The sequence below is a fragment of the Gossypium hirsutum genome, chromosome D11 (assembly GCF_007990345.1).
Source record: "Gossypium hirsutum isolate 1008001.06 chromosome D11, Gossypium_hirsutum_v2.1, whole genome shotgun sequence".
NCBI classification, from domain to species: Eukaryota; Viridiplantae; Streptophyta; class Magnoliopsida; order Malvales; family Malvaceae; genus Gossypium; species Gossypium hirsutum.
The window spans coordinates 59,235,765-59,307,690 of record NC_053447.1 but is presented as its reverse complement, the minus strand read 5'-3'; the positions used below and the strand labels follow the sequence as shown (position 1 = coordinate 59,307,690).

The 71,926-nt window shown below is 34.0% G+C and overlaps 5 protein-coding genes, 1 non-coding gene and 1 pseudogene across 13 annotated transcripts in view; 2 read left to right on the top strand and 5 right to left on the bottom strand.

Moving 5' to 3' along the window:
* LOC107943061 (protein MON2 homolog) overlaps positions 1–18,081 on the bottom strand; it is a 20,820-nt gene extending 2,739 nt beyond the window's left edge. Inside the window, exons 1-38 of one of the 3 annotated variants that reach the window (XM_041104601.1) lie at positions 17,776–18,081; positions 17,031–17,216; positions 16,833–16,922; positions 16,252–16,325; positions 15,967–16,122; positions 15,594–15,711; positions 15,343–15,398; positions 15,199–15,253; positions 15,043–15,099; positions 14,818–14,919; positions 14,300–14,380; positions 14,145–14,197; positions 13,564–13,633; positions 8,290–8,353; positions 7,311–7,459; positions 7,100–7,227; positions 6,951–7,008; positions 6,575–6,672; positions 5,540–5,627; positions 5,363–5,428; positions 5,224–5,283; positions 4,849–4,935; positions 4,361–4,547; positions 4,076–4,119; positions 3,860–3,988; positions 3,616–3,747; positions 3,472–3,524; positions 3,275–3,323; positions 3,068–3,126; positions 2,805–2,944; positions 2,535–2,716; positions 1,744–1,872; positions 1,580–1,665; positions 1,339–1,454; positions 1,108–1,220; positions 859–982; positions 538–659; positions 1–23 (exon numbers count right to left, since the gene is read on the bottom strand). The exon at positions 1–23 is cut by the window's left edge and continues 164 nt beyond it. In XM_041104601.1, coding sequence (XP_040960535.1) covers positions 1–23; positions 538–659; positions 859–982; positions 1,108–1,220; positions 1,339–1,454; positions 1,580–1,665; positions 1,744–1,872; positions 2,535–2,716; positions 2,805–2,944; positions 3,068–3,126; positions 3,275–3,323; positions 3,472–3,524; positions 3,616–3,747; positions 3,860–3,988; positions 4,076–4,119; positions 4,361–4,547; positions 4,849–4,935; positions 5,224–5,283; positions 5,363–5,428; positions 5,540–5,627; positions 6,575–6,672; positions 6,951–7,008; positions 7,100–7,227; positions 7,311–7,459; positions 8,290–8,353; positions 13,564–13,633; positions 14,145–14,197; positions 14,300–14,380; positions 14,818–14,919; positions 15,043–15,099; positions 15,199–15,253; positions 15,343–15,398; positions 15,594–15,711; positions 15,967–16,122; positions 16,252–16,325; positions 16,833–16,922; positions 17,031–17,216; positions 17,776–17,880 — 3,689 coding nt within the window. In that variant the 5' untranslated portion in view covers positions 17,881–18,081. Of the gene's footprint in view, positions 24–537; positions 660–858; positions 983–1,107; positions 1,221–1,338; positions 1,455–1,579; positions 1,666–1,743; positions 1,873–2,534; positions 2,717–2,804; positions 2,945–3,067; positions 3,127–3,274; positions 3,324–3,471; positions 3,525–3,615; positions 3,748–3,859; positions 3,989–4,075; positions 4,120–4,360; positions 4,548–4,848; positions 4,936–5,223; positions 5,284–5,362; positions 5,429–5,539; positions 5,628–6,574; positions 6,673–6,950; positions 7,009–7,099; positions 7,228–7,310; positions 7,460–8,289; positions 8,354–13,563; positions 13,634–14,144; positions 14,198–14,299; positions 14,381–14,817; positions 14,920–15,042; positions 15,120–15,198; positions 15,254–15,342; positions 15,399–15,593; positions 15,712–15,966; positions 16,123–16,251; positions 16,326–16,832; positions 16,923–17,030; positions 17,217–17,775 lie in introns of those variants that run through there. The other 2 variants (XM_041104602.1, XM_041104603.1) reach the window with 2 other exon arrangements.
* LOC107945962 (uncharacterized) lies at positions 11,605–13,557 on the bottom strand. 6 transcript variants are annotated; one of them, XR_005920680.1, is made up of 3 exons: positions 12,133–13,557; positions 11,897–12,051; positions 11,605–11,816 (listed from the first exon to the last, which is right to left on the bottom strand). XR_005920680.1 is itself a non-coding variant. In XM_041104604.1 (3 exons), the coding sequence occupies exons 1-2, from the start codon at positions 13,121–13,123 to the stop codon at positions 12,002–12,004; spliced, it is 1,041 nt and encodes a 346-aa protein (XP_040960538.1). In that variant the 5' UTR covers positions 13,124–13,557; the 3' UTR covers positions 11,605–11,816; positions 11,987–12,001. The 6 variants fall into 6 exon arrangements, 3 of the variants coding, with proteins under 3 accessions (XP_040960538.1, XP_016735626.1, XP_016735625.1); XR_005920681.1 differs by having other exon boundaries at positions 11,913–12,051; XR_005920682.1 differs by having other exon boundaries at positions 11,922–12,051.
* Positions 18,082–19,665: 1,584 nt separating the features above from the next.
* LOC121223836 (U1 spliceosomal RNA) lies at positions 19,666–19,826 on the top strand. Its single transcript, XR_005921302.1, has one exon. It is a non-coding gene; the product is annotated as a U1 spliceosomal RNA (small nuclear RNA).
* Positions 19,827–28,369: 8,543 nt separating this feature from the next.
* LOC107943072 (cysteine synthase-like) lies at positions 28,370–34,200 on the bottom strand (annotated as a pseudogene).
* An 8,329-nt stretch (positions 34,201–42,529) lies between these two features.
* On the top strand, positions 42,530–51,368 carry LOC107945963 (5'-3' exoribonuclease 4). Its single transcript, XM_016880139.2, is given in 23 exon segments — positions 42,530–42,899; positions 43,444–43,546; positions 43,628–43,704; positions 43,782–43,973; positions 44,128–44,247; positions 44,365–44,427; positions 44,529–44,675; positions 44,787–44,951; positions 45,037–45,114; positions 45,892–45,978; positions 46,701–46,781; positions 47,469–47,564; positions 47,667–47,737; positions 48,664–48,792; positions 48,911–48,987; positions 49,077–49,117; positions 49,214–49,288; positions 49,426–49,577; positions 49,654–49,758; positions 49,850–49,925; positions 50,107–50,189; positions 50,345–50,996; positions 50,998–51,368. Coding segments are annotated over 23 exon segments (2,925 nt in total). The 5' UTR covers positions 42,530–42,692; the 3' UTR covers positions 51,046–51,368.
* Positions 51,369–52,035: 667 nt separating this feature from the next.
* Positions 52,036–53,720, bottom strand: LOC121223339 (rubredoxin). Its single transcript, XM_041104600.1, has one exon. It carries the CDS (start codon positions 52,774–52,776, stop codon positions 52,171–52,173), a length of 606 nt encoding a protein of 201 aa, XP_040960534.1. The 5' UTR covers positions 52,777–53,720; the 3' UTR covers positions 52,036–52,170.
* LOC107945964 (probable transcription factor At3g04930) lies at positions 52,036–55,157 on the bottom strand. The gene has a single exon (XM_041104599.1). The coding sequence runs from the start codon at positions 54,896–54,898 to the stop codon at positions 53,630–53,632; it is 1,269 nt and encodes a 422-aa protein (XP_040960533.1). The 5' UTR covers positions 54,899–55,157; the 3' UTR covers positions 52,036–53,629.
* Positions 55,158–71,926: the final 16,769 nt, after the last annotated feature.

Here is a 71,926-nt window from a genome sequence, read left to right as displayed (position 1 = left end):
CGTAACAAATGAGGAACGTGTCCCTGCAAAAGTGCAGCATAAATTCATGCAAATGAATGCTACAAAATATTCAAAGCAGCTTTTGGGTTTGGGATTATTTGTCTTGTAAATACTCTGTGATTTAGTGGGCCACCTCCCTTCGACCCATTTCTATAAGGGGGTGGCACTACCAATTAGGCTCTAAGGCTACAACTAACACAGTAACTGTTATGGTCAATTCAAAGCCACAGCCAGTCCTCATAGAAAAAAGAATCCATAATTTGCCAAAAATGCATGGAAATATTGGAAGTTCACAACAAGAACAAAGGATTACTTAAACAACTTCTTCAAACAATGAACCCAGGCCAGCCCATAAAATATCAAGGTTAAGATGAGGAAAGGGAAGATTTAGCTGGTGTCAAACCCAGTAAGCGCACATAATTGTTGATCGTTGCTACATCTAGTAGTTGATTTTGACATTTCAAACTCCTATCTTATTTTCAAGAACCAAAAGAGATATTGAACTATAAAATAAGCTTTGTTCATAAAAACACTTACAGGCTCAGCTTCACAGTTGTCACTTTTTGTCACAGTCTGCTTGATTGCTAAACCAATGATTGCAAGCAACCGTTTGTACATTTGATCATCAAACATCCTTTGTGCTTGCACATACAGTTCTCCTATCAAGTTTGAAGAAATTATAAAATACATAAGCATATCCAAAACATGGTTCTTCATTTTGGAGTTGGAATTAATGTAACAATTATCTGTCTTGTAAATCAATTTGTTAACTTAAGAGGTGAATGATTCGTATAATTGTGCATGCATTTTACTTTATTTTTGCAAATAAATTCAACTAAGATAAAAATAGAAGATTACCAAGACCGAGCAAAACCTCCTGCTTCGCCTTGATAGTTGTACTACCATTGTAGTTTGGTGATTTTTGAAGAAAAACCTCATAGACATCTAGTACTGAGACAAGGTAAGGTGTTGGAAAGTTCCCCTAAAAAGAAAGTATTTACTTTATGGCATAAGTGAGTATTTTAACAGGGTTTTGAAGAAGTTGAATGAAATTAGCTAACTTCAAAGCATGAATTTCCACTATAGATGATAAAGTTTTAGAAGCACCTTGCTGCAATGACCAAGCACGGTTGTCTGTAAACAATTTATTGCTGCAAGAGAAACCTCTTTACTACAATTGAAAATGCTATTTTTTACAAAGAGAAGCAAAGATTCCCACCCTGCAAAAAAAAAGTGAATTTTCTGGGAAATCTTAGCAGCAAGGAAAAGAAAGGGGGGGTGGCAGCGCTGGAAAGATGAAACTATAGATTCATCAAAGGAACCAAATTATGGTCATACCCGACCAGAAATTGTTTAAGCTTCTGAGGAAAGGAAAGAAAGAACGCAACAATCGTGCTATTCCACTGAAGACTAGTACAAGTGTTTCATCCCATTGTTTCTGAGCTGTGTTCCGACTACATTTATTTTTTTAAGGATCAGAAAGTCATATAGCAAGAGAAATGACTGTCTATAATTATGATAAAAGAATGTAAACTGATTACATATGTATAGATACATGCAGCCAGAATTATTTTATTACCTATGATGAATAAGCATGTGAACTGCTTTTCCTCCTCGAATTCCAAGTTCTTTCCCTTGCCATTCATCCTTTGATGAAGTTGCTGCCTGCAAGCAAAATCCTTGAAGCCTATTTACAAAGTTAAGTAAAAGTCTTTTTGTGTCCTTGACAGCTGATTACCCTACCATATGGGAAACACGATCTAATGTTGGGAAAACATAATTCCAGAGACAGTCCTCCCACATGCTTTCTGAAAGTTTTTGCCCATGACCTCCAAGAATTTGAAAGAGTGTCCTGATAGCTGAATTTCTAACCTACATTATACGTTAAACTTAACATAATTAAAGGATTTAAATATCCAATGGCAATCAAATCACAGCTTGAATCCAAATAAAGCCCAACAGGAGGATTTCAAAAGGTTTGAATATGACAATAGAAGGTAACGAGAAGGTTAACTATAACAAGAATTAAAAATGTCGAGGAGAATAAATTTTCTTGTCTAACAGATCTTGTCAAGCCTCCATTGTTAACTAGCATCACTAAAGCCTGTTACTTGAATACATCAAACTTCAAGTTAAGCATAGGAAGCTAGTCAATTCTTGAATGAGATACACATCTTTGAAAAACCAACATCTTACAGAGAAACTGAACCTGTTAAGAAACTACCAGCTTCAAAGCACAGGTACTAAGCATTTACGTTTAAATAAAAATATTAGCATTTTTATGCAAGGTCTCCTCTCCAAGAAAAGACTTTCCAACAGCCACATATCTAATGTGGACCATCAAACATATCTCACCATGAGCAACACAGACATAGATATTACCCAATCTCAATATTTTCATTCATCTGTTTATTTCCTGGTTGCTAGGATTTTAGGAAATTCTTTAGCACCTAGCACCAGTTGATTTGTAGAATGAGAATTGCAGAAACAGAAATAAAACATAAACACCATTATAACAGGAAAGTTAATCGTACCTCTGGCCTTTCATCAGCTCCAAGTTTTTGAAGCAATGAGAAAACAGAGACTATCAACTTATCTCGGTCCACCATATTGGCTGAGGGAGAATGGCTGTTCATGTCAACAGATATATTGTCTGTCTGCTCTTCCCCATTTTGACCATCCATTTTATTTGAAACAGAAATAACCTCCATAATTTCTGTAGTTGTTTCCTGAGTGTAAATTAATACCACTCACAAGAACATGCACTCAAACAATGATGAGATAAAAGTATAATGGCACTTTACCTGTTTCCTTCTCTTCTGCAGACTCATGTGACAATCCCTTCACAATAAAGTCCGTTGTAGTCCATAATAGCCCAATTGCAGTCAAGCTTATATTCAACTCGGTTTTTTGAGCACCATATGCTCCAGTAACATCAATACATCTGCAATTTTCAGATGCATATTTTGTTACCCTCTAGTATTGCACGTGTCCTTCCAATGGTCAAAATAATCTTGTAAAAATAAACCAATAAAACAATTAAAAATTTAATCACCCGGGATCTTACACATTGAGATAGTCTGGAGGTATGGATGAAAGTCCATCATTCATAATCACACGCAGGCTCTATATAGTAAAAGAAAAAGTTAGGTCGAACTTACTTTATAGAACCAACCATAATATCAGCATGTATGTGCTTGTGTAACGAAGGAAAGACGATTTCAGAAGATTAATATGAATTTCCCCAACATTTCTCAGGCAAAGATTCACAAACCTGGAAACCCAGAGTGACAAGATCCTTTTCAGATGCATCTGCAACTGACCTAAATGAGAGAAAAAGAAGAGATGACTGACAAAACAGAACCAGATAAAATGAAGTAAATTATCAGAAATCTCAGAATGCCTAACAACACCCCCCCCCCCCAACGACAAAAAATAAAGTGGAAGTAAACAGCAGAGAAGAAGGCAAACCTCAACAATTCAAGTATATCAGGCCAACAGTATCGCAATTTTTCTCCGCACCTCTGGGAAAGCATTTGTAATTAAAAACAAAATGAGCATAGTTGACATGTAATTAACTTAAGCTTCAATCAGTTTCCCTGCTGTAGCATATACCTCCAAGACATGCAGAAGAATTTTCAATGACCCAGCACGGACATCAATGCTTTGAGAAGAAGAAAATAGGACCCTCAGAGGAGAGATGACAGCAGATTCAAGCAGCCTTAGTTCTGTTTCATTACTTTCTAACTACACACACACACACAGAGAAGAGTAACTATAAGCAGCATGAATATACATACACACACAAATATGTCCTCAAATTATATAGTTAATCCAGTCATAAAAAAGAAGTTCTCACATCCTGAGAATTGTCATCAGATCTGGACAATGCATGATCTTCATTTTCAGAACCTAAAACAGCACAAATTGATTGATCCAACGCATCAAGTGCCATGTTTCTCAAATGCTGATTAGAATTGTCAGCAAGCTGCAGCATTTCTTTTTGTCATGAAAGATCTAAACTCTAAATAATGCTAGCATTACTCATTGAATGAGAAGTATAAGTTATGATCACCTCAAGAAAGTGCCCAACAACTTGATCCCACAATGGTAAAACACCTATACCAGGAAAAAATCGATAAAAATTTAAGCCAAATTTTTCTTCATATTGCTGAAGGTTTTGGTAGTTACGCTCTTTATAATAAGTTAATAACAAACATAAGCATGAAGAGCAGATAAATCTGCAAAAATTCAAACATGGGAAGATTTGTGAATATTGATGTGAGGCATGAACCTATGATAATGTCATCTATTATGATTATGAAACTTCAAGAAACATCAGCAAAACCATACTACTTACGGTGAAGATTGTTGACAAGGATGGATATCATTCTTTCAACTGAAAAATTGATACTCCCAATTTTCTGACTTGTTGATGGTCCAAAACCACTTGAAGTGTCAAGCATGCATTGATGTGACAATTGACAAAGTGCAGAAAGAAGTGACTTAACAGCAGATATGTGCATAAGTGCTGAGCTCTCGAACAGCTTTCAAGAAAAAAACAGAAGGTTAGATAATGCACCTTATTATTACTTATTTACAAGATAGAAAGGGTAGTGGAAACTAGAAGGAAAAAAAATGGAAGAAAAACATAAAACAGGTAGTTCCAAATATTCTGGAACACCATCCACTTTTTACAATGGATTTTTGAAAATCCTCAAAGTTTGGCCATTGACTACATAAGAGAATATGGACAAAAGGAACAGTCAAGGTCAAAATTTTCCATTAGAGTTCCCCAAGCCTTTATCAGCTATTATACCACTACCAAAAAGTACTAGTTTCTAATACCTGAGAATTTAAAGAGGAGAGAATACTGAAATCACTGTATTGACCAGATGATGCTCTTGTAACTCTTGGCACAGATGTAGAAACTTCCTGTAGTTACAAAAAATAAGAGATTTTTACAGTTTAATGAGTGTATTGATATAAACTCTGTTCAAATGCCAGAACTCAAGGAATGGGTTAACAATTTAAAAAATCACTTTCAGAACACCAAGACGTAATTGAGCTGTCTCAAGGGAAACAAGGCATCAGCAATAGGGAAACTATTGCTTATTCCAGTATAATGGTGTTGAAACTACTAACTTTATTTTATTGAATGACAACAAGATGGACACGGGATGCTGCTGAAAAAATTACACCTAAAAATGCTTCCCAAATTACCTGTGTGGCGGCATGTGGCGAATGGATTGCTCTGTCCAGTGCAGACAAAGTTTCCAACACCTACATTTATATATCATAAACAATCATAATTTTGAACTCTCACCAAGTTCAGAAAGATATAAAAACCAGACCAACATACCAAAACCCAAGAGGGGCCCAACACATTATGTAGTCTATGAGCAATGTTGAAGAGAGTCCTCAAAGCCTGGGTCATGAGTGCAATTAGAACCAAGTATCTTGTTCGAGAGTGTTTAATCTGTTATATGATCTGGAAAATTAAGTGAATATACCATACTCACGAAACCATTCAGGATACCTGCACGTTCTTTGGTGTAAGGACAATGTTATCTCTCTGGTCAGAATTTATATCAGAACGTTTTGATGCAGGAGAGAGTAATACGCCACTGAAATCTCAATTTTAAGCATTGTCAGAATGCTAGTACAACCTTTAAGAGGATACACTACAAATATTTCTACAACAAATTATGCATGTATCACCTTTAAAAAGAACACTTAAGCATGCTAAACAATTGCATAAAATGTTTAAAGAGAAAATACCAAACAATGTACATTAGATTAAATGTGCCAATAGTTAATACCAAGCTTATTTTGAAGAGCAACCCAAACGTCAACATTTGTAAAAAAGTGCAAGAGCATAAAAACGAAACCATCATGAGAGTTGTCTTAAGATATTAACATCATGATCTTAGATTTATAAAAGCCCCACACCATCACAATTGTATTCGGAAGCTTTATCGTGACTTATTGATGGACTCATGAGGAACTTTGCTTGTAGCTTCTCTTTTACAAGGAATCAATGGGTCTCTTCTAGTGAAGTTATTGATTACATCTTTCACTTCAAGCTACCTAATTTTCTATATTTTAATGCTGGCAATCCTGCCTTTTATATTTATGCTTCAAACAATTTCCAAAGGCATTGTGCCATTTGCTAGACTAGTAGCTTAATCTTCCAGATTTTGCTAAATCCCCATATTGGGTCTCTTCCATTCCATGGCTTTGTTACTAGTCACCTTGATAGCAGTGGCTATGATTTCAAAAAACCTTAAAAGCAAATGGGGTCACTCTTAAGCAACAATGAGAATAAATAGATTTCTCTTATTGATATTCTTTCCAGTGTTTTTGTTGCAAGAAACGGAGGACAAAATTAATAACACTATTTTGTCAAAAAACTGATTAAGAACACCTTAAAAAGGGGGATTCAGGGAGGATGGAGACACAGTATTACTTTTGAAACCAAAATAACCTGTACACTAGACCCCAAACCTCCCTAGGAAAAAAAGGGAAACAACCTTTTCAGAAACCAGAAACCACTGTAATCATTAAGCCATACCTTCTTCTTTCCACTTCGTTTGGGAAATTGATCGTAAATTTGCAAAGTGATGCTAAGAAAGAATTTAAAGGCTCTATGGCATGAAGTACTCCACATGCCTGCAGAATATTCAAAAAGGGTCAGCAGAAACGATCATCTTGCATTGGAACACCCATATCTAAATAAATAGAGTCCATTAGAAAATTTAGGCCTCTACTGCAGTGAACAAATATTAATAGTTAGCCGGTGACTACGAGTGAAAACAACTATAAGTTGCTTTTGAAAGAACTAAAACACAAATTATCCAACCCATAGGTATTAAGGCTTAGTTGAATTGATAGAAATAGCAGTCAAAACTAGCAGACAATTTATAATTTATTATGCAATATAGGGTTACCTGAGTAAATGCCTGATACCCCTTTAATATTTCCAACACAATAGCCTCTCCTTGAGACCTTCAAATTGAACTAGAATTAGAATGCATACACACCTGGTTTTGCTTGAGAGAAACAGAAACACAAACTCAGAGAAAAAAGTTCACCCAACCTTGCTAAAATAAGGGACAGAGCATCAAGAATAGTCAACCACAATGAATCAACCATTGAAATACAGAGAACTGCAGTTTTTCCTGTACATTTTGCTGAAGGTACATAATCACATCTAGGAGATTCAAGCTGCTTGCATCAAGAGAATAGAAAATTTGGTAAAAAACGAAAAGCATACAACATTATATAAGACAGGACACATTCCCACTTACCTCCCCAGCATCCACAGCTTCATCAGTCAGTGAAGCTACAGTAAAGACAACACCCAGCAAACCTTCAATTGCCAAAGAAATAGCATGTGCCTCGCTAGCAACCAGGACTGCAGCATTTGATGCATCATTGTCAAGACTCCACTCAATTCCTGCCAATCACAAACCAACATCACAGTAATATAGTTATTAAGCAAGAAACTATGGAATAGTTGTAAGTCTAGATACCAATGTACTGTTAATGGAGGGGATGCATCTGATACATCAATCCATTTAACTAAGAGAAGGACATCTCTAAAGTCTAAAAACTAACTATCTGCATATATATTGAGCTATGAGCTGTGTGCGATGAAACCAATATGACCTAGGAAATTTCTATTGTATTTCAAAGATTTGGCCACCAGTGATACTCATTTACAGATTTTTCAACAGGATCATTCTTTTTACAGATGTATTTTTACAGATAAGTAACTAAATGTAGCAGTTAAGAACACTACAGGGTGGCACTGCTGAAGAATTTCAGTTCTAGTAATAACAATCCGTCGCTACTTATGCAAAATAAAACAAAAAAGCCACTACCACATTTGCAATCACTGTAATACTCAGTTCTATGAAATTATTTCCTTTCATTCTTCCAGACAGGAAGATGGACACATTTCATATTTTCAATCTTCTACATTCTAGCAGTTTGAATTCCAAGTAATTGCAAATGTCAAAAAGAAACCATGTCATCTTTGGAAAACAGTGGCAACGCATTTTTTTTTCTTAATTCCAAAGTTGCTGGATCAAATGAAACAAAAATACAAGTCTTGAAAAGAAGAATAGGGTTTGCCATGGTGAAACAAATTATGAAATAAAGAACATCTTCAATTTCTCATTTTATCAGCAGATACTAAGGATAAACATAGCCAACGATAGCAAAGCACATTGGACAAGATGAACTACAAATCCAAAATTTAAAACAAGAAAGAAAGCATATCACCTTTAGCTTTGCTACTGAACATCCCTGCAACTGCTGCCAGGCTCTCTTCACTTGTCTCAAGAAACTAACAGATAGAAAATGATGTTAGAGAAGGGTTTAATGTGTCCTCAGGTATCTCATCTGTACTAAAATAAACTCCCCAAGTTGAAAGTGTCTAAATGTAAAAACTCACAATGAACAAGAAAATAGTCCAGTTATCATAAGTTACTAGACAAACAGTTGATGAAGTCACGGCAGAGCCAACAGATGATAGAGAACAAAAATTGAGAAAGAAATATGGCAGGGTTGAAGTGAAGGAAAATGTCGAAATTTTAATCTTACAGTAAGCTAAAATTTATTCAACCTCACAAAAATTGAAAAAACTCGGAGGAAAAATATTCTGTGTTTTTCTACTGCTTTAGTTTACAGATTATAAAGAGAGGAATAATTATTTTAAAGGAAACAATTCCTAATTTCCTAAGAATCAGTAACTGAGATTAGTTTCTATTTACAAGGTAACTACTAGTAATAAGGTAAGGTTTCTATTCTTAATTATAGGGATTCCAACACTCCCCTCAAGCTGGAGTGTAGATGTTAATCAAACCCAACTTGCCAATAAGTTCTTCAAACATGTTTCTGTTCAAACTTTTAGTTAACATGTCTGCAACTTGTAGTCTAGTAGGTAGGTAGGTGATGTATACTTCTCCTCAGTGTATTTTTTCTTTTATAAAGTGACGATCTATTTCCACATGTTTGGTCCGATCATGATGCACAGGATTATGTGCTATGCTGACAGCAGCCTGGTTGTCACAGTACATCTTCATAGGTCTGGTATAAGGCACTTTTAGTTCTCCCATAAGTCTTTGTATCCAAATTCCTTCGCATATACCATGAGATAGTGCTCGATACTCTGCCTCTGCACTGCTGCGTGCTACCATAGACTATTTTTTGCTCCTCCACGTCACGAGATTACCCCAAACATAACTACAATAGCCGCTTGTAGAGCATCTATCATTAACAGAACCTGCCCAGTCTGCATCAGTGTAGACTTCCACGCTTCGGTTGACAGTCTTCTTGAAGTACAGACCTTTACCAGGAGTTCCTTTTAGATATCTTAGTATTCTATATGCAGCTTCCAAGTGCTTCTCCCTCGGGGCATGCATATACTAACTAATAACACTCACACTGAAGGCTATGTCTGGACGGGTGTGAGACAGGTAGATGAGCCTTCCTACTAGACGTTGATATCTCCCCCTGTCGATTTCTTCTCCATCCTCATTAGTTCCCAATTTAAGGTTAAACTCCATAGGAGTTTCGGCTAGTTTGCTGCCCATCAAACCAACTTCTGACAGTAGATCAAGAACATATTTCCTTTGGGAAATGAAGATACCTTTTTTCGACCTTGCTACCTCCATACCAAGAAAATATTTAAGACTCCCCAAGTCTTTAAGTTCAAACTCTGTACCAAGAAATTCTTTAACCTCAAAATTTCGCTCGAGTCATTTCCTGTTAATATTATATCGTCAACATAAACGATAAGGATGCAGCATTTACCCTCTTTCGAGTGCTTGTAGAACATGGTGTGGTCTGCCTGTCCTTGAATGTAATTTTTGCTAGTCATAGCTTTTGCAAATCGGCTGAACCACGCTCGTGGAGATTGTTTCAGCCCATACAAGGATTTCTTCACCTTACACACTTGGTCCTTGTTTTCTTCAAACTCGGGTGGGAAATACATGTACACCTCCTCATTTAATTCCCCGTTGAGAAAAGCATTTTTTACATCCAATTGAGTCAAGTGCCAATCAAGGTTGGCAGCAAGAGATAGCAGAACCCGAACGGTGTTTAGTTTGGCAACTGGTGCAAACGTCTCATTATAGTCAAGACCATAAGTTTGGGTGAATCCTTTAGCCACAAGTCGAGCTTTGTATCGGTCAATATGGCCATCGGGTTTAAATATCGTAGTGAAAATCCATTTGCACCCTACGGTTTTTTTCCCTTTAGGTAGATCCGAGACTTCCCATATTTCATTGTTTTTGAGGGCCTTCATTTCTTCCATCACGGCTTGTCTCCACTCAGCTGATTCAAGAGCCTCTTCTATATTTTTTGGAGTTTTTACAGAATCAACATTAGTCACAAAAGCTTTGTAAGACTTAGATAATTTCCATAGGATACAAACCAAGAAATAGGATGTTGAGTGCAGCTCCTTGTACCCTTTCGAACTGCAATTGAAAGATAGATGGATGGTGACGGAGGTGGGACTTCTGTTTCAGAACAGTCCTCAGTTGGAGATGTAATTGGCACTGCTGTATCAGTTTCAGGAGAACGATTCCGTCGGGAATAAACCTGTATTTGTTGTTTTCCTTGATCAGGTGGCTGTTGTACTTCGGTGGAGGTATTGTTATCGGGAATGACGGTGTTAAATTCTTGCTACGCAAGGGAAACAACAACTAAATCTAGGATAGGTTTGTTTGTGATAGTAGTAGTAGGATCAGGAGGTATAATAAGGAGAGTATTAAGGGTCTCATCTTCATTAAACATCTCCCCCTGGAGATGAGATGCTGCAAAGTATGGTTCATTTTCAAAGAAGGTAACATCCCGAGAGACAAACATTCGGCGTAATGTTGGTAACACTTATAGCCTTTTTGTGTAGGGGAATATCCAATGAAGATGCAGGTGTGGGCCTGAGGATCAAGTTTGGATTGATTTGGTTGATGGTTATGGTCAAAAGCTTTACAGCCGAATATTTTGGCTGGAAGATTAGGAACATGAAATAGAGAGAAAGCCTTTAAAAGAGTATTTAGAGGTGTTTGGAAATTGAGGATCTTTGATGGCATTCGGTTTATGAGATAACAGGCAGTGAGGACAGCTTCTCCCCACAAGTATTTTAGAACATTCATGGTGAACATTATGGCTCGAGCCACATCAAGGAGATGACGATTTTTTCTCTCAGAGATCCCATTTTGTTGAGGAGTGTCAGGACAAGAGCTTTGGTGTATAATGCCTTAGTCAGAAAGGTATGGACTTAAGACAGAGTTAAAGTATTCTCTCCCATTGTCAGTACGGAGGGTATGTATGGTAGAGTTGAATTGGGTTCGAATCATTGAGTGAAAATTTTGGAATACTTTGGGTGTTTCAGATTTTTCTTTTAGTAGATAGACCCAACAGACCCTAGTATGATCATCAATGAAGGTTATAAACCATCTGGCCCCTGTAATATTTTTCACTCGGCTGGCTCCCCATAGGTCACTATGGATTAATGAAAAAGATTGGGACTAAATATGTGGTTTTAATGGGTATGGCACACGGGTATGTTTAGATAATTGACAAATTTCACACTTCAAGGAATTAATACTTTTATTTCGAAATAACAGCGGAAGATGTTTTTTCAAATACACAAAGTTTGGATGTCCTAACCTACGGTGCCATAACATAATAGTGTCCTCTTTTGAAGTGGATAGAGCCAATCCCCCTTGTGTACTGTTTTTATTCCAAATATATAGTCCATCATCAACTTTAGCAGTGCCAATCATCCTCCCCGATTTCTGTTCCTGTATCACACAACCAATTGCAGAAAATTCAGCAAGAACTTTTTCATCCTTAGTAAGTTTACTAATTGAAAGTAAATTACAGGACAAGTTTGGGACATGTAGGACTTTATCAAGAGAAAAACTCTCTGTCATTTGTACTTCTCCTATTCCAGCCACAGGTGAGTAAGAACCTCAGCTATGCGGATTCAGGATTTGTTATGACAAGGAGTGTAGGTGTGAAACAACGTGGAGTCACCTGTCATGTGATCAGAGGCACCCGAATTGAGTATCCAAGGAGATTGATTATTAAATTCAAAAGCAATGTTGTGGGCAGTACCTTGAGTGGCTAGAGATCCATGAGTAGTGGGAGTACCAAGTATCTTATGGAGAGTCTCAAGCTGTGTTTTGGTTAAGCGAACATCAAGATCATCTGCAGTAGTGGAGGATAACATGGCAGTCTTATTATCCTTCTGGTTTTTTTCAGGATAGCCATAGAGTTTGAAGCATTTTTCTTTTGTATGACCAACACGATTGCAGTGACTACACCATGGTCTTGTTGATCCAGAATCATTTCTGGCATGTTTTTGTGGCTGTGGACCTTTGGAGATGAGAGCAAAGGATTCAGTAGGACGGTTAGAAATCGGGGTCATAAGTTTAGGTTCCTTTGAATCTCCCATCATTACAAGACGACTCTTTTCTTCTCTTCTAACTTCTGCAAATGCTTCACCGATCGTTGGGAGAGGTGATCTTCCCAGAATTCGGCCACGGACCTCATCTAACTCACGGTTCAGTCCTGCTAAAAACTCATAAAGGCATTCATTGTTGAGATGGGTCATAAACCTGTTGTGTTCTAAGCCTTCACCCCAAACTGCCTCATAGTACATATCCAGTTCTTGCCACAAAATTTTCAGATTGTTGTAGTAGTGAGTTACCTCGAGTGATCCTTGTCGGATATCCTTTAACTTAATCTTGATCTCAAATATTTGGGAGGCATTTCCAAAATCTAAGTATTTTTCTTTGACTGCATCCCACATGTCTTTTGCAGTTTTGAAAAAAAGATAGGTGCGGCTTATATGGCCTTCCATCGAATTGATTAGCCAAGCCATTACAATTGAATTGTTGAGTTCCCAAGTGGCATAAGTAGGATCAGCTATGGTTGGTCGTGGAATTTCTCTATTGATGTATCCTAATTTGCCACGACCACGAATCACCATAAGAACTGATTGAGACCATTGCAGGAAGTTCTTCCCATTTAGCCGATGATTAGTGATTATAAGGGATGAATTAATTTCACCTTGAGTGATTCCCTGATTGATATTCTGAGTCATTTGTGATGTCTCAGTTTCAGAGAAATTTTCACTGATATCACCCGTTGGAGGACTAAATCGAAGGAATTTTTAGGAAGGGAAATTAGAAAAAAAATAGGATCGAATGAATCCTAAAGCTCTGATGCCATGAAAAAACTCAGAGGAAAAATATTCTGTGTTTTTCTGCTGCTTTAGTTTACATATTATAAAGAGAGGAATAATTATTTTAAAGGAAATAATTCCTAATTTCCTAAGAATCAGTATCTGAGATTAGTTTCTATTTACAAGGGAACTACTAGTAATAAGGTAAGGTTTCTATCCTTAATTATAGGGATTCCAACAAAAATCAAACAGTGAAACAAAGACAAACTACAGATTTTCAAATAAATACACCTAGAGACAATGTGAACAGGAAACTAAGAAAAACTGACATGATTGGAACTTATTGAACAATATTTCACCTGTACACTTGAAACAACTCGAGCAAGAGCTTTAACCATACCCTCCACGACATTTGTGTTCTTTGGATGCCTGAAAGAGCGAATTCATGAGATTACTCTTATTTTCCAAAAATTAACCAACTAGTGAAGAAGGGGCGGAGGGAAGAAACAAAAACAAACTTTGATATCTGAAATTGAGTAACAAATGACTAATTGAAATTTGAATTTAATCAAACCAACATATGCACTGACATGAGAAAAATTATAAAATTGGACATTAAGAATGATGTTTTGATCAAATTCACATCAAATTTTGGCTAATGGCACAACTGCAGCATTGGCCTCTTGAGACATGGACTGGGCAAAGGAATGCCACAAATTTGACCTAACTTCATAAAAGATACATCTACCATCCTGAGGATTAGTGGTGGCAGATAAGGACTGAGTCACCAATGACACGAAATTACAGTCCACGAAGAGTAGATTACGTTCAAAGCGCAAATAAATAAATAAAAGAAGAGGAAACAACATCAGCACTTAGCAGAGTTAAGAAACATGTATGCAACCAGACAGAGAAAAAAGGTGGATGGTACCGAGCTTACATATCAAAGTTTTGGAAAAGGATGCGTAATGTCCGTGCTTCCACACTAAAGCCCTGACAAATCCCATATATAAGTTTAGACAAATTTCAAATTTTAAACAATTTGTAAATAAATCATAAAAGGAAAATATGGCACATCTAAGTTGTTGATTTTACTCTTAGGATCTCGAGAACAAGAATTCGATGCCATAATGGCAGATCAAGAAAAGTTAATTTGATCAGCATGCTAAGGAAAACCTGCATACCACAAGAACTAGCAGAATTAGGAGTGCAAATACACAGAGGTGAACTGAGTGAAAATAATGTTGAAAAAAGGGTCTTAATTTTATCATAAACAGAAGGTATTAAACCAAAATGAAATTTACAAAAACTTAATACTAAAGGGTATGATACTATTAGTACATTAACTTAGTTATAGAGCCTTTTTACTAGTTGCCCTAACTTCCACTACCCAGTTACTTAATCCTCAGCTCTGAAGGAATGCCAAATTAACTTTCTCATCCACATTGAATCATTAGACTCTACTTAGCATTTCCCACCTATCTAAACTCTAGAACCACAGCCTGTTCCCCAGCACTTTCTAAATTGTTGACAAGTTTTACTTTTTACCTTTATTTTATCTACTACATCAGCATATAATTTCAAGAATGTAAAAAACTATAAATACAGCATACCTCACATTCCGTAATAAGAGATGAACTGTAAAGCTTGATAATATGAGCAACAGATCGTAAGACCAAGCGACAGAAATATGGCTCTCCAACTTCTCCTTCAAGCTGAATGCACATTCACAAAAATAAAACTGACGAATGCCCAAATAAATTCAAGAAAGCCCTTAAAAGGGGAAAAGCTCTAGTAGGCAAGAGATGGATTTTGTCACAAGAGACCAGAGAAGTTACCTCATAGTTGGTTCGGAGTGAAGTCATTAAAAGTGAACAAATTTGGTGCTGCAAGACCTGTTAAAGTACCACACAAACTTTACAACTATAAAAGTCTTACTAGCATGCTTAGACAAAAGAAGAAGAATATTTTCAGTCAGATAATTCCGTTATTACCTGTTCATAAGGAACCAAAATCTTGAACATTGCCACGTAATTGGATAGGATGAACCTGCAAAACAAAAGCATTAAGCGCAAATGTCCAGAAGAGACTAGAAGTTAAAGCACATAAATATGAAGAGGCAGAGACAGATATCTCACTCAAGTATATCAAGTGCAAATGTCCGTTGAAGAGAGCTAACATGCAACCAACAAGCCTACAAGGCAGAACCAAAAAGCAATCCCTATAAGAAGCTCTGTTCTAATTTGTCATTGTTATCAATGAAATGCAGTCAGTTCAAGGAATCATTAATAGAGTAAAAAATTCCTAAAACCCACTAGTAATCAATTCTAGAGAAGCAATCTGGTTATTAAAAAAAAAAACAATCTAACATTTTAAAATTAACACATACAGATCCACCTGCAGCAAGAGCTGTCAGGTCTTCAAGCAAACGAAGCCCTAGCTTCCCAGAACTAGTTGCGGTCTCCCTCATCAATGATGACTTTCTAGAAACAAAGTTGTTGTCCAACCTGTCAATGCATTGGTTAGTTTAGATGTTGACATGAACAAGAGTAAACCTTAGGCATTAAAAAAAAAACTACATAAAAAAATAAGAATGAAACAATATCTAGTTGGATGAGCATAGATACAAACAAAATGGTACTAATTGACATATGCACACCCACAAAGGATACCAGATATTAACAATTGCAGGACAAATATAAATATGGGAGAAGATAACAAAATGGTTTTGGTAAAGCATGAAATCCACAAAAACAACATACTCTGAATTATTCATACTGCGATTAACATCACCAGTAACTGAGCTTGTTCGAGATATGTAACTTCCAGAACCAAACTTTTCAGCTGGAAGAGACTCAACAAGGACAACATGTTCAAAAACCAAAGCTACCGCCTGCCTGAAGGTAGCAGCAGCAGTGCTGAAAATAAAAGGATTTTAGATGAAAAGGGAAAGTTAGTAAAAAATGAGGGAAGCATTGCTGCAAAATACAGAAGCCTATGAGGGGAAGGTTGCTAATGGAAACCTCTTGACCTATAGAACAACTTACTTCCGAACACTGTCAGAAGATCGATTGTTTTCAAGAAGTTGAAGACAAATGCCAAGAGCTTTAGCCATATTCTCCTGATAATTATGCAATAGACAAAACAGAACGTTAAGAAAACTGAACTTAATAATTAATTAATACAGCCATTTCTGAAGCCTCAAAGCTTTCAATGATTCCAATGTGTAATTACTGTTTACATGCAAAACATTTATTTTCTAAATTCATATTTATGTAGTTTATCTGGTGTTTCCGACTGCAATAAACGGATTCCTACTCAGGCTAGCCAATAGATACCTATGGGAAGTATACTCGATAAATTCCCAATAGAAACCTATGGGAAGTATGCTCAATATATTCTCACTACCAACATACCTTAAGATTATGCGCATAAATCCTATACAAGAATTAGTAATTCAATACAAATGCATCAAGTTATTGGCAAAATACTAAAAGTCTTGCTTATTCTTCAGTTAAGGAAATTTGTTTAACGAAATTCAGTCTGCCCATTTGCTGACTTCAGTTTAACCAGAACACATAGCATAAACCAGTCAGACAATGAAAACATGCGTGTAACCACAGTTCACCTCACTTTCAGGGTGCAACCGTGACTGAAATATTATTAATATAGTCTGTAGAGTCTTTAATTGAACACTCTCATCTGGCATTTCAGCATGCTGCAAGAAGAGCAACACAAATGCAAGATTTCAGTGGAACAAATTAACCATCCATAACTAAGTTTATGTTGAACATATAGCACAAAACAAATACAAGCATAAACTTACATCTTTTAATGTAGGAAGTATCTCATTGAGAACTGATGGGGCAACCGCATCATGAGATATGAGCTTTTGTAGACATGAAAGGCCAATAACACTAAGCTTGACAGTTTTAACCTCACATGCCATCAAAAAAATCCGCACTATATCCTCATTAAGAGAAATTTCACTGGGACTTGACAATGTCCGAAGCTGCAAAACAGATAAGTTTCAAACTCAGCTGCTACCAGCTACAGTCAGACAAATCAGTGTAGCAAAACAACATCTCCTCTAATGCTACTATTTCCACGTTATGCATAGGATTTACAGAGTGCTTCATAGAATTTGATAACTACAGGGTAATATCAATTTCCAAAGTTAAAGTGCCACTAACAGCATTATCTCCAAAAGAAAACCCTTCATTCAACGTCTGAACTTAGCTTAATTTTACTTTCAAAAAGATGATAAAGAGTCTAGAATCTAACCAAAATCTTGCATATCAAAACTTATGGGAACTTAGAGTCGAATTTTATATTTCGAAACAAAACAAAAAGCTCCACGGAATCAAATTAAAGCGAAATTGTAATATTGTAATAACTAGTAAGTTTTCATTGCTTTTGTCTTCTAACCTTTTTTCGCTTCTTCTGAGCAAACAAAAGACGCAATAAATAATCATTTCAAGCTTAAAACATCAGACTTGAAAATGTGACAAAATAAACTAACATATACAAGCAATTCTACTAAACAGCTGCATATAAATGTGAATTATGACCTTTAATATGGCGTGTTCAGCACCGTCCTTGACGGCGGGGTGGCGGCGTCGTGCTTCGGCGGAGAGAGCGCGGAGATCGGATTCAAGAACAGCCATGAAAGCCATCTCCTCAGAGCGCTCTCTGTCTCTCTCTCTTTCTAATTCTTGAATATGAATGAATTGCTAACCACTCAAATTTTAACGATGATAGAAATATACAAATTAATTGATCGAAATCGAAGAGCTCGGTCGCAGAAAAAAATGAAGAAAGTGAGCTTTGTAGATCTTGTTGTTCGAGTGAGAGATCTGTTGAGGAATGAGACTGTTCTCGCACGTGCGAATGTCACGTGTGGGATTGTTGAAAGAGAGAATCTGTTTGCCCGAATTAAAGTAGAGCCCGCCCAAATTTTGGTTGGGTTTTTCCGGGCTTTATCAACAAAATTTACAGGCCCAATTAACAATTTCACGTTAAAATTTTCTTGAAATAATAATAATAAGCTTTTTATTCAACTAGAATTGGCGGTGAGTGGAAATAAAAATATATTAAAAATAAATAAAATATAAAGATGGTTAAGAAATAAGTTGTTAGATTAATATGGATTCTTTTTTTTAAATGTTAAACTTTTTTTTAAAAAAATAAGTACAAATTGTTTTTTTTATTTTTTATATTGTTAGGATTCCAATTTCCAACTAAGAATCCAACATCTTACAAATAAACATAAAAAATTATTTTAAATACGAAAATACTTTTTTGTAATTTTCTTAATTCACACCAACTCACTCCGAGCTTAAATAATAGTACAGATATATATTTGGTTAAAATATGCTTCAAGTCTGTGTACTCTTTATATATTTAAAATTTAGTCTCTTTACTTTTATTTTTAGGAATTTAGTCTCTTCATTTTTCAAATATAAAAATTCAAATTCAATTGTTAATACCGTTAAAATTATTTTATTAGATTTGTTAGTGTGACATTTTGAAATAATAAAAATACTCACCTAGTAGTCGCGTAATAAAAGAAGTAGTGTTGTAATGGACTTTAATTTAAGAGAATAAATTTAATTTTTTAAATCTAAAAAGTTGAGGGACTAAATTATAAATGTTTGAAGAGTACAGAGACTTGGAGCAATTTTAACCATTTTCTTTTCTTATGTGAATTAAGAAGAAGGCGAAAATGAAGTTCCCACTGGTAGGGCTCAACGAGGAGACCCTGTAGTTAAAATGATTTGAGCAGGTTAGGAAGTTTGTATAGAAACATGTATGGAAGGAAGGCCACGTTTATAAATGTTCAATTAAAGCCAAATAAAAATTGCCCAAAGTTTTAACATTGTCTAACCAGGCATCCATGTTCAAAAAGCATTCATCAACGTTGAACTGCCTCATTGCAAAAAGCAACAGATGACTGAGAAAATTAGGGTGAGTATTTAAAACCAAAGAAAATTGCTCAAAGTCTATACATTCTCTAACCATCCATGGACATTGAAACAACTTGGATTAATGTTTAAAGCCAAAAGGTCTCAACATTCCCTAACCATCCATGTTCAAGCTATGCTTGAGTGTTTGCTATGGACATTCAACTGACTCACCTCAAAAGCAAGAGAATACTGGTAGCCATGGGGATATATTAACCTTTCGGCATACTTGTTAAAAAATATGAGATCAAAGTCTCACAACTGAAATCATGGGCACACTGTTACATAGCCCCCAGATTTCATTGAGGAGAGCTTTTCTGCAAATTCCTGATATCTCCCTGGGAGTTTCATCTATTCTTTGTAAGTTCCCTTCGTTCAGCCTTAGCAATCACTAAGAAGAACAGGTTTCCTGAAGCAGCACTATCCCATATTGACTAAGAAAGAGAAGGGGCCACGAGCGGGACTTAATAAATATGAGGCACCTAGCTAACTTGCAACATACTTACCTGGACGGGGTCGATGGGTGATCTGCAAGGCCCATGGCCTGGGTTAGCGACCTCCATTACACCGGGGAGGGGCGCTCGCCTAAGGTCTCCTCAAGTAGGAGAGCCTACGTCATAATTTGTGGTAGTGGGGGCCTGCGTTCGCGCGGCCCCTGTCCAATGTTAGTTAAAGCATTTTGTTGAATGGGTTATTTTGGGCTTAATGACTCGATCCTAAGGGGTTTCATCTAAATGAAACACTAGTCTACCAAGACAAATACTTCTACATAATTTGATGTAGAAGTATCAAATAAAACACAGTTGTATCAAATGCGGAAGTTTGGATATACCAATATAAAGTATGTTTCTATCAAATAGGAATTTTGGGAAGATATGAATATACGTGCAGATTATTGAAGTCACACAATAAGTATGATTAGTGTGTACAAATTTGATGCATATATGAATTATTAGATGTAAATACACGAATTATTGAAAATAAACAGTTCAATTTTTTTTTTTGAAAGCCTTTGGACTAATTTTTGTTTGAATAATTTTTTGGGGTACAATAAGTTATATCTTCTTTAAAATAACTTATTAAGCAAATTTAAAAAGATGATTATATGTTTAGGTTTTTATGTTCTATTTAATTTATTCATTTCTCTACTTTTAATTACAAAATAACAAATATAATCACATATTGAAGTGTCGTAAAATCAAATATATTTTTCTTACTTCATAAAAGTTTATATTTTTTAAATTTAAATTTGATTTATTTATATATTAAATTTGATATAAATTCATTAAATTATTTTATGCAAAATTATTGATTACCATTATTTAAAAGTTACTAATGGAAAAAATAATTAAAATTTAAAATATAAAATATAAAGAAAAATGAATTATTTCAAAGTTAACATTATAATTAAAATTTAAATATTAGCAAGTATTTGCGTAAAAAATATTAAAAAAAGAACAAAAAGGGTAAAAGTAGTAATACTATAGAGTTCCCCGTATTAGAAGTCAAATTACATTTTATTTTCTCTAATAAAAAAGGGAAATTAGCCCCAATACACTAAATCAAAGAGTAAATTAGTCCTTTCTATTAAAAAATTTATCTATTTGTATTGTTAAAAACTGGCATAGCTGATAGATAACGAAAAAGTGATACGTGACATGCCACATGTACATTATGTTGATATACAATTATCAATTTTTAACAGTAGAATTTGATGAAATTTTTAATAGAAAAAACAATTTGCTTTTTTATCTAATGTATAGGAACTAATTTGCCCATGTTTTTAGTAGAATGGACAAAATGCAATCTGACTCCTAATATAAGAGTCTTCATGATACTTTTACCAAATAAAAAAGTAAAAAAGAAGACAAAAAAATATAATTATTTTCATGAGCTCAGGTTTGAGTCCCATTCCATGTAAGTCATGTGTAAGTTCCTTGTCTATATTTATTCTTGTTTATGGCTCACCATATGTGGACCTTGTATAGTTTTATTCCAGTATAGGTTTGGATATATTTTAGTTATCAGTCTAATAATGCTTTATAATGATTAATTTTAGTTATAGTTATTCAAATGTATTTTTTTTTGTAACTGTGATTGTGTTTGTACATGTAACTTTGTAAAAACACTCACATAAATTAATTGAAAAATACATTATGTTTAAAATATAATTATATTTGAAAATATAATTTACAATTTAATTCAATAATAATTAAAATATTTTTGTAACTAATTAAATTTTATTTATTTTAAATTGAAATTAATGAATGTAAAATTAAAGATAACAAAATAAATAGAATCATAATTAATAATGGACAAAATCATGATTTTACTTAAAATTCATTTAATAAATAAACCTTAAGTTAATGGATATTTTTATCAAACCTTAAAGTAGGGAATGAGTATTTTTCAAACCGTAAACTATTATTTTTCAAACCACTACTTTACCGTAGAAACCCTAGTTGCTAGCTTTACCATTGCCGCCATGCAAGAAGGAAGAGGGAGAGAACATTAAGATTCTAGCAAAGATGCCACAACTGGCTTGAACAGCATGTGTACTTTCAGTGGAGGCAATGCCAATGTGAAGCCTAAAAAAGACGTTAGAATCACTACAGCAATAGTAAAAACTCCGACGGTGGAGGAGCCAAAGCCGAAAAATAGCCTTGGTATATTGACCATGACAACCACCAAGAGAAGACTTAGTGCAATGACACTAACGACCATCAAGGTTCAGATTAAGGAAACCCTAGAGAGATGTCGATGTTGCAACAGTAAAAGATAAAAGACTTCACAAAACAAGGGGAAAAGGAAAACAATCCATCATAAAAGAGGTCTTACTAGATGTCACAAGGATGAATAACAACAAAACGAGAGAATGCATAGAGCTCCAAGGCTCTACCTCTCACCGATAGACTGAGAACCAAAATAGGAGTTGAACATAAGGCTGCTTTGAGCTGTTTAAAAGCAGAAGTAGCTTGGTCGTTCCAATTCCAAGCGTCTTTCTTAAGCAGGTTTGTCAAAGGCGTGGCCATTATGCCATAGTGCCTTTATAAACCTTCTGTAATATTCAGAAAGCCCAAAAATCCCCTCAACTCTTTAATGGAATTGTAGGGAGAGACCAGTTGGCTACACATTCCACCTTAGACCTATCCATAGAAATAGTCTATTTGGAGATAATATGCCCTAGGTACTCTACTTGATTAGTACTAAAACAACACTTACTCATTTTAATAAAGAGTTGGTGTTGCCTAAAAAGCATAAAGACCTCTCTAAGATGTGTCAATTGCTCAAACCAAGTGGTAGGATACACCAATATATCATCAAAGAATACCAGAATTGTTCTCCTGAGTAGTGGCTTAAATATGATGTTCATCAACCCTTGAAAAGTAGGGGGTGCATTAGTAAGCCCAAAGGGCATCGCCAAAAACTCATAATGGCCTTCATGAGTTTTGAAGGATATTTTTGGAATGTCAACTTCATTCATTCTAATCTGGTGATAACCAGATCTTAAATCCAGCTTAGAGAACACCTTAGCTTGTCCCAGTTCATCCAGTAGTCCCTCATTTGAGCTGTCTGTAATCTACACAGAGCCTCCAACTGTCATTTTTTTTCTTTACCATTATCATGGGAAGGCAAAAGAACTACAATTGTCCTTAATTATGCCAACTTCAAGTATCTCTCTGGTTAGTTTTTCTAATTATGATTTTTGGGCCATAGGATATTTGTAGAGTCTAATTCTAACAACTGTACCTTCATATTTGAGAGGAATTATCTGATTTTGGAGCCTGGAGGGGGTGAGCTAGTAGCAATCTTGAAAAGATCACCAAATTTCTTGAGAAGTAATTGTAATTCCTCAGGTGTGTCTCGAGAAGAAACTGTTGTCAAGGTTACTTGGCAGCTCCAGTCATAAGCAAGGCACAAAGATCCATCTCCCTACCAATCGTTAACAAGCATTTAACTGACTGTCATTGCTTCATTACTTCAATACTTCTTGGTAGAATACATTAAATAATGCAATGAACTCCCTTAGAAGAAAATTTATGGTCATAGAACCAAAATTCCAATTAATTAATCTTAGGGGAAGCAACCATTGTATTCCTAGAACCACATCACACACTTTAAAAGGTAAAACCATGAAATAGACAATAAAGTTGACCCCCTAAACCATCCATTCTACACTTTTACATGTTCATTTGGTAAAAAGTTGCATTCCATCAACTATAATGACTTTCAGCTGCTGTTGCTGCCAAACAGGTAAAGGCAGTCTAGTTACCAGCCGTGAATCTAGGAAGTTATGAGTACTCCTTGATTATACTAAGAAAATGGCCTTAGTTTCACCCAACATTGCATCAAATAACATAGTATAAGGACCTTGAGACCCTTTAATCGCATGTAAAAATAGTACTGGAGTTTATGGTTGATCTTCTTCCCAAACAGGGTCATCAAGCTTGTTTGAGCACTCTTAAAACTCCCCCACTTCTCCCTCACAAGGTAAGTCTAATAGCATTCGGTATAATTGGCTTTTGACACACTTGTGACTAGTGTGATATTTGGCTCCATACCATAACAGAGCTATTTTTTGCTTCCTCTTAGCCATAAGTGATGGACTCAACCCTTTTGTGGATCATTTGGATGCTACAGGACCACTTGATGATGAATTACTAGATAGCATAAACTGAGTAGAAACTGCTGATTTAGAGGCAACAAACTGAGTAGAAACTACTGATTTAGAGGCAACAGAAAAAGGTAATTGAGGACTAAATCGGGACAAAAAGTTATTGCGAGGCAAAAATCCCTTCTAAGGAGAGACTCCTATAATGATTTCAACCTATCTAGCAATATGATATCCTCCTACCAATGTTTGGGGCATAAAAGTTGTAAATATTGACTTATCTCTAGCTTTAAATTACTAACAAATATGTTAAGAGTAAGATTCAGGTAACTGAAGGTGGTTCATGTAATGACCTAAATTCAAGGTTATCGGAACAGTAATTTCGTAGCCACAAATCCGATTTAAAAATAAATTTATTTTAATATTTTTGCATGAATATTGATATGGTAGGAAAATCGTACGAAAATATAGATAGAAAAATTTTACCGATTTAGTGGTTAGTTAGAAAATGAAAATTATTGAAGAAATTGGGTAAAAACAAGGTACCGAGACCTCGATGTTGTAAAACTGAGTCAAAAATATTTTTATAAATATTTATGAAATGTTAGTAATATGGTATTAAAATTTCGTTAGAAAATTTTAATGTTTAGGTAGTCAATTAAGTGAAAAAGACTAAATTGAAAAAGGTATAAAAGTTACTAGATGGATTAAATAGCTCAATTGTTAAATGAGGAGGGACTTAAATTGAAAATAAGCCCAAAAGAAGATATTTTGGGCGGCATAAGCTGAGAAAAATAAGGAGAATTGGTGAAATAAGGGTAAAATGGGAAAATAACAAATTTTACTAACATTAAAATGGGACAAAATTGGAATATCTAGAATTCTCTTTATTTTTCTTCATTCTCATCAGCCAAAAACATCCTAAGGGTTTATTCAAGCTGGTTTTTCATAATTTTTGCACCAAGTGAGTTAATCCTTACCTTTTTCTTGTAATTTTTGTGTTTCTAAGAGTTTTACAACTAGGTCCTATTACTAAATTCATTAGTTTTTGATTTTATGAATGAAATTGAAAGTTGCTATGAATATGTGCTGGAATTTTATGATGAAATAGCTTGAAATTGAAGCTTTAATTTGTTTATGAGATGATTTTATTAGGTAATTTCAAAAGAAATTGATTTGTAGGACCTAATTGTGAAAATATTTGGAATTAAAGTCTAGTGCTAAAATTCTGATTTCCAAAGGTTATAAAGTAGTTTAAAGTGGTGGGATAAAGTGTTAATTGAGAAAAATCAGCTCAATTGATAGGTTAATTGAGCAGGGATAAAATTATCATTTATTGAAAGCTTAGGGAAAAAATGGTAATTAACATCATGCACTAAAACAGTTTTGGACAGCAGCAGTAGTCTAACTTTGAAAAATCACCAAAAATTGTATAGATCAAATTATAGAATTAATAAAATATAAAATTAAATATTATTGAGTCTAGTTTCTTATAAAAGAAACGTTGTAAGCAATGGAACTGTAAATCATGAGATATAATAGATTTTGTGAGACAATGTCAGAATGAATTCGAGTTCCCCTGTTCTGACTTTGGAAAATCATAAAAAAATTGGAGAAAAATAATTAGGGGCTTAAATGTATATGTTTAAAATATTTAATGAGCCTATTTTCAAAGAAACAAACAAGAACATCATCCGAATTCTGTACAATGAGATAATTAATTTTTAGTGAAGAGGGGACGGAACTGTTGAATAGTAAAACAGGGGAAACTTTAAAAAATAAACTGTACTTATTGGCTAAACCGAAAATTCTAAAAATTTTATGGTAAGAAGATATTTAAGTCTAGTTTTGGGGAAAATTAATGTATCTTAATTTGGAGTTCTGTAGCTCAGGATATAAATAATTTAGTGACTATGACTCAATGAGACAGCTTTGAATGCACTATAAATAATAACGGAATTATAGAGAATGTTACATATGAACATGAAATGTATTAGATTGATGATTAAATTTATTTATTTAGATCCAGAAAATTCAAATACGAAGCTAGATCGAGGAAAAGAAAAAGTTCGGGATTAGTAGATTTTTGTTTACGAACAAGTATCGAGGTAAGTTCGTGTAACTTGAATTATATTCTTAAATGCTTGAAATGTTTGTTATTGATGTGAATATGATTTGAATGTTCATTGTATGAAAATTGATGAAACATTGATATATTTGATAAAAAATGGAAAGAAATCCCGGTTGAATGGAAGGAAAATTCGATGGATCTCTGAAAAGGAATTGACGGTAAAAAGGATCTAGCCCGAACGGGTGATCCTATCCTGATATAGCCCTCCCGAATAATATGTGGAAAATGGATTTAGCCCGGACGGGTAATCCGAATTAGGGTCTGAATTTAGCCTGGACTGGTAATTCAAATCCAAGCTCATTAGAGTAATTGTCATTACAGGGGATTTAGCCTGGACTGGTAATCCCGACAATACTCTATGAGTTTATATTATAGGGGATTTAGCCTGGACTGGTAATCCCGTTGTAAGGATGAGGTTCGCGGGAGTGTGCTCTCTGAAATGGGAATGTGCGCACATGAATATGAATTGACGGGCCTGGATTTGTACACTGAAGTGTACCCCTGAAAATCCATCGAAATTCTGAGAAATTCAACGGGATAAATATGGAAAAATAACAAGGAAATGGAAATCATGGTATTGATGAGCTCATCAATCATGGTATATATTATTGATACATGGAAATTATTGGACTAATTTGAATGTTGAGTTTGTGCATGATAGGGGAATAATGTATTGAATGGGTGTATGAATGTTTATTGCATTGTATTGAAAATATTAGGTAAGTATAATTCTTGTTACATGAACTTACTAAGCACAAAGTGCTTACCCTATTTCTTTTTTCCCTATTTTGTAGTGTTAAGAGCTCAGAGGTCGGATTCGGTCAGATACGTATTACACTATCAACCTCAAGATCTCGGTATATAAAGAAACTTTATTTTGGAAATCAATGGCATGTTTAAGCTAGTAAAGTAAATGTTAATGTGAAATGAATATATGGTTAGCCATTGGCATGGCTAACAAATTTTAGTTTTGGTATGTGATGAGGTTATCTTATGAATATGTTAAATCTATCTTGAAAATATGTTGAATGGATTGGTTGTGTTGGATTGGTCTCGGTTAAAAATTGCAAGGAAGATTAGATATTTATAAAGGGGTTATATTGAGTTCAAATAAAAAAAACTTTGAGATTTTGCGAAAAATTTCTTATGGTTTTGATTTAATCTCGGTTTGGTCCCGATGTATGTTTTGGGCTTCGGAGGCCCATCCAAGGGATGTCATGATATGTTTCGATAAATGAATATTATTTAACTCGTAATAACAAAAAATTAATTCGGTAAAATCTAGTAATGCCTCATACCCTATTTCGGCGACGAATATGGGTAGGGGGTATTACAGTTCAAGAGGCTTACAATTTGATTATGGTAGTTTTCCACCGAGCCATATTGCTTCAAGGTTACTAGTTCAACCATTGAATCTTTGAAAAGGTTCGATCCATAACACTCATTCAAACTGTGAGCATAGCAAGCCTAATACAGTAAGTGGAGACCCCCATATTTTTGGGCATAAAAATGATGCTAGTCCAGTGCTCTCCCCTCTAGGTGGAGCATCACCATGCGTACCTTGTCACACTCAGGTACCCCTTCAGCTGTAAAATATTGCTCAAGCTTTGCCTACCAGCCACTGAAATTAGAACCGTCAAAGTAAGAGCAGTCTAACTTGTAGGAACACTCTTGGAAGGATCATTGTCGAGGTAAACCCATGATATTCAACCCCAAAGATGGTTGGGAAATTTCCTAGTGATCCTTAATTGGAAAACCTGGAGGCGGACCACCCAAAACTCTTTTCCCTTTATCCTGCACAATAACCCTCGAGCTTGAAGAAATGGTATTTCCCAAATATTGTTCAAATAAAGAGTGTAGCTCCAAACAAAACTCATCCTTAAATTCTTGAAGTCAAACCTCTATTTTTCATCCCACTTAGCATCCAACTAAGACACCTCACCCTGTAGTTTTCCCATTTCTTGCTGTAAAACACTCACCTCCTTTTGCAATAGCATAGTAACCCCTTCCCTAGCAATGGAGAACCGTTGAAGCTCCGATACCTTTAATGAAAGAGAAATTAGAAGAAGTTAGGAAATAGAAAGCAGAGAGAAGGAGAAGAATTAATTGAAGAAAGAAATTTAGTGCTTAACAAAATTCTAAAATTCTTTTCATAACTGCCCTTACCCACTTACAACATGATATATAGGAAAAAAAACAAAATAAATTACTGTTTACAAATTAGCTATAGTTACAGTACAACTAACTGTATGTGCAAAACCTCTAAACGCTCCATTTTCGTTAAACCTTTATGCATATTGTTTCATTAAAACCTTTAAACACTTCATTTCACTACTGGCCCTTTGTTTTTGACTTCAATTTCGACCCATAACAATATGTCATTAATAGACAATACTATTCATATGCCACATCTACTAGGAAGTATAATTTGAATAATTAAATAACTTTTGAGACTTAACTTAAACAACTTCATTCAGTAAATTAACATTTAAAACCCCAATGATGAACCCACCACCAATTCGTTGAATCTTATGTGGACATTCAACGTTAACATATGCAAGAAGTTCATATATATACATATATTTGAGACAAATGATAATGCTAGTATGAAGGCCAATGTGAATGTGAAAATAGAATGTCGGTAATGACAATATATCGCAAAGAAAAGAGAAATAAAAATAAAGAACACGTACATTTTTATGTGGAAACCCTTTCGAAAAAAACCACGGGTAGAAAAGAAGAAAATTCACTATGTTAAATTTGAATGATTACAATAGGAGTTTCGACTACATCTATTTATAAGTTGAAAAAACCTAATTCTAATCAAAGTCAAATATATTATGCTAATAAATGCTAAATATATTATACTTATAAATACTAAATCTTCTAGAAAGAAGATATATTTTATTTAACTTGACTTGCAAGCAATCTCTTAGAATTTAGGTTACACAACTCTAACAATCTCTACCTTGCCACAAATTCTCAATGAACAAGTTTTTCACATCTTTCATAAAACCCCTTAAGGGTTTAACTTCAACAATGAACATCAACCAAGTCTAAACAATGTTCAAACTTGGTTATAGGAAGTGACTTAGTCATTATATCTGTAGGATTTTCATGAGTACTAATTTTTCTCACAACAATATCACCACGAGTAATAATATCATGAATAAAATGATACCGAACATTAATGTGTTTTATTCTATTATGAAACATTTGATCTTTTGTAAGGAAGACGACACTCTGACAGTCACAAAATACTGTACTGATTTAAAGGTCTTCATTGAGTTCACTAAAGAGTCCCTTCAACCAAATAGCTTATTTACAAGCTTTAGTAATCATTATATACTCAGCTTCAGTGGTAGACAAAGTGACTATAGTTTTCAAAATGGCTTTGCAATTGATTGCACAACCTCCGATTGTAAAGACATAACCTGTGAGAGATCTTCTTCTATCAAGGTCTCCAGCAAAACCAGCATCAACAGACCCAATGACTCCATCTCTAGTTCTTCCAAACTATAAGCAAACATCCGTAGTACCTTATAAGTATCTTGAAATTTACTGAACTGCTTTCCAATGTTCTTTACCAGGATTCATCATGTATCTGCTAACTGCAATGACTGCATATGATAAATCTAGACGTGAACAAACCATAGCATACATGAGAGATCCCACTGTACTAAAGTATGGAACATGTGACATGTACTCAATCTCATCATCTGATTGTGGAGACAAAGCCGATGAAAGTCTAAAATGAGATGCTAAATGAGTACTAACAGACTTAGCACTCTGCATATTGAACCTGCAAAGAACTTTCTCAATGTACCCCTTCTGACTTAGGTACAATTTATTTGTTTTTCTATCTCTGAGAATATTCATACCAAGTATCTTCTTTGCTGATCCCAAATCTTTCATATCAAATTCTTCACTTAGTTGGGCTTTGACCTTTCTTATCTCTCATTTATCTTTTGCAGCTATCAACATGTTATCAATATAAAGGAGTAGATACACAAAAGAACCATCACTGTTTTTCTTAAAGTAAACACATCTGTTAAAACTACTTTTGAAATCATGAGAAGTCATAAAGGAATCAAACCTCTCGTACCACTGTCTTGGTGACTGTTTCAAACCGTAAAGGGACTTTTTCAACAAGCAAACATAGTCCTTCTTTTCTGAGACTGTAAAACCCTCTGGTTAGTGCATGAAAATATCATCATCAAGTTCTCCATGCAAAAATGTAGTTTTTACATCTAACTTCTCAAGCTCTAAATTATGCATGGTCACAATACCAAGCAAAGCTCGAATCGAACTATGCTTTACAACTGGAGAGAACACATCTGTGAAGTCCACTCCTGGAATTTGACTGTAACCCTTTACAATAAGCCTTGCTTTATATTTGGGTTCTTCAACTCCTAGAGTCCCTTATTTCTTTTCAAACACCTATTTACAACAAACAACCTTTTTACCTTAAGGAAGTTTCACAAGATTCCATGTTCTATTTTTGTGGAGTGATTGCATCTCCTATTGCATAGCAAACATCCACTTTTCTAAGTCTTCACAGCTAACTGTCTCAAAATAATTAGATGACTCTTGGTTTGCATTTATATCTTCAGCCACATTTAAATCATAAGCAACTAGATCAGTCTCAGCATACTTCTTTGGAGGTTTAATTTATCTTCTAGTTCTATTTTTGGCGATAGAGTATTGTGGTAAAGAAACAACTCTATTCTGAATTTTTGTACTGGCTTGAGGAGTCGACTCTGTTGTAAATTCTGAATTAATCTGACGCTCCACCTACTTTTGATTTTCTTTATTGGAAGAGTCTTTAAGAGATAAGTTAGGTAGCATAGCAGTTTCATAAAAAACATCTCTTCTAATTACTACTTTTTTTATTTTCAAGACACCATAACTTATACCCTTTTACACTAGCTTTATAACCAAGAAAAACACATTTAATGGATCTCGGTTTCAATTTTTCCATTATCAACATGAGCATACGCAGAACACCTAAAGATCTTTAAGTCAGAATAGTAAGCAGAATTACCAGACCATATCTCTTGTGGAGTATTTTTCTCAATGGCAACGGATGGAGATCAGTTGATTAAAAAAACATGCAGTAGAGGCTGTTTCGGCCCAAAATAACTTTGGTAAGTTGGCATTTGACAACATACATCGAACATTCTCTATGATAATTCTGTTCATTCATTTTATAATGTCGTTTTGCTGTGAAGTATGACGAAATGTCAAGTGTTTCACGATCCCTTCTGACTTGCACAATTTATTAAACTCATCAGAACAGAACTCTAAGCTATTATCTGTGCGGAGGTATTTTATTTGTTTTCCTGTCTGTTTTTCAAGCATAGTTTTCCAATACTTAAATACGAAAAACACATTGCTTTTCTGCTTCAGAAAGAACGTCCAAACTTTTCTAGAAAAATCATTAATAAAAGTTAGCATATAATTAGCTCCACCTCTCAAAGGCACTCTAGATGGCCTCCACAGATCAGAATGAATATACTCTAACATTCCCTTCGTGTTATGGATTCCTCTAGTGAATCGAACTCTCTTTTGCTTCCTAAAAATGCAGTGCTCACAGAACTTTAGTTTGCAATTTCCTTGACCATCAAGAAGTCATCTTTTGCTCAATTCTGCCATGCCATTCTCACTCATATGACCTAAGCGCATATGCCAAAGTTTAGTAGTATCATCATCTGACAAGAAAGAGGAAGCGACAGCTACATCACTAGTAATAGTAGAACCCTGCAAAACATATAACTTAACAGTCTTTCTCTGCTCTTTCATCACAACGAGAGAATCATTGGAAATATTCAAAACCCCACTTTTAGCTGTGTATCTGTACCCTTTTGAATAAAGACTACTCAACGAAATTAAATTTCTCTTCAATTATGGAACATGTTGCACGTTACTAAGTGTTTTGAAAATTCTGTCAAACATCTTAACTTTAATCGTTCCAACACCTTCAGACATTGTTTCGTAAGTTGTAAACAGTCCCAATGGGACTCATGTGGAAGGTGTAGCTTGAATAAAGGATCCACTCCTCGCTCACTTTAGAATTGTTGACAGAAGTGACTAGAAGTTCACCATCGCTGTAGTCTTTTACAATATCAGCTTCACTAGAATTTTTTGGTTGTTTTTCTTTTTGATTCGTAGCCTCCCTTTTGATATTGTTCTGTAGCTTATAGCACTCAAATTTAATATGTCATTTCTTATTGCAGAAGTTACAAGTTTTACCTCTGTTTGAAGACTTCGATCTACCCTTAAATTTACCGCGAGGATTCCATTTCTGTGTCCTTCCATGATCATCATCAGATTCCATTCTTGTCTCCTATAAATAATGAGACTCTCTCTCTTAGAGTCGGGTTTAACTACAAGATGCTTCATCTTGTTATACGAGGTCAATGAATCATAAACCTCATCAATTATGAGAGACTCACGGCTATATAAAATCGTGTCTTTAAAGGTTGAATAAGACAAGGGCAACGAACAAGGTAGAATCGACCCTAGATCTTCCTTATCATACTGAACCTCTATAGCCTCCAAGTTTGAGAGAATTTCTTTAAACATTGTTAAGTGTTTATGCACAGACACACATTCCTCCAAATGATGAGCATAAAGACGCTGCTTCATATATAACTTGCTAGTTAGAGTTTTCGACATACATATTTGTTCCAGCCTCTTCCATAATGCAGCGACTGTATTCTCCTTTATCATATCTTGCAAAATTTTGTTAGACAAATGCAGATGTAATTGTGTTAATGTTTTTCGATCCTTACGCTTCTTCTCTTCATCTGTTAATGTCGAAGGCATCTTATCTATCCCTAGCAGGGCATCCTTTAGATCCATCTGCGCAAGAACTACTTGCATCTTAATCTGTCACAACGTAAATCTGGTGTTGCGGTCCAATAGTGAAATTTCATACTTCAAAGACGTCATTACCGTGATCTAGATGAACAACCCGGAAGCTCTAATATCAATTTGTGAAAATAAAACATCGGTAATGACAATATATCACAAAGAAAAGAGAAATAAAAATAAAGAACACAAAGATTTTTACGTGGAAACCCTTTCGGGAAAAAAAACCACAGGCAGAGGAGAAGAAAATTCTCTATGTCAAATTCGAATAATTACAAGAGGAGTTTCGACAACATCTATTTATAGGTTGAAAAAACCTAATTCTAATTAAAGTCAAATATATTATGCTAATAAATGCTAAATATATTATACTTATAAATACTAAATCTTCTACAAAGAAGATATATTTTGTTTAACTTGACTTGCAAGCAATCTATTAGAATTTAGGTCGCACAACTCTAACAGTGAATTAGAAATTACATTATAAATGTTAAAAACTTACCAGGTTTTTCTCAAGAGAGCACTGCACTTTCAACTAGCTCAACCCCAATGAGCTGAAAAGAAAAGGTGGCAAGATGCGATACAATTAATATATCGAAGTCACGATTTTATTCGGTCTAATTAGGCGGCATCAGGAACTCTAACCTTAATGTCGGGATCCTGTTCTCTTAGATACATCCTAGATCTACTTACGAAACCTTCCGATATCGGATACAATGATGTCTATCTTCCCTCCAATGCCCTTCCATATTCTAGTCCAACTCTCTCATAATGGATCTAAAATAAGAAATTGTATCGAATCATGCCAACTTCCAAGGCTCCAAATACTAAAATGTGCATAAACACCTTTGAGTTGGCAAGGTTTTCAAACTATTGAAGAATGTAGGAATTAGGAATCTTTGCCATAATTTCCTCGGCCTTCTCAAATGCACCTATCATGGCCTGGGCCGAATTGATAAGAATCACTTCGGCCCCGAAAGCTCGAAGGACCATTCTCCTTTTGAAACTTGATAAAAAAGGCATTGTAATTATGAGTCTGTAACCCTTAGAAGCTTTCAAGAACGCCAATTCGATTTCGGTATTATCGCTCGTTGGCTTGATCATGACAGTCTTCATCATGCAGGAAAAAGCCAATAAGGAATAACCAGACAAACATAACGTAAGTAAATGTATAATTTCAGTTGCAAATCGAATGCAATCTAACATTAACTTGAAAAATATGCAAATACCAACCTCACCTGGTTTAATAATACCTTTCTCTTATGCATCTGTAATCATACTATATGCAAGCCTGCGATGTAAAGATTATAAACTCTACCATTTGATGAAACTCAATATCATCAATGATGATCAAATATTATGCTACATATTTTGCTATAAGTCTAGTTCAGCTTCCATCTTTATACTCTTTGTACATTTCAACATTCAATTTTTAATTTTAAAATTTTAATTCGTATTCTCTTTTAATTTAATAACTAAATTCTAATTAATAAAAAGATAAAAAACTTACATTAATTTTGATTATATTCCATTTTTAAATAAAAAAATTCTCAGATAAATTTAAAATCATATGAAAGTTATGTGAGCAAAATAAAAATAAAAATAAATTTCACTTGCTTCTTTGAAACAGTGTTCAAGAACCTTATAATTCCAAAAGGAGAATCATATAACCCTATTGCTATATATGCTTATTTGTTTATTTAACTTTTCATGTAATATTGATCACATGAACAAATTTTTTATTTTGAGTATGAAAAATAATCCAATTTAATAAAAATTTTTTGATAATATTATTAATTGAATTTAAATTGTTAAATTGAAAAAAAAATAAAAAGATTAAATTCTACAAACTAAAAACAAAATAAGTAAATTTCAAATGAATAAATAGCGCAAAAATGGATTAGAGGTGTATTGGATTAGAGGTGTAATAGCTAATCCATTGTTTGGTTGAATGTAATAGAATAGAGGCGTAATAGTAATATTGTGTTTGGTTGAATGGAATAGAGGTGTAATAGAATAATGGAAAAAACTAAAATGACTAGAATACCCTTAGCATAAAATTGTTTTGGTAAATGATTATTGTTATTGTTATTTAAATTTTAATAAGATTATTATTATCAGTAATAAATATTTTAATCATATTTAAACATAATTATTATTAAATATATTTTAATTAAAATATATAATTTAATAAAATTCTTATAATTAGCATACATTTGTTTTTGTAAATGATTATTGTTATTATTATTTAAATTTTAATAAGATTATTATTATCAGTAATAAATAATTTAATCATATTTAAACATAATTTTTATTAAATATATTTTAATTAAAATATATAATTTAATAAAATTCTTAATAATTAATATTCTTATATTAATTTACTCAAATCATAATATATGATACTGTAAAATATAAATTAACATAAATATTAATAAATATATTTTAATTAAAATATATAATTTAATAAAATTCTTAATAATTCATATTCTTATATAATTTATTCAAATCATAATATATGATACTATAATTAATATTAAATATATTTTAATTAAAATATATGATTAAATACAATTTAAAATAATTATTATTAAATATAATTTCATAAAATGTTCTTATGAATTTACTAAGATCAAGATAATTTGAGAATTATATTCTGCATAAACATAATTAACTTATACTAAGAAAAAGTTAGATGAAAATGAAATTGTACATCATAATCCATATGTTATATAGTTTTACAACATCAAAAAGTTTGAACATTGATATTTAATGGTGAGAAAGAAATCTTCTGACCCATTCCAATCGGGCAACAGAAGGTAAACTGAAGAAAACGATCATTTGAGTTGGATGATTGGGAATTTTACTCAAAGCATCATACCGCTGATCTTCGGTTAAACCTTCAATTGACCATAAGGCTGAATATAAATTTGAAGCTTTCTCTTCCATCTTTTCTTCTGACTTCTGCTGAACTACCACATCGGAGGCAATACTCATACTGATTTTATCGCCAACGTCCTGGATTTTTTCCCCCAACAAGGTGGCAGCCTCCTCAAATGAAGAATACACATTATCACGAGTATCAGATTTCTTCTTTCTCTTGTTTGAAGATGAGGAACCCCCTTGGTCTCTATCTCCTCGCGGATTTGTACCAGAAACATCCATGTCGTCTAAAGAGACCTCAGCTTCGTAGTCATAGAATGTGTTTCTCTCTTCATTCATATCTGTAGTATGTTCATCCTCAGCATGTATTTCTTCAAGAACATCAGCAGCTGTTTGAGCGTCTTTCCCAGTCGCCCGATCTCTTGCGTATATCGCAGTAAGCTGGTTGTAGTAAGGGAAAGAACGATGTCTGAACTGAGAGGCTTCTTTGTGACTCTAAAAAAAATGAGGAAATCATTTAAGTTATAAGTTTTGTAAAAAACAAATAAATACTTGAAATACATTTTACCTTTACATATAATTCCCAAACTGCATCTTCAGCAACAACGAGCTGCCTATGCTCGTCCCAACCAAAACCACTGTTGTTTTGGCCATTAAGCATGTCGTAGACGACTGACCATTCCCTTTTTAGGCACCTAATCCGAGATTCAATATTTGGTTTCGCCTTCAACATTGCCCTTGGTAAAGCCTTTTCTAGCATTTTCTCTAGCTCGTTCAAATAACCGGCTTTGAACCCGGTATCAGCATTAAATGTTCCTACATTGTGCAAATCCACCATGCAAGAAACCAAGGCTGCATCCTCCTCTGGAACCCATTTTCTTTTGCTTCCTCGAGAAGCTTGAGAAGAAGCACCCGTTGGTGGAACACCTGACATATTGTTCTTAAGAAAAAAAAAATAACATTATTTACTATTTTGAATATCATTTAATTGTTGGGTGAACAGTTTATAATATTATATCGGTAGTTCAATACTAAATTTAAATTTATAACACATGCTGAATGAAAAGATAATTAAATTATAATTCAACAAAGTTTAGTACATTACAGAATTTTAATCAAAGACCACCAAAGTTTCATAAACTAGTTACATAAAATAACATCAACAAATTAATTCAAACTGAATTTGTCCCTAAACCTAACTAATTTCTAGATGCTTGCCATTCATCGAACATTTGGTTGACTAGTTCCATCCTCCAAGTTGCCTAAGCATCCGATGGATGAATATTTGTGATATTCGGTTCATCGTCATCCACCACATTAGTAGGTAATCCTTTTCCCACCTCCGCTTCAATGGGATCAATACTCATATGGGTTCGAATAAAATTATGGAGCAAACAACATGCAATAATAATTCTATTGTGCACCCGTACAGGATAAAACGATGGACTCCTAAGTATTCCCCATCTAAGTTTTAATAAGCCAAAGCATCTTTCAATGACATTACGTGCTGAGGCATGTTTCATATTAAAAAACTCTTGCGGAGAACTTGGCTGATAACCCTGACGCCACTCGTTCAGATGATATCTCTGTCCTCTAAATGGTGCAAGAAATCCCTCACAATTTGTGTATCCAGCATCAACTAGATAATAACAACCTATAAAATAAATTGGCTAAAAAATGATTAATTCAGCAAACAAAGTTTGATCTTAATGAATAATTCAAATTCCTCTAAGTATACACTGTACCATGAGGAACTTTTAGTCCATGTCTTCTACTAATGGCATCTCGGAGCACCCGTCCATCGGCAACTGAACCTTCCCAACCAGGAAGAACATAAACAAATTGCATCTCAGGTGTACAAACACCTAGCATATTTGTTGCTATGTCACCTTTTCGGGTTCGATATCTAGGTTTATCAACTGTTGGCACCCTAATCTTTATGTGGTTTCCATCAAGAGCACCTAAGCAATTCTATATCACATGATATAAAACCTTGAGTTAGAATACTAATTTAAATCTAAGTCAACTAAATGTTGTACAAGTTATATATAAAACTCAGTCTACTACCTTAAACCATTTCCACCTTGTGTCAGAAGAGTCGGCTGTAATTGGCTCCGGCTTTTTAAATAAGACATCTTGTAAGCATATGACAACATCTAAAACACTATGAAATGCTCTGCTTACAGTTTCCCCGGACCTTCTAAAGTGATGCTTGATAACTCGATTTTTCAGGTGATGGGAGATGATATGTAAAAACATTGCTACTTGCTCATCAACAAGCATGAACCTTAATGACTTCAATCCCCCTATCGATTCTAACATCTCACATAGTTTACAAAAGGCAGTTCTATTCATCCTAACTTGTTCAATACAAGTCTCGTCACTAGCATATACAAGCCTCTTCACATTATCCCGTTTTGCATAAAAATCTAAGGTATAGGACCTAATCCTTGGTTGATAAGTCTGTAGGCTAAGGCTGGCACCCATTCTAAACAAGAACCAAATCGCAATTCTACAGATTTCCAACCATAATGTCAAAGCAAGACCAATTCTTTTACGCCTCACACTTTGTGCAATTAAAGGCAGATGAGCCATTACTGCAACATATTAAAATTATAACACACTATCAATGAATTGAAGTTGCAATTACACATTATCAAATAAAAATAAATAATACAAATTTAGAACACACGAAGCAAAATAGTTGATACTAAATGATATCGTTGCAACTTTAATTTCATTTCTTTATGAATCACCCAAACAATAAAGAAATTATAAAGCATGTATAATTGACCTAAAATTAATTGTTGGTGTATGTATAATTGACCTAAAATTACTTGTTGGTTTAATGTTATTTACCCTAAAAAACATTGTTGGTGTATGTATAATTCTTGGTTTAATGTTATTTACCCTAAAAAACATTGTCGGTGATGTATAATTGTTGGTTTAATGTTATTTACCCTAAAAAACATTGTTGGTGTATGTATAATCTTTTAATTTTACGTATATTTTAAATATATATGATCATTTTTATTAATTAATATAAAAATATAATTCTCTCCACATAAAATTATATCAACATTAATACTTAACAAACAGGTTTCATGTTTATTATTAATTTCAAATTATTAATATTAAAGATAAAAATTATAATAATTACAATTATATTTATGTTATTAATAATGTTCTCATTATTAGTATCATAATATTTATAATTTAATTAAACATCGAATTTATAATAAATTACCTGTACTATTTTAAATAATAACAACCTTTGCCGCATGAAGAATTTTTTTGATAGATTAGGTCACAAGCCCCATTTTTGGTTTAATTATTCTTTCGTCTCTATATTTTTTACACATTTAAAATTTAATTTATTTATTTATAATTTTAAAAATTTAATCCTTTTACTTTGTTAAATTGGATTAAGTGACAATTTTAACTTAAAATTGCTCTCATGACAAATATTATACAAGTCATAAACTAGATAAGCAAATAAGATTGTTAAATATGAATAAAAATAATAATCGGATAGAGTATTTATTTTTTAAACTCGTTAAATTATTTGACTAAAAATAGTAATCGATAAATAATTTAAATACCAATGTAAAAAAAATTAGAGACAAAAGTAAACGAAATGAATATGGTTTGAGAGATAGTGACGTAAACCATAATAAAAAGAGAGCAATTAATCACATTAAATTAGCTTACTTTGGTCGGTGAAATGTCATATAAAGAAAGATATAATTATAATTTAGCTTTGGTAAATAGATTACAAACTTTCACCCTAAAACATCATGAAGGGCATGAAAAGTAATTAAAAGGAAAGATATTTTAATGAAATTAATTACTTGCTTTTACAAGTTTTAGCAATATTATATCAGCATTTTTTTGAAAGCAAATGAGGAAAGCTTATTTTGAATGCTAATTGAACCTGAAAGTAATTACTTGCTTATTTTAATGGCTGACTTTTTCCTTTGTATTATCATGGCCTATGTTCAAAACACATGCTCTTCAAATCCTATACTCGTCCCAATCAAGAACAAATCAAAATTTTCCAGCAGACAAGGTCCAAAAGAACTAAAATAACAAATTCTATTGACTAACAAACCAAGAACAAGGTCCAGCAGACTAAAATAACATTTCATCTTCCACAACAGTTTCATCTTCTACTCACTAACAAACTAAAATAACATTTTCCAGCAGACTATCAAAACAATGTCCAGAACAAACCAACAAAATCTTTATCGCCTATAACCTCTTCAAACATGAATTTGTAATGTACAAGTACTTTAACTTACCTACAAGATTGAAATCATAATAAATTTGATATCTATGTAACTGACCATGTGTATCAAAGCTAACCCACCTCAGAGGTTAAAACTGTTCTATCTCGATATTATCTATCTTGTGATATTACTAGCAGAAAATACATAATTATGTTTAATAAATGATCCAAACACAATGTACTTTGATAAGTTCAAAAACCAACAATAGAACTTAATGACTGTAACAAGTTGATAAAAGGTAGTTGTAGGGAATTTTGCAATAATATTATTGCTTTTTAAAAAGTTCCGATGAAACATTATAAGTTTGACTATAGAATTCAGAACTTTGGACCTACAATTAAACATAAACATATAGATAGCTTGGTTAGCAGAAAAAAAATCATATTACACTGATTGGAAAATCCAACTCATCATTGCTTTTCTGTTTATCAAAGTCTGAAAATATCAAATTTTATTCTTAATTTACAACAAATTAGTTATATACATATAACTCAAATTCATATCTTGCCCAAATTCATAGATTAAAACACAAAAAGAAAATAGAAATTCTTACTCATATCAAACATCCTATTCAATCAATAACAAGAACCTCAAATTCCAAAATGTTTAATATCTTAAAAAAATCAAATTCAGTATCTTCACACATATATCCAAAGCCAGACTACACAAATTGCATCTAACAGCTTCTAGTTTCTATGATCTGCACTCAGCATGAAATTCAATATTCTTAACATTATAAATTGTTTTGAACATTCGTTATCATCTAACATTTTCATCTTACCTATTTTTGCTACTTTCAGAGGACCGAATTACAACAGAACAAACAAACAAAAGAACTCGAACTGCAGAAATCTTACCTATTTTTGCTACTTTCAGAGGACCAAAAGAACTCAATGATCTTACCTATTTTTGCTACTCAGTTCAGGCACTTAAACAAACAAACATTGGAAGAAATCTCATTCGGTTTTGGAGATCAAAAAAGGACTCGAAACTTACAACAAAACAAACAGAAATCGAAGATTAGCAGAGAAGAGACAACATCTTCGAACGGCATGCATTTCTTAAGCCTAACCAACAACAGAAAACACATTTCAATCGCACATGCAATACAAACAGAATAAAATTGGCTAAAACTAACCTATTAGCAAATCGGGGCACAATGAAGAAGAACCTGAAAAAAGCAAAAGGGGAAACCGATTAGATAAAAACAATAGATCATATTTACCTTGAAAGTATTGGTTTTCATCTACAATAGAAAAGGATATTAATCTATCGGGAAACATAGACTAACCGATGATGCAAATCGGCAGAAACTGTGAGCAAATCGGCCGAAATAGAAAAGAAAATAATCGGGGGAGCAAATCGGCAGAAAAGGCAAGAAAATAATAATGGGAAAAAGCAATGAAACAAGGAAGCAATTCGGATGAAGGTGGGAAACGGAAGAGAAACAGAGGGGATCGATTAGGGGTAAAAGAGGGAGGGTTTAAGGTAGTGTCGTCTAATTTGGGCAGAAGGGGGGAATAGAAATTGGTGCTTTTCACCGATTAGGAAAGTAAGGGGATACACGCGTATTAGCAATACGCTCAACCAAATGGCGTCTTAGATAGGTATTACGTGGGGCCCACCGATTAGGGGTGTATTGGCTTAGCCAATATACCAAACCAAACAAGCTGTAAGAGATTGTGATAATACCTGTCATTTACACTTGACTCCAATTCTATTCAACATCCCGTAAATTTTAATTTAATTCTTAAATTTTAAAACATTTTAATTGAATTTTTAAAATATTAGTATTGTATTAATACAAATTTTTTATCATTTTAATTATCAATTTTAGCACTTCGATGTTAAGAAAAAGAATACAATCTTCTTAAATTTTAACTATACTTGTTAAGTTTTCCTAAAAATTCTATCAATCACGTATTTAGAACACAAATGTATATTTAAAAATAAGATACAATAAATAGTGAAACATATAGTTTAAAATTAATTAATAATAATAGCATATGAAATATATACAATATTAAAATAAAAATAGATTAAATTGTAAGTAAAATTAAATTTAAACATATAAATACATCAAATTAAGAATATTAAATGAATACAATTGTTTATCATGGTGTTGCCATCACTAATTTTAAGTTAAATTGTAACATTAACTCAATCAACAATATTATTAACATATACAGATTATAAAATATGCATAATAAAATTAAAATGTAAAAAAAATAAAATAAAATTTTAATTGAATGATAAATGTAAGGTTTTACTAATATAATTGACGTGGATTAAAATTCTAATTATATTCTAATTTATTTATTTATTAATTAAAAAATTAAAATTAATTTGTAGTAATTATATTTTTAAACACCTTAATTGATTAAAATAACAGATTTTTTAAAATTTAAACCAAGTATATTCTTTTCCGCCAAATTGAATAATGCCCTGTCCCTTAGGTTAGCCAGCCTATCCATATTTTGCTTCCCACCATAATGTAGGGCAATTTAGTCATTTCAGTAAGCTCACAAAAGAAAGGCTTTTTATATTACCGTTGCGACCGTACAATTTCACCGTCACTGACACATCTCGAATTTTCTCTCTCTCTCTCTCTCTCTCTCTCTCTCTCTCTCTCTCTCTCTTTTTCTTTCTTTTTCCGATATTTTCCCTATATCGGAAAAAAAAAACCTCACCCTCCAAAACCTTACCGGAGGAACCTCCAATTCTTCACAGCACAGCCATGGGAGTACCGACGTTTTACAGGTGGCTTGCGGATCGGTACCCGCAATCAATCGTCGACGTAATCGAGGAAGAACCGAGAGAAGACGCAGATGGAAATCAAATACCAGTTGATGTCTCTAAACCTAACCCTAACGGCCTCGAATTCGATAATCTTTATCTCGATATGAATGGAATTATTCACCCTCGTTTTCACCCCGAGGGCAAGGTAATTTTTCTTTTTGGAAATGAAAGACCTTCAGAATTTCTTTTTGTTTGGATTATTTGTTTTTTCTTAATTTTATTTTGAGTTGATTTTAGAATTTTTTGTCGCTGTTAGGGATGTAATTATGATGATTGATTTACGAACTGTCTGGAAATGTGTTTTTACTTAAGATGTAGTTTAGTAAATGTAATTGGGAAATATATGTTGCTTAGGAAGGGTATTATGGTGCTAGAATTAGCTTTTGCGGAGGAGAAGGTTTTAGGTAGGGTCTATTTGCAATCTGTATATAAATAAAATTTTGATTGAAAGCAAGTTTTAGGGTAACCAAGTGGTGGATTGGATATTATTATGGTGAGGAAGTTGTAGTATGTTTTCCTTTCTTAGTATGATCTTGATTACCATGCATCGAGAAGTATTGTCCTTGATGACTGGTGCATCAACATTTTTCCTTTTTTGTGTTCCGTAAGTTGGTATATTGGTTTTTATTTCTGCCTTGGCCTTGATCTTTTACTGGATATCACCCATCGCGATGTTTTATTTATTACAGCCTGCACCTGCCACTTATGACGATGTATTTAAATCAATCTTTGATTATATTGACCATCTCTTCTCATTGGTTCGTCCTAGAAAGCTACTCTATATGGCAATTGGTAGGCTTTATTCCATGTTTATTCAATTTTCTTTCTTCTTTTAATTGTTTCTTTAATTCATTGTATATATAATATTTGTAGATGGTGTTGCCCCTAGAGCTAAGATGAATCAGCAACGAACTCGACGTTTTAGAGCGGCAAAAGATGCTGCTGAGGCAGTAAGTCTTTGAATTATTTAGTGGATTCTAATGATCAGATTAGTTGATTTATCTTTTGGTTGTTTATGTCATGTTAGGCAGCTGAAGAGGAGAGATTGAGGAAAGAGTTTGAGGCTGAGGGGAATGCTTTGTCCCCCAAGGAAAGACCTGAAACATGTGACTCAAACGTTATTACTCCTGGCACTTCATTTATGGCTGTGTTGTCTGTAGCTCTTCAGTATTATATACAATCTAGGTTGAATCACAATCCTGGCTGGCGGAATACAAAGGTGCGAAGGACATTATTCTTTGGCTTCAAAGATTGGATGATTCCTTGCAAAATGGATAATCCTTTCTGTATAATTTTCCCATATACTTTTGGCTTTCAGGATACTTTGTCTCTCTAAATTTATTTATGGGGCTGCATTGGGTGATTATTTGAAGGTTATTCTTTCTGATGCAAATGTTCCTGGTGAGGGAGAACACAAGATTATGTCATACATTCGTTTACAACGTAACCTTCCTGGCTTCAATCCAAACACGCGACACTGTCTGTATGGTCTGGTGAGAGTCAACTCCATAACTAGCCCTTCACACTATGCTACTTCTGATTCATTTATGGCTCTCTCATAGATGTTTTAATTGTAGTGCTAAATTAGGCATTTGATTTGTCATGATCAGGACGCAGATTTGATCATGTTGTCCTTAGCTACACATGAGGTTCACTTTTCAATTTTAAGAGAGGTCGGTGCCTCTTTATCTTAATTTTAAATCTTATTCTTAGTTTCAAACAATTTATTGCTAATGGTCGTTTTTATTATTATTCATTTTCCATTGCTGTGTAGGTGATTGCTCTTCCTGGACAACAGGACAAGTGCTTTCTCTGTGGTCAAGTAGGTCATTTGGCAGCAGAGTGTCGTGGTAAGCCAGATGATGAAACCGGAGAATGGAATGCTGTGGATGATACACCTATACACAAGAAGAAATATCAGGTACAGAAGTAACTCAATCTCCATTTAAGTGATACAACACAAGCACAATTGTTCTTTCCTCTTTTTCTTGCTTGGTTTATACTGTGCTGATCTGGCTAATTGTATGGACAGTTTCTTAACATATGGATGTTGCGAGAATATTTGGAATATGATTTAGAGATCCCCAACCCTCCATTTGAGATAAACTTTGAAAGAATAGTGGATGATTTTGTTTTCATATGTTTCTTTGTTGGCAATGATTTCCTTCCGCATATGCCAACATTAGAAATCAGGGAGGTATGTGATTGCCTTAGTTTCTGTGCCTGGTTTTTCTTTATTCTATTAAATTATTAATCAAAGCATAAGTAATTTTCTGTTTCAGGGTGCTATAAATCTTTTGATGCAAGTGTATAAAAGGGAATTTGCAGCCATGGGTGGTTATCTTACTGATGCTGGTGAGGTAATTTTTCCCTATTTTTTTTATGTATCTGTTAAGTCTTTGTCATAAAGTTCACTATGAACTATAACAGATAAAAGTGCATCAATGGAATATCTAGTTATCAACTGGAGCTTTATTTCTTTATAGTAAAGATCAGTAGAGTGAAGAACTCACTATTCTTTGAAATGAAGCGTTTGTGGGAGACTAATAATTTCCATTTTTACCTATCAAACATCAAATTTAGTGATTATCTCATCAGGAGTTGGGAATGGATTTCATCTCCAGTTCAAGTCAAATAGATATTTATTATACATTTTCTGTCTTCTCTTTTTGGTAGGTGGGATGGGTTGTTGTGCGTGGATACCAGTATACATTCATAAAACCAGTACACATTTCTTTAACCATTGACCATCTCAAAATTCCCAAATCTAGGAAAATTTACTTTTTTAACATTTTCTCTTCCCAAAATTATTTAGATTCCTAATCAATGGCTAGATGCTATATTGCTGTTATCATGAGATTTACTGCTGAAGAACAACAGATCAAAGTTAACCAATTAACGATGGGTGCATATTTGTTGACATTCTAGAAAGGAACTGAGATAGAGTACAGGCTGACTTAATGAAGTGGGTCCTCCTTGTTAACGACTTTATTCATTTATCGTGACAAAATAGTGTGTTGCATAAGATCAGAAGAAATTGTTGTTATTTTTAATTTCTTGTCCAGATCCGGCTACAACTGTTCTTTCTCATGGTTGCTGATATCATCCCCCCCCCCTCGTTTTTTTTGCAAGCACAGGTTTTGTTAGATAGAGTGGAGTATTTTATTCAATCTGTTTCTGTTCATGAAGACCAAATCTTTCAGAAGAGGGCTCGTATACAGCAGGTGAGTTACATCTTCTGTTCTTTGATGCATATGTGTATCTCCTATCCAGTTGAAAACCAGGACATGAAATTTGGATGATTATATTATATTTTGATGTTTTTTTTTTTGACTGATGTGATGCTATATAAGTTGGGTGATTTCAGTAATATCTTTTAGAGCTAGGTTGCTTTTTTCTTGGAGCAATGTGTTACATTAATTAAAAAAAAAGTATTGTATTTATCTTCTATTGATTTCTGTGAAGTAGGCTTAGCTGGAAAAATAATTGCTCACTTAAGGGGGGACCAATCTTGGCCATTTTTTTAAAGAATCTTTTGTTCCTTCCAAGCAACTACAAACATGTAAGCAGAAATATGTGTAAATGTTCAAATTTTACTGCATCCAACAAATAGCAACACACAACATCTGGGGAAGTGACTTTTCAAGAGATTCTTACTGAAGTGCAAAGTAATCTCTTGAAGGCAAGGAGAAATATATTCTTGATAGTAATAAATTTGTAAATTTTGAAGTTCAGTGAACTTCTATTTTATGATAACTGTTTTAGTCAGATCTTTTACTTGTCTTTATGAATAAATTGTGGTTGTGCGCAAGTTGTGTGCTAAAGTTATGAGCTTTTGGCTTTCCATTGGTGATTGGTGGTTTATCATGCACATCTTCCTTAAGTTGTTTTATTTCTACTTAAGTTCTCATATAAGTTCCTTATGTTGGTAAATGACTATTTTCAGGCAATTGAGAATAATGAACAGATAAAGCTTAAAGCAAGAGGAGAGTCCTCTAAGGATGCACAGGCAACTGTTGTAGATAAGGTCTGTGTAATAAATCATTTTGTTTTAAATTAGAAATCTGTGTTCAAGTAAAATGGCAGGTTCAGTGTCTCTACAGGTGAAATTGTTTGGATTGTAGGTCAAAGTGAGAATCCAGGTTGTTACTAATTCGAAGCATATTGACGAGCTCACAGATGCTTAATGCTTAACTTGATCTGAACCAAGTGATATCATTATCTGCACTGAATTAGCTACCAAGTGATATCATTATCTGCACTGAATTAGCTTTACGCTCTTTTATTGATAAATTGAGAAATCTTTTGGTTATGTGAAGTCTTAATTAACTTTATGCTCTTTAATTTGCACTGAATTTTGTTGAATATCATTGTCCACTAGCTTATCTTGACATACATTTGAACTGATTGCTTAACCTTCCACTTTTAATCTTTTAACCCATAAAGTTGAAAAGTGAAGGGGGGAGTTATAGTAAATTGCTGTGAATTTTGTAGAATATCATTATCTGCGTACTTTATTGACATCCATTTGAACTGTGAGCTTAAGCTGTTCCACTGTTGGTCTTATATTTCATAATATGTAGAAGTGAAGGGGATAGTTATGATATGTAGAATCTCATGCAAGCCCTGACTGTCCTTTGAGCAATCGGAGAAGTGTGGTAGCTTTTTGTGATCAGCTTCTTGCACTGTAGTAATCTACTTGTTCTTTTTCCAGATTAAATTAGGGGAACCAGGATACAAAGAAAGATATTATGTTGAGAAATTTGACATATCAAATCCCGGGGAGATTGAAGAAGTTAAAAAGGACATTGTAAGTTTAAATTCAAAGTCTCGTGGAAGATTTTTGCCACAATACATTGTGTATGTGGTATCCTGGTAGAAGAGCTGTAATGGTTGTTTCTACTTCTTGCAGGTTTTGAAGTATGTTGAAGGGCTATGCTGGGTATGCCGCTATTACTACGAAGGTGTTTGCTCCTGGCAATGGTTAGTTTTGTTTTGGACTGGCAGAAAATTTGTATCTATGTTCCCTTCTATCTGTCATTTCGTAAACTAAACGAACTAAGATTAAATACAAGAGCATAAGCATTTTCTGTATGCTCTTGGCATTGACTTATGCATCCTTTCGCCTGCTTATGCTTTCCAATGCTATGCTTTAAATGCCAAGTGAAGCCTATGCTCTGCAATGGATTTATGTGTTTTTTTCCTCCTTATGCTTTCCAACGCTCTGCTTGCATTACAAGTAAATATCAGAAAGAGACAGTGTTATCTATACAAAAATTCACTAAAGTTTGCTTGGTAGGGTGGAAAGTTGAAAGAGGAGAAAAGTGGATAGATAGAAACATATTTTTTCTATCTATTGGTGTGCTTGGCTGGAAAGATGGAAAAGTAGAAAGAAAAAGTAACATCTTTCCATCAATTGCTTGGTAGAGTTGAAAGTTGAAAGAAAAACATATGCATGCTTTACTTATTCCTCTCTCATTTCTTTCCTCTTGCCTTTCCAATTTGAAATGATTTGTTTTTATACATTATGATGCAAAAATGGTCGTCTTTGTTATTTCTTTTCTCACTTCTCTTTCCTACCGGGCGCAGTCAAAATTTGCCCTTTCCACTTTTGTACTTCCCTCTTTCCATCCTCCCACTTTCAAGTACACCCTTAATGCTGTGTGCTATTGTCTTTGTAAACAGTTGAGACATTTTCAACTTAAAGGTTTTAGGTTTTAATCATGGTCAAGGAGAGCCAGGTATTTGGTATCTGATACTCTTTCCGTAGCTCAAACTGCAGTTGGCTTCTGCTGTATATACATGTCTAGTATGACTACCTAACAAATAGTCCAAAATATGCTACATGTCTTGCAATATGGCTTTTTTATTCAGTTTGTCTAAAGTGGCATCTACACTGTTTCCTTCAGGTTTTATCCATATCATTATGCTCCATTTGCTTCAGATCTTTCAGATCTAGCTGATTTGGAAATAACATTTTTCATGGGAGAGCCATTTAAACCCTTTGACCAGCTCATGGGAACACTGCCAGCTGCCAGGTTTCTTTGCTTTATATTTGTTGTCTATAAGTATATGGCATTTTACGTCAAATATTTCTTTTTGGTTCTGGTTTACTGTTGCTTATGCTATACTATTTTATCTCTTATCACGTTATAGTTATAAAGCTTTGCCTGAAGAATATGGGAAACTGATGACTGATCCATCATCACCTATCTATAATTTCTATCCCACCGGTAAGAAGTCAATTAACTCTTGGTGGTCTCTTTGTCTTGTGAGATTCCTCCCCTCTTGTAAAGTTCACTGAGATTTCTTTGTGCGGCAGATTTTGAGATTGACATGCATGGAAAACGCTTTGCATGGCAGGTGTATTCTTATCTAGAAAGTTAACTCATTTTTTTTATTTTCCTCATGCATTTCAACAAAAAAATTGTGGACTCTTACCCTTTTTCTTTCCACCAGGGTGTTGTCAAATTGCCATTCATTGATGAGAAGAAGTTGCTTTCTGCAACAAGAAAGCTTGAAGCTACTTTAACGGTCTGAATGGTTGTTTTAGATTAGCAAGCTTAATTTCTAAATGATGCATGCGAAATATCCTGGAGTCTTCTTTCATGCATCGCTTGTTCTTACAATGTTTTTGGTTGATTCATTATTCTAACCCTTAATATCTACAGGCTGAAGAGCAGATTCGGAACAGTGTGATGCTTGATCTGCTATATGTCCATCCCCTTCATCCTTTGGCTTCTCAAGTGATTTCGTATTATCAAATGTACCATCATGTTCGCCCCCATGAAAGATTCTTATGGCCAATCGACACAAATGCTAGGTTGGTTAATCTAACTGTTAATTATTGAGTGTTCACATTTGAAATAATTTTTACGGAACATCTGTTGGTTTCACAGTGGTGGAATGAATGGATTTCTTTGGTTATCTGAAAGGAATGGTTGGCAACATGTAGTCTCTTCCCCTGTCAAGGGTTTGCCGCATATAGAATTTAACCAAGTGTTGTAAGTCTTCCATGGTTCTATTTCCATTTTTTGTCATGAACGCTTGTATAAATTTATCCCAACTATTTTTCATGCATTTTTTTCTTTGCAGGAATGTTACATATCTTAATCCTTCACACCATAGACACATTCCAAGACTTCCACAGGGTGTTTTGGTACCCAAAAAGGTATGACTTTTTGACATAGGCGTAGGCTTAAATTTATTAGGTATAATTAGGGAACACAAGGAAGCACAAGATTACCATTGAACTTTCTTTTATGGTACTCTCTCATCCTGAGAAACATGACAGAGCATTGTGGACCCCTCAGCAGAGTTTACTTTTAAACACATGCATATCACTCTTGCAGGTTCTAACACCATTGGACATCAAACCTTTTCCTGTATTATGGCATGAAGACAGTGGTGGCCGGCGCCAGCAAGGCAGAGATCGGTGAGAATCTTAGCATGATTTTAGAGATCTGTTACCATACTATTAAAATTTGCCATCAATTTAGTGCCAGTGCTGTTAGGACCTCAGAATTTATTCAAAGGCCTTCATAGCTGCCGCTGGTTACTAGGATATTCATTGTTAAATTTGTTTGACAGGGAACTGGTACCTGGTGCAATCATTGGGCCTCAGCTAGGAGAGGCAGCACATCGTCTTGTCAGGAATACTCTTAATATTAAATCAAAGGGGCCATCCTCTTGGTCGTTCGAGCAACCATCTTTTAATATGTCAAGCAACTACACCAGCATTAGACCAAGACCTGCTGGACCAGCAGGTTATGAAAGGGGCTTTCTTGATGACCCAAACCATTATTATAGCAGGCAGCCACGTGTGACTGGACCATTAAGTTATGGAAGGGGATACGGTAATGGCGCAAATTACTATGGTCAACACAACCATCCTCAAGGTATATCGGGTAACCCAAGACATCCATCATCCAATGGTATGCAAGTCAAAAACAACTACAGGGCACAGGATACATTACAGAATCAGGACCGTTATTATGATTTGAGGACTGGAATGTCTGCTTTGTCTTTTGAGGGAAGTGCCAGAGGTAGAGCACATGCAGAGATGTCTTCGAAAATGCCAAATTCTAGGTGCCTGCAAAATCTAGATCTCCTGTCTGAGCAGAACACGGGTGCTGCTCCCCTACCACCCAACACATGGATGGGTAAACCAGTTAATGTAAACCCTGGAAGTCGCTTAAAACAAGAAAACGCATCAAGTGGAGCTTATGAGAAGCAGATGAAGAAAGGTTTATCAGATTAAGACTCGTCCATCTCCTGTAAATCAGCAGTGATCATGATATCGGATGGGGTTGTTGCCTATTTCTTTCACACAGGCGTGTACATTCACTAATTGTCAACTTTTTAACTTATAGTTCATGCAAACCGTTGCGTAGTTTAAACCATAGGTTCCCATCACACCGCCAAAACTAGGACTGTTATGTTGATAGTGTCAATTATATGTTCAAGTTGTACAAATAGGCATCATCATATTGTAGAGGCATCATCATATTGTAGATCTCAGTTTGCAGTATAGCATTGGCAAGAGCCGGAACTGGCAAAGCCGCCTGTTGTGTTTTGTAACTGAACGGAGAAAATGTGATTGGTATGTTTCTCATTTCAAGGATGCCCCTTTCATTGCTTATTCTATTACAACCAGGATAGACATGATTGTATGACAAGTTTACTTGTGTTCCATTATAAGTATGTAAATCACAACCTATCATTGCTAATTTGTTTTTTTAAACGCATTTATATGTATATTTTTTGAAGAAGTTTGTAAGTGTAGGTACAATTACAAATAATATGTTAGAGATATATTTAGACATGATCTACATCTGAGGAAATTCACGTGATATTTGGCATAGGGAACTTGGACATTCAAAGTTTTAAATTCCAACTTTATCAACATTTTGCCTTTTATAATTCGTCATGATTTACAATCTTATGAAGTATAATATAATCTCTTTTTTAAAACCAAAGCTTCTAAAAAACTTGGTAAATGAATGAGGATCAAAGCTCAGATTCCTACAAAACAAAGCCTAGAAACAAGGCCTAAAAGCTGGTAAACCTAAAGTTCAAGGTGTTAGTATCGTTGCCATGGGGAAGGATCATTCAATATCTAAGATTCTACAATCTTGATTTGCAGATAATTTCAAAGTACTTGAAACCACAAAAATCTCTTTTTGGATTAATGGTTGCCAATGGTACCATGATCTATTCAAAACCCTTGAATTTTATATTTTAAGCATGCATGGAGCAACGAAATGCCAAGAAAACTAAAATGAAACACAAAACTCAAAGAAGCTTCGATTTTTTTTGGGGGGTGGGGGGGGGTTGATGGATTTTCCTATTTGCACAAAAATATACCTTTAAGGCAAAGAACAATTACAGAAATTTATATTATGCACCCTACCTACCTATTGCAAAAAGTAGCCACTCAAGAAGAGCACAAAGAAGAAGAACAAACTGCCATAAATTAAGAGGGCCTTTTGACCAGAAGTAAGAGCATTGCCTCCTAAACCAAACTGCTGATTCTGAGCAAACCCAGCAATCTCAACACTCTTACTCTCAAAGAAAGACTTTGCAGCCCCACAGGTAGGGCATCTCCAATCATCAGGCAACTTATCAAACTGAAACCCTGGTGGAATTGGATAGGAAGGATCACCCACTGCTTCATCATACTTGAACCCACATGACCTGCACTCATATATCCCTGTGTTCAACACAGCAAACTTCTCTTCTAACCTGCGTTTGTCAATCGTCTCTTCTCCCCCACTTGTTTCTTCCACTGATGGAGATTGTTTGTTATCTGGGTCAGAAGTTGGGGTTTCTTGACTGTCTTCTTTTGAGACATCAATGGAACGAACGGTGAAATGGGGTTGGTTTCTATGGGTTTGGAGGATGTTGGGAGGAATTCTGGAGAGGAGTTTATGGAAGGGAAAGAGATTAGGTTTTTTGGGCTTCGGACAAGGTTGGGTTAAGTGGTGAAGAGGAAAAATGAGTCTTGCTGTTGCAGATGCCATTTCAATGGAGGATTTCTCTTTCTATTTTTACTGATTTTGGGTTTTGGCGTCAGACTTGGTTTAGTGATATTTTTGGCAGTGGGTGGAGGAGAAATGAAAGGGATCCATGGAAGGGAAGGGGCATATGCTCTTTTCCTGTTTGAAAAAAATAAAAGGATTTGGATAAGGTGAGGCACCTGTCTCTCTGTCTACCATGCAACTTCTTGTTATGGGGCTAATTTTTTGTTTTGACTTGGATAAGCCTGGTTTTCACTTGGGCTCCAACTCCTCATTTTCCTTTTTACAAAGGAAAGGTAGAAATTGTTCCAGGATCAAATACGAAGTTTTGATCCCGAGACTGATATCAAAGACTTTGCCACCTCACCATGGTATGTGGAATCGACATTTAATTTTACAAACAAAATAGACGGATTGGATCTGGGATAACCCAAGAAATTTTATATATTGATAATGTGAATCAGAATAGCCTGAAACCTAATCAAACATTCAATTTTGCAGCCCTTCTTTTCTATTATGCTCATATAAAAACCACACCATAGTGTCTTCCCTCTGAAACTACCAAACATTTACCCATGACATCAAATCAAGTTGAATAAGCTTCAGCTTCAAAATAACCAGAACTCGTTATTCCAAAACCCAAAAAGCATTCTGTCAAGGCTTTACATTAATCGTAACATAACATCCTCTAAGCAAATCAACCCAACTCATGTTTGAATATATCATATATTGTACACAAATGTGAAAAAAAAAAATTATAACAAACAAACTAAGCAAAGCAGAACCATCATTTCAATCAAATCAACCGAAACCCAAAAGCCACTTTCTTCCCTACACTATATCAGCTTATCCAAAATCACCCATTCATCGACCGGAGCTCCTCCAAAGCCGCCTTAATCTCATCCTGCACCAGCTCCACCCGTTTCGAATAAACTTCCAACTCCATTATCTGCAGCTTTCTCCATCTTTCATCCATCCATTCCCCGTTGCCCCCACCGCCGCCCAAACACAATGGAATTGCATTCATCACCAATCCACTGATCCCTCTTCCTCCATATCCCCCTCCTCCTCCCAGTACACTACCTAACAACTCCTTAAACAAGGGTGTTACACAACTCCTCACGGTCTCCTCTATGACCCCGGCCGCCCCCGTGTTAGCTCCTCCTCCACTGCTACCACCACCAAGTGCTTCTACATTACCATTATCATTATTAACCCTATCATTAGAGTTACTATCTATATGCACAATTCCATCGTTTACATCTCTTTTTTCCTCCATTTTCACTCCTTTATTTCTCGACCTTTTCTTCGTGGCTGCTGGTTTCTGTGTCAAATTCTTTTTCTCTCCACTTTCATCGATCAAACTAGCGTTGTTATTATTGTTATTTTCGTCATCATCTAAGACATTATCTTCTACTTTGCTAACACCATCATTCCAGATCCTTCTAGAAATTTCAAAAGTAGCTTGATCATGAGGGCTTTTGAAGGAAAATTCTTTACCTGAACTGATCTTGCTAATCACGTTCCTATATTTCTTCTTCAACCTTCGAAGCTTCTCCACTAATTGATTCTTGTTGAAATCCAGCTGGAGTTTCGATTTGATTTGATCGTAAAACAAAGCCGTATCTTGATGGTGATGGTGAGAAGTAGAAGAGGGATTTGAGCTCGTTTTCAACATTGTGTAATCGAGGAACCCTTGGAGAAGCTCGATCTCGTCTTCGTCGGTCCATAACCGTTGAAATAACCGTCGCGAATCGTCCAATTGCTGCGGCGGCGGAGTTTTTTTCTCCGCCACAACGGAATCGACGCGTTGGCTTTTGGAATCAGGAGGCAATTCGTCGGTCGAGATGGCGGCGATGGTTACGGCGGCAGCGGAGGGGACGGCGAGAGGAACGGCAGGGACTGAGGCGAAGGATACTTGGGAAGGGATCGGTTGAGGGAGTAAAGAAGGGGAATTTATGTCTTCTTCTTCCTCTAACAATACCTCGTCTTCTTCATCGTTCAAAACGTCTTCGTTACCGTTAAGGACGTCGTCATTTTCGTTGATCTCGTTATCGGAGGAAGAAGGTTCGTCGTCGTCGTCCTGAGATACCTCGAAAACGGCGCCGTACTGCTCCGAAGCCATGAGAGGTTCACGAGGAATCGGTGATTAGGAAAGCGTGTTTGTTGGACTCGGTTGAAGAGGAAGGGGAAGGTGGGATGTTTGGTTAGAGAGAGCTAACAGTCAACGCGCTTCCTTGGCGCGTGTTCGGGAGATTTAACATATATAGAAAATTTTAAATTTCTTCTTCAACTTGTGACTTAATTGTAAAATGATTGTAAAAGTTAATTCCCGTAAAATTATAACCCAGAAATTAAATTGATTTTTAAAACTTTAAAATATTTCAATTAAGATAGGTCAACGTTTGAAAAATTAACTTGCAGAGAGTTTGAGTTTGAGGTTTAGTGTTTAAAATTCGTGATTTGAATTTAAAATTTAGAGTAAAAATATTATCAAAATTATGTATTAATAATATAAAAAAATTATTAAAATATCATTAATAATTAGATAGAGATCACAGATGATATGGTAAGAAGGGTCTATAAAATAATTTTTATTCTTTCGGTCTCATATCTTGATCATTATACTTATAATTATTAGGATTTCTTCATTTTATGAAATCAAACAGTGCGTTACTTGTTGATAACTTAAAAGAGGGGGCAGTCTTAACATAAACTTCAAACTGTGTTTCTAGTAATGAAAGAGAAACTAATACAAGGTGAACTTTTCCTTGGTCTTCTCAAATACTTGTTCTGCAATGACAGCACCTGTTCCATCGGCTTGCTTGATCTCCAGGATAGTCTTCTGGTAAAACCCAATACGTCTCAATGCATCCGCAATGAAATCATCAAATCCTATTGCTATGGCTGCCTCTGCTTTCGCTCCATAAACCAGCTTCTGCTTTCCCATTACAAAATAAACACATGTCACCATTTCGATTTCATATAGCCACCCTTAAGAAGTGACATCCAACTAGTCCGGGGTTGAAATCTCAATCGTGAGTTAATGAAAAGGATTATATACGTTAAAAAATAGTAAGGTTTGGCATCGGACCTTGATTCTTGACAGATGGATAGCACCGAAGCACATTGGGCAAGGCTAGCATGAAGCATACATTTCACAGTCTGAGAGCTCAATCTGATTCAGCTTCTTGCATGCCTGACATGGTATGTTATGTTCCAAGCATTAGTAAATAGAAAACATGGATTTCTCATACATTTATATGAGAACCTAAGAATCCTTATATCCTAACGTCTAACATGCACCGATGACAATCGAGCTGAATTAGTCGTATTTCCTCGCTATATTTAACATGCATGCAAAATTATCGACCATCACATGACTGCTAGAAATACAGCAAACTCTTGCCATCAAACAAAAAAGGCCATAACAATTGCAAATAAATCACAGAATGATGCCGAAAAACCCCCACAAAATGAAAGCTACTGTATATTTATATGTATGTCTTCCATTGAAGCTATCATATTTTCTTACAATCAACAAAAAAACATCTAAGCTTTTCGTAGCAGTTCATGGTTTTCAGGGATTGGAACTGTTTCAATCATTTCAAGTAAACATATGGACAGGATCGATAAATTTTATTAAATTGTTTTGTTGGTTTGTTTAGTTCTTTTGATCTGACCTCTCTAATAGCAGTAACCTCTGCATGTGCAGTAGGGTCAGTGTTTCTCAAAACCATGTTGTGGCAACTCACAATGACTTCGTCATTGCAAACGACAACTGCACCAAATGGCCTTCCATCTTTACATTCAACCCCTTTATATGCTTCTCCAATTGCTTGTGTTAAGAATTTGTGATCTCTATCCTGTACAGCTGGTTGAACGATAAACAGAAACGAGAATTTTCATAATCACCTAACAAACATTAAGCATGACGGTTTTCCGAAGATCTCTACATCGTTAATCAAGTATCTTTGAATCATTCACTCATATGTTGTCCGAAACCCGTCTCTAATACTTATGGCATATTGATTAACACGGCATATCCAGGCAATAATGACAACCCTCACTATGATCCATAACCTGTGACAGCTAAAATACCTACTAGTGGATAACAGACCTATGCCATCCAGACTCTTTGTTTCTCTCGAACCCATGGCTAACACCTATGTGCAACACGTATCTAGATATGGATATGAACTCATCCTCAAGTCCGAGTAACATAGATTAAAACAGCATATCTAAGCAATATCAGATTATCAATAATGATAACCATGACCATGATCCATAAAATGTGACATAGAATATATAGATATTAAGGAGATAAACAATTTTCATGATATATTTCAGTATTTTATTAATAAAGGAACAAATAGTCCTATTATGAATAAAAGGTTTAGACTATGTTTATATAATAAAGTTAGAAAATTTTTATTAGTAGAAATTTTTACAAAAATAAATGGAGCTATTTGCAAACAATAAACTCAATTTCAAAATACTTTTTCAGAATATTTTTTACAAGTTTATGTTTTTACTAATGATTTAGATGAAAAATTTCCTACTATAAAATTTAGACGGGATCATGAGCCATTTGATATAAGCAGTATTGAATAGGGTTTTGTTAAAAAAATAGTAGTTCAAAAATTTTCTTTTCATCTATTAAAAGATTTTCCTGCATCTATTAAGTCTATATCATTAAACATAATAAATAAAGATGACATTTACTATTATTTTCATATTGAAATAAGCAGCCTTATTGGTATTGCCGAAAAAGAAAAATTTATCAGCCATATCAAATTTGGATTATTCAAAGAATGATTGGAAGCCCCAAATTATCAGCAGTCAAAGAAGACAAAGAACACTTGATAAAAAATATTGACAAGTGTTACAAAAATTCCAGTTATTATCAAACCCAAACAGTGATAGATTTGATGGCAAAAGCCAAATATTTACTTTAGCAAGAAATTTATAAACTCTGGACTGATGGAAGACGAATATTGGCATATGAAACTGGAAACATCCAGAATGATAGAGATGAAAAATTTGTGCAGCTATTAAAAAAGATAGCTGAAATGGAGATTGAAGATTTTTCATCTCATAAAATAGAAGAAATCAAAAACACGTGGGAGACTTGGAATTCACCAAGACTTTCACTAAATTCATTACATCTAGATGAGATAGAAGAAATGAATCTAAATAACATTCAAGAAGGATAAAGCCAAAACAGGCAGCCACGTGAAAAAATAAAGTCCAAGAAAAACAAATACTCAAGTATGGACAAAAGAAGGCAACTTGAAGAAGAGGGCATCTAGATGCAAACAAAAAATATTGCAACGTGGAAGCAACCATCAAATCAATGATGTGACAAGACATGAAATGTGGAAGCAACCATGTTCATGATGAGACATTATCCTTATCAGAAAACTGTGCGGGATTCAAAGAAAATTTAAAAAGAGTTTTAGAATTCTCTTATAATAGAAAAGGAAAAAGCCTAAAGAAGGCATCGAAAAATAGTTTCGAAATCTTCCTTTTTCTTTTCATTCACCATCCTCTCCTTGTAAAAACTTTTCCTTTACTTCTACTTTTGTAATAAAATCTATTGTCTTCCGCATTCTCCTTCAATCCTGAAATTGGTATCAGAGCTCTAGTGTAACGATACTTGGAGAAATAATATCGTAGTATTTATTGTAAATTCTTATATTTTATTTACAATTTCGTTTATTTCATGATTATTTATCTTAAAACCCATATATCTGTTATTCTATCTTTCTATTGCCTGCTTATGCCTGTGTGAGACTTTAGGCCTTTGAGAGTAAAGACATAAAAAAATAACGGAAGGTTTTAGGTACCAAAGATAAATTTCATGGAAGAAACAGGTTGTCTATATAAATACAAAATTTGCAATCATATTATGCAAATTATATAACAAAGTAAGTAAAATAGAACAACAAGTAAATAATTTAGGAGGGGTTACAGAATTAGATTTGAATAGCGAATCTAAAGAAATATTATCTAATATTAATAATAAATTAAAACAAGTTCTTATTAATAAAAATATAGAACAAAAGATAGATTTAGGACCTTTATATTATGAAAATAGTAATATAATATTAACTTTGTCTGAGGAAGAAGATACTTCTTCAGAAGAATCATCTACTACTAATAAAAGAAATAAAAAAACTGAAAAACAGAAAAGAAAATATACTCACCAGAAAAAATATGATTTCTAATCCTATAAACAACTTATAGAGCATTGGAAGTATAAATTCACTAAGAGTTTTGATAAAAATGAAAGAATTGAATATTTAAAACTAATAGAACAATTTTATGAAAAATATAAAGATTTATTTACTTTATTTAACTATCATTATATGTTAAAATATGACATTACAGACAGTAGTAGTTCTAATAATTCTGATAATTCTATAAACCTAGAAGACCTAAAAGTTACAAGTTATAAGTCTGATGAAGAAAATACTTCAACAGATGAAGACGAAAATATAGAAATATCAGAACCTATGGATACTGATCAAACAGATCCTTATGGAAAAAGAAAAATAGAGTTAGATCTTCAAAATGATGATTATCTGAGATATTTTAATAAAGATTTTGACAAATTTGAAAATGCAACTAGAATTTTTGGTAATAAAACAGAAAATATAGCTACAAATGAAATAAAAACTGAAAATCTAGGAGACTCATCTACTCAACTAGTTCCACATAGAATAAATGATTTAAATAAAAGAAATGTTGCTCAAGGAGGAATATATTTAGATTTAACTAATATTCCTGTAGCAGACTATGAAAAAATCATAGATGACTGGGCACAATCTATGACTATTGTTGTAAACAACAATAATATGTGGTCAAAAGAAAAATTTTTAAACTATTTTGTTGGAACATTTCAAGGAGATGTTCTACAATTTCTAAGAAGATGGAATAATCTGATAAAGGAAAAGAAAGAAAATGGTAGTTAATCAACTAGATAGGAACTCCCAAAGATCTTTTAAAAGGATTAACTTTTATTCTAAAAATAGAATTTTGTGGCTATTTTGATAAAAAAAAGATCAGGATAGTATATCTAGTTATATATTGTCAAAAATCAAATTATGTGATATTAGATATTTAGAAGAATTCTCTAAAAAATTTCTTCATGAATATCAAAAACTAAAAAAATGAAAATATAGAATTTTGGAGAAACCAATATTTTCATAGATTACCACCACCATGGAATGAGATATGTATAAAAAAATATGTTTCTTATTTAGAAAAACATAGTAAAATAGCTGGTGTACCATCAGAAAATATAGACTCTATAGGAAATAGAAAAAATTTTGAAAAAGAAAGAATAACTTTACATTGTTTACAAAGTAAAGCTTCTAAACAAGTTAAGCATAAATTAAGTACTAAAAATTGTATAAAAATTTTAGAAAATGAATGGGAATTTGGATGTAAACCAATACGTCCTAACACTTATAAAATATATAAAAAGAAAAATAGAAGGTATAAACTAGTTAGATGGAAACCAGGAAATAGAAAATATACTGGTTATAATTAGAAGAAAAGATTTGTTAGAAGAAAAACTTCTAAAAAACCTAAAAAACAAATACGTAAATGTTTTATATGTGATGAATTGATCTTAATTAATCATGTTCAATTATATTAATTAAGATCAATTCATTATTAATTTAAGTATAAAAGATAAAATAAAAAGAAAATAAAACATTTCTCCATTCATATTCATCTTCTTCACGAAGAAAAAGAAAGAAAAAAGGGTTTGAAGCTTTCAAACTTTCGATCTTAGTTTGATGAGTTTAATTTAGTCATTTTCTTGTAATTTTTATGTTTTTGAGGTCGTGAGAGCTTGATTTAGCTAACCCATGTACCAATTTGTAAAATTGTTTAAGTTTTAAAAAGTTTTCATTGATGGTTTCTTGAAGAAATTGGTATTAAATTTTTAGATTTTAAGCTTAGAAGTGAAAAAGGACTAGATTGTAAAATTTAATTGCTAGTTTTTGAACATAGGGACTAAAGTGTATAGATTTTGAATTTGATATGAAATTTTTGTAATTATTTATAATAGAGGGTCCTAAAAGGATGTAATTGAGATCGATTTTGAAATTAAAGCTCAAATTTGAAAGTTATAGCAATTTCAGTTTTATGACTAAATTGAACAAAATGAAAAATTTTAAAGGAATTCAAAAGATGAAACTGAACTGGTACATGCATATTAGGGAATGTTATAAAATGATTAGTATTGATAAATTAAACTGAATTATTGTATAGATCGATGATTGAATCAAACCGAGGATAATCAGGAAAAAGACAAAATTATTGATTAGTCCTTAAAGAATTGTTCGTTTGCTATTTTGTTGGGTAAGTTGTAACACCCCAAACCCGGCCTAGACGTTATGGTTAAATCTGGCGTGTCATATTGAAGTGTATTTCGAAAATTGGACTTGTTGGTAAAAAAATCGTTTCTAAGTTAAAAAAACCATTTGTTATTATTTAACGAATCAACTAATCAAAACGTTTGCCTTGTTATTTGCTATTGTTATAATAGGTTGATCTAAATCGCGGAAGCTTTTGAAAACTCTAATGTTTAAATTTCGTGTCTTTGAAAACAATAATTATTTTGAAAATTCGTCTTCTCCTAAACTAGTAGTTTAAAATAAGTAAGTAAAATCCCAATTAAAAATTTTGAAAAAAATAAATGGCCTTATTACATAAACAAAACCCAACACAAACTTTAAATTTAAATAAAAGCAAGTATAGAACAACTGCAGTTGTGTGGCCACCTCCGAGTCCCTCGCAACGCCAAATCGCCTATGGCTGAGGATTACCAGTAAAGTTAAAAGGAAAGGGTGAGTTTACTAAAACTCAATGTGTAAACCCCTATCAGTCAGTCAGTATACAACATGCAAAAAATAGTCTGAGCCTGAGCCCTAATCAGTAACAGTACAGTGTGGGCCTTAGCCCAATACAATATCAGTACAGTGCAATAATGCAACCCACCTCAATCCAGCCAACACACTACTCCGTACCACCATCACACCATGTGGGGATAAAATCGACCCACCCAGTCAACACACCAATATCACAGCAAAGCTGCCAGTAACAGTATCGCAGCAAAGCTGCCAGTACAGTATACTTCCTCCATAATAGTATCCCAACCCCATGCAGTATGTCGTGTCATGAATCATACGTGTATGCAAAAATTTCATACTCAGTAACAGTCATATACAAATCATGAAAACATCAGTCAACCAACCTCTAGGGGTATAACGGTCATTTCTATCAATTAGGGGTAAAAAATCATTTTACCCTTTAAGGGTATTTTGGTCATGGTCATTTTACCTATTTTGGGGTCTCGATGCAAATATCGACCCCTCGAAAGGTCCGCAGTTGCCTCGAGCGACTCAGGTAACTTAAATGGTCATAACAGTGTAAATGGGCCCAAGGCCCATTACTCGACCCAAATGGGCCCACACACTCGTGCGGCCTGTTCAGCCTAGATTTTTCCACGAATATGAGATCTATATAGCCCAGTCCAGTATTTGCCACAAATCGTGGATTTCATCTGTGTGGGGCCCACGAGCCCATTGAGCCAACATCGCCCATTTCGGCCTAATCCCATGAAAATGCTCATGGAGGCCTCTACAGTCTATCACCCATGGTTCATGGGTTTGGCTTACCACACAAGCGATCGCATGCTCGTGTGGTCTCAAATGCCATATTTTTGGCTTTTCGGCTTTTGCCGTTCTACAATTACAGTAGGGTGTTTACACACCTGTTTACGAGAAGAGCGCAAATCTCTATGTACACCAACCTAGGTTAAAACATGATCCATTGTCAGTCCTTTAATCGTTAGGGTAAAACACCCTCTTATTAACACTTAATCCAAAAACACCATCCTTACCTTACTTTAATGGGGGTGACTTTAGTCCTCCAAGACCGCTTACCAAAAGTGATCACACGCTTTTATCGATTATCTGTACCATAAACACTGATCTCATTAACCAAGGTAGGCCATATAAGTGGCCTCAATCCACAAATGATATCCTATAAGAACATAATCAGTATACGGACTAAACCCTAAAAGTGAGGTAACGTATTACCTCGATTGAATGTTGAGAACAAGGGTTGCGACTACTTCAAAACCACTTACACTCTACCACTCCTCGAGGAAAACCTAGAACCGCAACAAGTAACACATCGTGAGGAAAGAACCAACAGTCGGTAATCAAAGGATAAAAAGGAGGGTATTCAATTGTAAGAAAAAGAATAGAAGAGAACAGATTTAATCAAAAAGTGAGGAGTATAAACACTTTACCGATAATTAGAAACACTTGCTGCACTGGAAAAGCAAAAATAGCAAAGAGAAGATCGGCGCAGAGAGTGATAAAACAAAAGGGTGATATTCAGCCGAAAGAGAGCACAGATTGAGGAAGAGAAGACGAGAGAAAAAGAAATGGAAGAGTTGCTTACAAAGCTGACTAACAACTATTGACCAAAAAGAAAAGGACTTTTGTTGAATGATGCGCAGCAACCAATACAAACCCGAATGAACCAAAAGTCGATAAATGGAAGAAAAGAAAAGGAGAATTCGGCAGATGCTAACACGAAAATGTTTCTCCAATGCCGAAAATGACAAACATTTCCCAGCCGAATTCTCAAAGCTAGAGTTCCCCCAAACGACACAACATTTCCTCTCAATCGAACTCATTGATTTTCTCCTAGTATCTCTCCCCTTATCCCTCCTTGAATTACTCCACCGATTTCTCCTCAACTCCCCCAACAACCCCATTCAAATTCTATTCAAACTCCCCTTAGTTGTGTTTCAGTTGAACTTCACTACCTACACAGCTCAAGCAGCAAAATAAATACTCCATTGCACAACTTAGGACTTGAACCTCAGATCTCACAGTTACACAACATGCCACCTTGCCACTAGACTACAAGCTCTTTTTATGTCATAAAACAAGCACTATTATTTAAAAGGCCTATATGCCAGTGTCCAGATTCATTTAAGAGCAAAACTAAAAATTCTACAGAAGCCAAGACTTGATCCCAGGCTTCTCAAACACTCCCATACACACCCAAATCACTTAGCCATTAAAGCAAACAAGTAATTTGTGTCATATCATGCAAAAAAATTAAAGACTTAAATTTTTAGGGCGTTACATAAGTTCATATGGAACTTATTGTTTTATTCATGTTACGATTAAATTGTATTTGTTTTGCTTATTAGTTTATATAAATGTGAATTGGTTGATTTTCGACATCAATTGGACTAAATTGCAAAGTGTGGAATCTTTGGTATTTATGAATAGGTATAAGGTACCAAAATGGAAATGAAATGTTTATATGATTGAATGATATATATATGTTGATATAGAGATTGAAATGATACGAGTACAATAACAAAGCCCGTGTGAACTTAGTAAAGGGAGTAGGATACGTATGACATACCATTAGGGTCAAATATGAAATCGATTAGGGATTTACATGATTATATGATATCCAACATTTGTTGCGGATTCTTGAATGTTAGCTTGTGTGAGAACTATAGTCCTGTGTATCTGACTTTGGTTTACTAAGGTTCTCTCAAGCGAGAAATTGGTAATCTAATGGAAGTGAAATTGTTGAATTGATTTGAATATGAGTCGAATTATATATGTTTTCAAATTGAATATGTATTAGTTGATATATGGTGCTATATTGGATTATTGTACATGTATATGTGATTGGTATTATAAGTTCTTGATATGCAAGAGAACTAACTTAGTTGTTGTATTGTCGAATTGCATATGAAAGTATAAGATGCCAAAGGATGCCATGGTATATACAATTGTGTTTAAAATGTTAAATTATTGAAATGTCAAGGTAAGTTAAGTAAATTTCATATGGGCTTACTAAGCATTCAATATGCTTACTCAGTTGCCTCCTTTTTTCCTTGTAGATTGCCAACTTGTAAAATTTATCTAGCAGATCGACGAGAAGCTCACACAATCTCGTTATTAATTTATTAGTCTTTCAATCGTTTAAAGCTTGATTTTGTGGCATGTAAATAGGTGTTATGTATTGTTGAATCTTGGAATGATAGTTTTGGTTTGAACCACTTTTTAATGTTTGATTTTGGTAAAGTTAAAACTTATTTGCATATATATGTTTTGGTAAAATGTTGAGAAAGCTTAATAGCATTTAAAATGTCATGTTTGTGTATGAATTGACATGGTAAGAAGATGGTATTGAATGACTTAGTGAATGGTTGAATAGGTTGAAATTGAATAAGTTGAATTGGTAAGTTTTGATGCCAAATTGAAGTATATTGGATTGGTTGATTTGAAATGGTTAAATGAAATGTTTTGGTATGTATTTGGGATGATTTTTGTGTAGGTAAAGTTTGAAAGGTAGACATGAAATAGGTACCAAATGGCCTAAATTTTACAAAAAATAGAGTCCACATCTCGATGAGCAATCTTCCTCATCGCAACGTCGGCCGACAGTATGTGACGACGTCGAGTGGCTTGACATCATGACGTGAAAAACTGTTTGACGACGTCATGACATGGAGGGAGTGACATCATGACGTTGGCCCTAATATTTTTAAACCTTACAATTTGGTCCTATTCCGTGCTCAGTGTGGCTAACCATGTCAGTTTCGCAAATTGGCACTTTGAACTACGAGAAATTGCATTTTTAGATTTTTCGGGAATTCTAAGACGTATATATTAAAAAATTAAGAAGATATGAGTGAGCCATTATAGAATATTCAAGAAAGCAACTCGAAAAACACCATTGAAGCCGATTTCGAAGCATATTTCCGTCAAAATTGAAGATTCCCAATTAATTTCTTAGGAGATTATCATGAGTTTCTTAGTTTTTTTTTATTTCTTTCGGTTATACTATTTCTTGGTTTTTTTTATTTGCAAAAATGAACTAATTTTCTAAATACCTCGGGGAGATGAACCCTATGATGAATTCTATATTTTGATTTTTATTTTACATAATAAATACTTAGATCTTATTCTCGATTATGTGTGCTTAATTTCTTGGTTTGATATTTCTAGATTATTGATCCATATTTGATATGCTTAAATCAGAGGAGGAATAGATATTGTTTAAGAGTATATCTTGCGTAATTGAGTGGAGTTGCATGAAATCCTAAAAATAGGATGACATTAACCTACCGGATTAGAGTCAAATCTAATAGTGGAATCCATAGATCGAGTTAATGCGATAATAGGGGTTTTTATTAGAAAGAAATTTCAATTAATAAACCTAAAGCCCGTTGCTCTTACTTTTGAAAAAGATATTAGCATAATTTAGGGGTTTCTATGGATCAAGATAATAAGTAAAGATATTGCGTAATTTAGATTGATAATGACAGATGAAATCTAGGTGAATTCTTTCCTGGGTATTGTTTGCTTATTGGTTGTTAATCGTTTATTTCCCGATTTGTTCTTTGTCGCGTTCGTAGTTAATTAATTTAGTTCATTTTAGTTTTAATCAATCACTTGAATTTATCGGTTAAATAATAGAAAGACAGTAATTACTAGTACTTTTAGTCTCCATGGTAACGATATCTTTACTCACCGTAGCTATACTATTAATTGATAGATGCACTTGCCTTAGTAAGATTTTTAGTTAGTTTCGTGAACATCACCAATCCTGTCCAATAATAGTGTTGAATTCATGAAACTTAGTAGCAACAAGTCTGCCATAAAGATGTGATCGCCAAAAGCTAGCGGGCAGTTTCTGATTACTCTATTGGCTACTGTACTTTGACCAAGGGGGTTGGTCATGAGGAAGATGATGTTTAATCTCTTTCTTTCCACTTACTTTGTTTTCATTTATAAATTATCCATTATAAATTTTGTATTATAAATTATAACATTATTATATATATAACCAAACCACCCATCATAACAATAAAGTGGTTAAATTTCCATTTCATACCTTGGTTTAATTACTAATTAAGACCTTTAATAAATAAAAATATAGCAATTAACTTTTATCACTTTTACAATTTAGTCTTTATACCTTAACTAGTCATCAATTCGACAAAATTACCCATCCAAAATTCAATATAATATTATAACTGACTCGTAAATATTAATTCATAACATTCACGAGCTCGATCATTTGAGAGTGGGATTCTGAAACTGCTATTTTTGACACCACTGACTTTCGGGTCGTTACATAGTTGTTGTTTCTTCCTCAAAAGGGAAGGGAAAGTGCACTAAGAAAAGCAAGACTATGTTTTTTAGGCCACCACAAGTGGAAAGGAAGAGAACCAAGAAGCCTAAAGACTTATCTAAGTCTAAATGCTTCTTTTGCAACAAGAAAGGCCACTTCAAGACAAATTGTAAAGTGTGGAAAGATTACCTGGCCACTAAGGGAAAATGTATGAAACTCTTTATGATAGAAGCTTACTTAGTGGAAGATTTAATAAACCACTGGGTCATTGGTTCTGGAGCCACTAATCATGTGTGCTTTTCTCTACATGGTTCAAGGAGATGAAAGATCTTAGAGATAAGAGTCTATCGTTGTGGACTGAAAATGAGACAACTGTGGCAACTAAAGCAGTGTGAGATGTACATCTTTATTTTATAATTTTAGGAAGATTATTTTGAAAGACGTTTTCTATGTACCAAGTTTGAAAAGAAACTTGATTTTTGTTGCATGTTTATATAAAGATGACTTGACTGTGGCTTCTAATAGTAATATTTTAATATTGGAAATTGCAAACTTATCTATAAGGTATGTATGTCAAATAAAATCTATTTTATCAAGCAAAGATGTACACACTGCTTGAAACTAAAATTTCAAATAAAAGACTTAAAACCTCTCATTGAATGAGGTGTACCTTTGGCATTTGAGATTTGGTCATATTAACGAAGAAAGAATCACTAGACTTGTGAAAGATGACACTTTAAGTTCACTTAAAAAAGTTGATCTTGCAGAATGTGAATCTTTCTTGGATGGTAAGATGATGATGTAGTTGTAAACCAACTAAAAATTTGACAAAGGCAAGTGCACCTATCAATTAATAGTATATAACTATGGTGAGCACAAATATCGTTCCCACGAAGACTAAAAGTACTAGTAATTAACGTCTTTATATTATTTAACCAACAAATTAGAGTGATTGATTAAAACTAAAATTAACTAAATTAATTAACTTAAGAACACAACAAAGAATAGATCAGGAAAACAAACTATTAACAACCAAAAATGAAAAAACACCCGGGAAAGAATCCACCTGGATTTCATCTGTCATTATCAATCTGAATTAAACAATTTCTTCACATAGTATCTTGATCTGTAGAAATCCCTAAATTATGCTATTATCTCTTTCGAGAGTAAGAGCAACAGACTCTAGGTTGATTAATTGAAATTTCTTTCTAATTAAAACCCCTATTGTCGCATTAACTCGATCTATGAATCCCCCTATTGATTTGACTCGAATACGATAGATTTATGTCGTCATATTTCTAGGATGGCATGCAACTCCACTCAATTATACTAGATCTACTCTTAAACAAGGTTTATTCCTCCTCTAGATTAAGCACAACAAACATGGATTAATAATCTAGAAATATTAAACCAAGAATTAAGCACATATAATTGAGAACAAGGTCCAAGTATTTATTGTGTAAAACATTAATCAAAAGGCAGAATTCATTATAGGGTTCATCTCCCTTAGGTATTTAGAAAGTTAGTTCATAATCACAAAGAAAGACATCCCAAAGATAGTATAATCGTAAGAAATAAGGAAACTCACAATAAACTTCAAAGAAATCAAAAGGAGATATTCAATATTGATGGAAATTTGCTTCGGAGTTGGCTCCAATGGTGTTTTTTGAGTTGTTTTCTTATATATTCTCTGACGGCTTACTCCTCTATTCTTATATTTGGTATATATAGGTCTTAGAATGCTTGAAAAACCTAAAAATTATGTTTTTCCGCGTTTCTGGAGTGCAGTTTGTGAAATCTACACGGTCTGGCACATGGCCGTATGGCAGCCTGTATTGCTCACACGGCCGTGTGTCCAGCCCATATAACTTTTGAAACTTGCTTCGATTTTTTGATTTTCGCTTGTTTTTTGCTCTTTTTTCTCCCAAATGCTCTCCTAAGTATAGAAACATGAATTTAAAGGATTAGGATCATAAAATTCTTCATTTTAAACAGGATAATCATCCAAAAAATGCATTAAGAATGAGGTTAAAACATGTTACTTTTGGCATTTATCAAATATCCCTACACTTAGCGTTTGCTTGTCTTCAAGCAAAATCCTCAACCCACATTCAAGTTAATTTTCTCAATTTTTCATTTTCATCAATAATGCTTCAAGATAATTTGCAAATAATCATGCATTGGAAATTCAACTGAAAGGACACTGAAGACTCAAGTAGTCCAAGCTAAAATTTTTAAAGCACAAAATCATATGTGTCTCCCCTTATCTAAATAATTACATTAAATTGAAAATCAACAAGAATTAACATCCTCACTAAAGATTCACTCAAAGCACTCAAAGTGTTTAAGGTTCAAATAATATGAACTCAACAGTCGAACGAGAAATGCTATTACCATAAGCTTGCTTGAAAATCAAATCTCCACCACTATAAAATGAGATGACACACTAATCAAGAGGTCTTTAAAAGGTTGTAACAAGGCTTAGGTTAAAGGTATGGAAAATGTCAGAAAAGTCGATCACAATTGAGATCGAGTTGATAAGTTACTAAACTAGAAAAACAATCAGTTGCTGAATTAACATAATTTACATCAACAAGACTAATCAATAATACAAATGAGCTTTTCAATGAAATATGCAACTAACAATTCAAGTTCAATCAAATATATATATATTTCATTTTCATTTATTTTTTATTTTTTTTTATTTTTTTCTTTCTCTTTTTTTTGAGATAAAAAATATAATTCAGAAATTCAAAAAAATGAAACATAGTTAGGCAACTAACCAAATCAAATCTCGACAAAAAAAGAGCCCATAACAAGGATAATTTTACAACATACATATGGGTTATGGGTTAACATTAACGGGTTGGAAAAAATGTGTTAAGATTAAAGGGGTTTACTAGGGGTTGTTCAATAGGTAAGCTTTTTACAGGTTAAATGGGTTAAATCCTAAGTGCCTCTATCATCTCAATATATCAAATCAATAATGTGGTCTCAACATGTACAACCGTAGCAAGTTCTAGAACTCCAAATCAAGTTGACATACTCAAAACCAAAAATAAAATGAGCATGAAAAATATATGCTCTGTAGGCTTAAAGACTCACAAAAAATTATAGTTTTGATGTCAAACTTACAAATTTAAAATTTCAAAATGATTTTTCAGTTTAAGGAGACAACCTAAAATTATAATTTTTGAAAAACAACTTATCATGCTTAACTCTCTCGTGTCTTAAAGTATAAACCACACAATGCACAAAAACCCACAAATTATTCCAAAACCGAATCAATAAAAACTCCATATTTAAAAAAAAATACTTCAATGTTAGGTTCCAAAAAATTACTTAAACACAAACAATAATTCAATGTTACGGCCGTGTGTCTATCCCGTGTGGAATGGCTTAGTCTGTGTGGCTCTTGAAACTTGCTCTGATTTTCGCTCTTTTTGCTCCCAATGCTCTCTTAAGTATAGAAACATGAATTTAAAGGATTAGGAGCATAAAATTCACCATTTTAAATTGAATAATCATCCAAAAACGCATTAAGAATGAAGCTAAGACATGTTACTTTTGGCATTTATTAGATGACTAAGCGATATTTTAATGCAAAAGGGACGAGGGTCTTGAAACCCTTAGAAATTATGCATACTGACATATGTGGCCCCATGAATGTCAGTGCGCGAGGTGGTTATGTGTATCATATAACATTTTTTGACGATTATTCCAGATATGGGTATGTGTATCTAATGCACCAGAAGAGTGAAACCTTTGATAAATTCAAAGAGTTTTGTATAACAACTAGGTTTACCTATAGAGACATTTCAGTCTGATTAAGGTTGGGAATATTTATCGTAGAGAATGAGATTCTATCCTAGTTAACTGCGTCGGGCACTCCACAACAGAATGACGTGGCAGAGAGAAGAAATCGAACGTTTTTAGACATGGTTCATTCTATGTTAAGCTATTTAAAGCTACTAATCTCCTTTTAGGGATATGCATTCCAAACGAGTTACTATATTCTAAATGATGTACTGACTAAGGCAACATTTAAAACTCCATACAAATTGTGGCATGACAAGAACCCAAATCTAAATAATTTAAGGATTTGGTGATGCTTGACCGCCTCCAGACGTACCAATGTCCAGAGTAGAAATCCCGCATAGAAGATGTGAACAAACAGTATCTGCAAGTATACAGGTTAGGTTGTAATATAGTTACAACAGAGTAGGTAAGTACTCCGAGGATCGTATCCAAGAGAGGAGAGAACTAAATTAATTCTAATTTAAACATAAATATATCTAATTAATACTTTAATCAAATTATAGTACGAAAGATCAAAAAGAAGAGTTTTAATAAACTACGCTAAAAACATAAAAGGAAATTAAAAAAATGAAAGGCAAGAAATCAAATAAGGAAATATGTATCTAATCTAGGCATGGGTGATTAGTTTGCTTCGGTGATCATAATCAACTATCATCTCGGGCTTTCTTGTTCAATCAACTAGTTAATACCCCAACAGGGTCTTCCTATATGTCAATTGAAATATTGAGTCAGCAAGAACTACTTATCTTCTGACCTCATAGTCCAAACCGATTCAAGGTTAAGGTGTTTATGGATAGGCCATACCAAAATTGGGTTAATTCCCACCTTGATTACTTCCTAGGGTTGTTAGACCTAGGGTTTAGGTTCTTCCTTTCTTAAATAGTTGATCCGTTAAGAAATCCCTACAAAACAGTTAATTAGTCATACCTCCACTCGCTAATCCCTCACAGGAGGATTAGTTCTTCATGGATCTAGTAAATAATGTAAACTTGAACGAAAGAATAAACATAAAGAACAATTTCAAGAGCAAAGTTTAGAAGAAGCCTGATTATATTAAATTTAAGTGCAGAATCCTCACATAGTTTGAGAACAATTCCAAAATTTGATTGCTTCCCAACGAAAAATAACAAGA

Coding starts and splice junctions, on each gene's coding strand:
- LOC107945962 (XM_041104604.1), bottom strand. CDS start 13,123: ATGACTCAGAATATCAATCAGGGAATCACTCAAGGTGAAATTAATTCA. Junction 12,052..12,132: donor TGGATCTCTAGCCACTCAAG/GTACTGCCCACA, acceptor ATCACATGACAG/GTGACTCCACGTTGTTTCAC.
- LOC121223339 (XM_041104600.1), bottom strand. CDS start 52,776: ATGGCATCTGCAACAGCAAGACTCATTTTTCCTCTTCACCACTTAACC.
- LOC107945964 (XM_041104599.1), bottom strand. CDS start 54,898: ATGGCTTCGGAGCAGTACGGCGCCGTTTTCGAGGTATCTCAGGACGAC.